Source organism: Quercus suber, unplaced genomic scaffold (genome assembly GCF_002906115.3).
Source record: "Quercus suber isolate HL8 unplaced genomic scaffold, Cork oak 2.0 scaffold_56, whole genome shotgun sequence".
NCBI classification, from domain to species: Eukaryota; Viridiplantae; Streptophyta; class Magnoliopsida; order Fagales; family Fagaceae; genus Quercus; species Quercus suber.
In genome coordinates this window covers 533,665-605,753 of record NW_027069521.1, presented here as the reverse complement: position 1 = coordinate 605,753, position 72,089 = coordinate 533,665, and the positions used below count along the sequence as shown (strand labels likewise).

Sequence of the window (72,089 nt, the reverse complement as noted above, 5' to 3'; positions counted from 1 at the left end):
AGCTGTGAAGAGAAGCCCAAAAAATAAAAATAAAAAGAGTTGACTAGTTGGTGTTATCCGAAAGCAAGCAAATAGCCAAATACTGTTAGGTAGGACCCACAGGTGAAACATTCTCAACGTTGATTGGCCTTTAACACCCGCCAGCCAATCCCATTCCGCCACGTAATCAATTTAGTCACCTATCCGAGTCAGCCAGCGAAAGAAATGAAATCAAAATGCTCGGGAATCTGGAATCCAAAATCCCAGGATTTCAAATTCATTTTCCACGCCCCTAAAAACTAAAATGTCGCCTTCCTGTCTGTAAAACCCAAAATTTACACAAAACCCGATATTTCCGGAAACTCTCTCTCACAGCTTCCGATTTTTCGGCCGATACAAAATGGCCGATTATCTACCTCTACNTTTTTTTTTTTTTTTTTTTTTTTTGAAGCATAGCAAAATAGTTCATCTTTGTTTTGCTTTAAATGCAAGTTTTTTTTTTTTTTTTTTAATAGTCAACGGTATTTGTTGACTAAGGTTCTGTTTGGTTCCCCAGAAAATGTAGCACAAGAAACTTTTTTTTTTTCCTTTTTAGGAAATATGTTTTGTAATTTTTAATAAAGTAGTTGAAATATTAATTTTAGCTTGAAAAGTACATTGCTTGATTTTGTATATTTATTTTGCAGCTGATGATGGTAGTTGATTATGGAGGCTTTATGTTTCCAATAATTACTCATTCTCCATGGAATGGTCTTCAATTGGCTGATTTTGTGATGCCTTTCTTTCTATTTGTTGCTGGGATTTCTCTTGCACTTGTGTACAAGGTACTCTCATACACTTCTCTACCAATTAAACTTGACTATTTAGTTTGTTCTTTTTTATTTCATTTTCATCTTCAATATGTTTATTGGTTACTTTACTTGCACTACAAGAAATGTTGCTACTAGTAAGATTAGAGTTATTTTTGTTTAATTGATTAAGTCTCTTGTTGTCGAGCAAGGGACTTGGGTATGAGTCCAACTTACATCGAAAAGAACCCAATTAGTGTTAATTGCCCATCAGGGGTGAATGCCCTTGGAGGACCGATAACTGGTATTGATGGGTAGAGTCAGCAGCCAATAGGTTTTATTGTCTAGAAGCGAGTCTAAAGGGCTCTTTTTTAGAAAAGTTCTCTATGTTATCAAAAATAAAAATAAGTAATAAATAAATCATCATGGAGTTCAAGTCCTATTGTATCTATTAAAAAAAAAATATTATTTGCTTAGTCTACAAATATGCCTACAATGAGTTTGGGCCATAATATCTCTAAACATCCAGATGCAGGGGTCTACTTGATTTTTATGGTTCTTGTTTATTTAGTGCATTCAGATTTTTTTAGTGATTAAGATTTAAGGGTTGCTTTCCATTTTCAAATGCAGAAAGTAACAAACAGAGTCGAGGCTACATGGAAGGCAGTGTTTAGGGCAGCGAAACTTTTTCTTCTAGGTGTTTTTTTACAAGGTAAAAATCGTAGGTAAATTTTTGTGTAAGCCCTTTCTTTACTCATATTGTGGCCCATTTGAACTTGCATTGCTTATTGGGCATGCTGAATTCTAAAAGCAATGTGTTGGGGGTTTGAGATATTATGTTAATTGTTCTTTTCAACGTATGATATGTACTTTACATGACACAAAATCAGAGTTGAAAAATAAGGGGTGTATGCCATGTAGTGGACCATATAGCAATGATGTGCTGAATTCACTTCTTGGTTTATGTAGTTGTCTATCTTAATGATCCTTTTGTAGGTGTGCCATAGTTGGAAGCCAGTTATGCTTTTGTTTATGTTTTATTGACTATATAGAGTCATTTCATTTCAGGTGGTTATCTGCATGGAGTAACTTCCTTGACATATGGTGTTGACATTGAGAAAATAAGGTGGATGGGCATTTTGCAGGTATGGTTTAATTTCAATTCAAACTTTTTTAGCCACTTCTTATATCAGAATGATTGGAAGAAGCATATTGTGAAGTAGATAATATATTTATATGATCGTTCAAATTCAAGATGTGATTATTTTTCAAAAATTTTTACTGCAAAATCAGTACTTAAACATTTCAGCGAGTTATGGCTACATGCCTCTAGTACTCTTCCTTGTTCGTGCATTTTTTATTGATGAGTTTACTTTGACTTTTCCCAAGGAAAAAGTGATCATCACATGGATAGGCCATATCACACTAGCTTAGAAGCTGCTTGCTTAGGCAGAGTGATTGGGCTGTAGAATTAGTTGCAGAAAAGCAACTGTTTATTGCATCCCCTTGTTCTAAACTCATTATTATTTTCTCCAGAGGATATCTATTGGCTATGTTGTTGCGGCTTTATGTGAGATATGGCTTCCATATAGGACATGGAGGGAAGTTGGTTTTTTCAAAGGTTACTACTGGCATTGGTAAGGTCTTAATTTTTGGCTATTTCACACTATTATTAAAATTCATTTTAAATATGATAATCTCCACTTTCAATGTTCAGTAATCACTCCTATTTTCTTGATACAAGCCTAGAATTTTTTCTCCTCCCTCAATTTATAGGTTGATAAGCTGGGTTAGACAAATATTTGATCTAATTATTAAACCAAATTTTGGGAAAACAAAGGGTAAATATATGTGTGTAGGGGATAGCTCATTACCGGAGTAAATCATTGAATTGAATGTCACTGAGAAAAATTGAAAAGAAATAAAACCTCTGTTAGAGTCATCAAAATGATTGTGAATGCACATTTGCATTTACAATATGAATTTTCATTACTTGTACAAGGGGAGATGGGTTCCAACTGCACAAAAAACCTTAACTCCAAAAGGTTGAATTACCCAATACCATTTGCCCACTGTTAATCTTATCTAGATTGCAAATCCACTTAAAATAGCATTTATTGAATATTTAGATCACTTGATTTTCTTCAAAACACTCAGCTGTTTTCTTCCTTATTTCATGTGTCATATTATTTAACACAGTTACACAGAAAATTATTTGATTTCTTGTTTCTACCTGTGTTTTGCCCAATTTTATTTTCTTAATTGTAGGTGTGTTGCGTTTTCACTGTCAGCAATATACTTGTGGTTATCATATGCTTTATACGTACCAGATTGGCAGTTCATGGTACCAGCCTCAGCCTCTTCATTGCCTTCATCAAATGATAGTTATGTTTACACGGTGAGAACACTCTCAACGGTCAGCATATTTCTTATTATTATGGTTCAATTACTCTGTTCCACTTGATGATATTGCTTTAAGTATGGAATGGTGTGTGAAGTGCTTAGATGAAATGGGTGTCATGAATTTGTGTGTGTGTGTGTGTGTTGACGCAGTGTGAAAGCAAAGGGAAAGTAAACGACTAACCCTAATTATACCTTAAATTCATAGAACCCACAAGGTTTGAGATTTGAAATACCAGATGGATAAGATGAAACATACCGAATTTATTTTTTTTTATTGATAAATGACTGGAATTTTTATTGTAGGTGAAATGTGGTGTAAGAGGTGATCTTGGACCTGGCTGCAATTCTGCTGGCATGATCGACCGTTACATTCTGGGATTTGATCATCTGTATATGAAACCTGGTTACAAAAACCTGAAGGTATATTCAAGTTGAACTTTGTTATCATTAGAATGCTTCCCAATATTCTTGACACATTGATGACTAATTCAAATCCATTTTACAGGAGTGCAATATATCTGGCAATGGCCAAGTTTCAGAGAGCTCACCTCCCTGGTGTCACGCTCCTTTTGATCCGGAAGGTATCTTAAGGTGGTCAATTAAACCTTCTTCGCTGTCATACTTTCTTAGGCTCCTACATTTTGTTTGTTTCACTTCCAATTTACACCAACCTGCTGTCTTTGTGTTTGGCAGATAAATTTTGTGTCCAGTGTTGGTCATTGCTATCTTATGTCATAGCTAACAGAAGTTCAGGCTTTTTAATTCAAATAGTAGCTGTTGGAATTGAATAAACAAAGAATTGAACAGATATGCTTCATTTGAAGGCTTTGATGTCCATGTTCTGAGAACTTATAACCCCCTTCTATCAAAAGAATCAAGGATTCATTAATTAAATATTCACCAGTTCCTTACAACTCAAGCTTTTACAACAATTGATAATTTATCATGGTATCAGAATAGATGAACCTCAGTTTGAACCCTGTCTCCACTCTACCTTCCATTCAAAAAGTGGGGGTAAGATTGCTTACCATGAACTCTCCAAGACACCATAAAAAGTGTGAGCTTTGTGCATTAGGTACAACCTTTTTTTGGTCTCACTTATTATGGAGTCTAGGTCCATACACAAGGGGGAGTGTTAGTATATTAATTAAATGATCAAATTCATCATTTCTTCACAACTTAAGCGTTTGGAATAATCGGTAATTTATCAATGAGTGGATCTAAATAATTATTTTTATTCAGAATACCATCTCCCAAGTCTTTAATGAATGCTTAGTCAAATGATGAGTTGTTTGGGTGATTCATTCACTTAAGATAAACCATCAACATGTTCGGTTGAAAGGGAGCCTTGGAAGAGGAGGTCATCTTAGCATGCTTAGTATAGATGATACTGCTGATTTCCCCTCTTTTGCAAGCAGTTTTGCTACACCACCTGCCACTGTAGCTAATCTATTTATGCATGTTCACTACTTATTTTTGAACATTCATTCTTTGGGCAAAGCCATCACAGCTGACACTTGGGTTGTCCCCTTATAAAAGAAAAGTAAATTTAGAAGCAACCCCTACTAGATTATAATTTGCTCTCGTTAATTGGCAAGCATTTTTCATATCTCACTGCTGATTATTAGTATGTTAACTATAGATATCTTATTGTTATTAATATTTACCATGCACTTTCCTCAACCCATGATCCAATTCAAGAACACAGTTGATAATTGGGTCCTTTTTATAGTACTGATCTTTGCTTTAGCATTAATAACTGCTCTTTTCTTTGTCCATTGTTCAACTGATATTAATTTATAAACATTTTAAATGTTTGCAGCTCCTTAACAGCAGCTGTGACTTGCATTATTGGACTTCAATATGGACACATTCTTGCTCACTTACAGGTGAAATATTTGAGCAATCTTGATGGCATTGCCTAAACCCTCAACTGTATGTCAGTATGTGCCATATCCTCAAGGTGTACAAGGATCCAGGACCCTTTTGGGACCTAGAACATAAATTTAGTGGTGGAACACATTATTACTTGAAAGATCATTAACTGTTGAGATTAATATAAATATTAAAAAGATTACACTATAAATCTTACCCTTGGAATCAATTGTGCTTATCTCTTCTCTATTATATTCAAAACAATTTTTTCGCTGTCTTGTCTACCACATTGATCAAATTTTCAGGAAATTCCAACTTTTTTTTAGTCTTCTACTTTTTGTTATGACATTTTGGACGTCTTCTTTATTGTACAAATAATTTTCAGGATCACAAAGGGCGCCTAAACAACTGGTCCCTGTTTTCAATTTCATCAGTTGTTCTCGGACTGTTCCTTGCCATCATAGGTATGCACTTTAATGGCTAATACTTTTAAACATCAGACAGTACTACATGTACGTTACTACACAGATTGATTTGGCAGGCTCTTCATTGTCTTTTAGCAATTCTATATTTGAAAATTTGTCTTTAGTTTAGGTATGCTTTCATAAACCATTATACTGATAAGTCTATTTTTGTGTCAGGCATCCCTTTAAATAAATCTCTGTATACAGTCAGTTATATGCTGATTACTTCTGCATCAGCGGGGATCACATTTTGTGCATTTTATGTGTTGGTGAGTTCTTAAAGCAAATCCTCTCTCTTTGAAGGTTAACTTTCTGTAGGTAAATTCGTAAGTTTGATGTTGAACTTTAAAACAATTGGTTCCTTTCAAATTCCTAGTGAGAGTTTTGGTGGGTACCAGCTTCAAAGTTCGAATCAGGAGATGTAGAGAAGTAATTTAATTTGTCCTCTATGAACATTCATTTTTCATACGGTTCCTTTAAATGGTTCTAAATTAACCATGCTCTCTGTTCCTAGTGAGGTATTGTATTGATACTAGGACAGAATAAACACATTCTGCATTTAAGGTTATGAACTTCCTTCCAGATCTTCACTTCTAAGTTCTAACATATGTAATGTACCTAATAAAGGTATTATGTTTCCTTGGAAATACAACAATCCTAGTCATTGCTAAGAGATGAAACATCAATGACTTGATAAAATAGATAAAATACTTGCACAGTTTGTAATTTTATCATGGACAATACTACTACTATCAGTATACTGTGTTGGAATTATACCATGATCCCTGCAACATGCATTTACTTCTTGCCATTCATGTAGATGTACCCAGTTCATTTCTTAGATTCCTAATCTAGTAAATGTTCATTAGAAGACTCTAATATTACTGACGTGCTTACCTGCCTTATTCTGCAGGTAGATGTTTATGGTTACAGATGCTTGACATCTATGTTGGAGTGGATGGGATTGCATTCTTTGAGCATTTTTGTTCTAGTAACATCTAACTTGGCTATCATTGCAATTCAAGGATTCTACTTGACTGTTCCTGAAAATAACATTGTCAGTATTCAAACTTGGCAAATACCTTTTTATACTGAAGCCCATTTGTACTCATTGAAGTTCAAAATCAGTAACACCATTCTTTTTTGATGCACTTTTCTTGTTTTCCAGGTTCACTGGATTTTAACACGTTTTGTGCATGCATGACATGGTTATCCAGTTCCTGCGTATTGGTTAAACCCTTGCATCTCAATCCTTGATCAGATGTTAAGATATATGCCTTAATTTCCATTCTTTAAGTTAATCTTCATTATGCTTAAATTTTTTTTTTCCTTGATTTCCAGTTAGGTTATTTAGCATGGAGGGTGGAAAGAAGAGAGTTCTCATTAACCAGCCCTTGTTGTAGACAGCTTAGATTCTCACAATTGAGGTTAGCTTCTTCTGATTCTTTTATCAATCCTGCAGTCACTGAAGTCATTAGAGAACTACCACGTTGTACAGTTAACTCTTCAAATGTACAAGACATCTTTGGAGCCTTGGTTTATAGTGCATCAGTAAACTTCTGAATGTACATTTGATTATGAGACATCTGCTGGATTGTTAATAGAAATAGAATCTGATGTATTACATTTTTGAAAGTAAAACTTGTTGGTAGCATGTTGTCACCTTTCTATTTCCAAGTAGAAAACGACAGTGTCCAATTGGGGAGACTTTGAAGTTGAATTAAAGTAATCCTGGGAGGACGGGACTTAAAAGGGAAAGTTAATTATTCCACGCTAATGAAAGCCAAATTATGTGTGGAGTAGTGTGAAAAACAAATTGGAAGTAACAACTATTACGGGACTAATTACCTACATTTGGAGAGTGAAATGGCACTTTGTAATATTGTAAAATCTGCATCTTAAAGTTGGATCATATGATATTGATTCTGGTCAAGAATGTAGACATGCCTAATGGTTGCATCCCATGCCTAAGGTTTTTCTCCACGCATTCATACACATGGACCTTTCTCGTTGCTTAAGGCATACATAGCCATAGGCATTCAACAATTAACAAGTGCAAGGCGACAACATGTCTTGTATCATACGCATACAGGACAGTGTAGGCTTCAGTGGCTTCACCACCTAGAGCAACCTGAAAACCTTACGCTTCACCCCCCGAAAGGTTGTTTGGAATCACCACCAATTAGTGAAAGCAATTTCTCATGAAGAAAATTTTATTTAATGAAAGTCCGATTAAAAAATATCACCCAGAGCCATTTTATTTAACAATAATCCAAATCCATAAAAATGAAATAATTTCATAAGATGTGCCAGCACCATATTTGTTTTTTATATTGTTTGGTGGAAGTTCAATCGAAATAACTCTCTGCTGAACTACCCATATTATTCTTTCCTATTTCATGAGATGAGAAGACTTAGAACTAACAAGTCCTATAACCTTACGCATCTGCCTTAATACAGAAAAATGCCAGGGCACGTTTCTCACACACCAATGAGGAAAAGGAAAATGTGGAACTTTGTTTGTTTCATGGGCCAGCATAATTTTTTTGACCCCAGAGGTGTTCACATGACCATAATCAATAATCACTGGAGGAACAAACTCTAGTAGCAATTGTATTTTCTGATTGGTTAAGTAATAAAATTATAATCTAATAATTATGGTACTGGCAAGGTGTATCCTTGACTATGTACCATAAAGAAGTGAAATTGCTTGCCAGACAAGCTACTAAAAACCATCCCAAATTCTAACAAGCAACAAAAAACACAACTTTAATTGCATTTCCAAAAATGTCAAGCTCCTTCCTCATTCACAGTGTGGACAATACAAATTTCTTGCACCCTTGCAATGTATTCTGACCCATTTCTATCACACTCATCCTCATCCCCTCTAACCACTTCATCCTCATCCCCCACCCTCGGTATCATTTCCTTCAATTCCAATGGCTACCTCTTCTACGTCTACAACCGTAATCAATGGTTCCACCAACAGCAATTCCATCACCAAGAATCAAGCCTTGATCAACTCTATCATATTTTGCATACTATGTCTAGGTTGTATAATTACTTTTGCCCTGTTGACATTTCGATCTGATTATAATCCCAATCCTATTCCTAAGGTCCAAGTAGACTCAACCTCTTTTCTATCAGTTACCAATATCTCCGACTCACAGACCACCACAACATTCAACATGGTTTTCTCTTTCAGAAATGCAAGGGAGCTTGCAAATTACCCTTTGCTATATGCAACTATGTACCTGCATCATGATCACAAGTACCTCTCTGACAAAGGACTTCCATCTTTTGTTCAAAAATCCAACGAAGAGACGCAAGTTAAGGCTGAGTTTAGGCTCACTGACTGTTTTCTTGCAAGTGATTTGGCTAGTGGGGAAGTAAATGTTGATGTTGAGCTAATGGCTACCATTTTAGTTAAGCTGCCCTTTGACAAGAGGGTATATGTGTCAAGATTCATTTGCTCGGATCTGAAGTTTGCAAAGTCTACTCCCAAGGTTGATGGTAACTGGACAATTCTGGGTAGTACCATTACTTGTATGGATGTGTTGTTGTAAGTTACATACCAAGCAGAAAAGAAAATAAGTATTAGTATTAAACTAAGTTTTCCTTTGAACTTATTGCTTTTTTTAGTTAACTATATAGGATAATGAACTAGGTACAGAGTGGGTTCTCCCGCTTCAATATCCTTTCATCTTGCTGATTGAACATGTTTGTACCTGGTTTCAAAGATTGAATTCACAACTTTCTTGGTGTGTTTATTTGGGCTCAAATTTAACCTTGCTTGTTGCAGAATCTAGGATTTGACTGGGGTAGTTTAATGTTCTCAATTATATGGTCCAATTTTACCAAGTTTAACTCTACATCAAACTTACTCCAAGATGAAGGTAATTGGAATATTGGATCACATATATTATCATATGGATGAACAATGAATTCATCTTCAAACGTATAGTGCTCCAATTCAATAAAATGCGATGCATCATATTAGAATTCGAAAATGTTTGTTGAATGCCTTAAAATCTAAAACCATGCTCTCTGGTACCATTGCATTTGCATGGTTTGCACCATATTACTCGATGGGCCCTCTCCATTTCAAAAGTAAATAAAAGAAACTGTGAATATTTTGGATTGGACAGCCATGTTGTATATTAAGGATTGGCAAAATTCCCACCAATGAGTTCTACAGCTGAAATTTGGTTCCTAACTCTGTAATTCTTGTGGCTAAAGCTCAGGCAATAAATGAATCCTATCAACTTGATTAACTGTTTGTGGGGACACTTCTTGCATGTCATAGGTCTTGCTCTCAGGACAGTACATTTACCTCCCAGTTGAAAGTCATATGATAATTCTAAAATGAACAGAATTTCCTCAAGACCAATTTGGAGGAAAATTCTACCATCTTACCATTTGGTAATTAAAATGACCCTATAAATGTATTTTTAAATACATGACTTACTTATTTAAAAGATTTAATTATCACGCAATTAAGTTAATATAGATAAATTGATGATAATTTAAATAGCCACAACATGTGTTAAAAGTAAATTCTTCTATATCAGTTTGGAGAAAAAACTTTATCAAAAGCATAAGTTGAGTCCCAAAAGGAGGATTAATATTATTAAGATAAAGACCAGGCCTTCAAAAATCCAAAGTGGAATCAATTGTCACATCATAGCCACAAATTTTACTACCTTCAAAGTTAAAACCAATATGGTATGGTTTTCAAAAACATCTATCTTCATTCTTAAATGTTAGGGAATGGATTGTGTTCCCAAGTCCCAACTAGATGGTGCCCAACTGGGATGAGCCCTGACCTATAAAGGAAATTGATATTTCCATGCTCCACCTCATGTACACACCAGATGATGTATAGATCTAAGCCAAGACAAAAGAAATTAAATTAGACAGTTGGGGTATTTACTAATTAGCTAATTGGAGCAAAACTTGGAGCACAGCCATTTTTAAAGATTGGTCCATATGCTAACCCATTCTGGCAGAGAATTTGGGTACACTTTTCAGTTCACACTGCACAGCTTCAATTCCTCTACCCGTGCCCATTTTCAATCTTTCATACATACCCTGCAGGGTCATCATGCATTCAGCTTTATTCCCAACTTAGGCCAATCCAAACCAAAACTCGATGACTATAGGCTTAGAACTCAATTGGTACCAATTGAGCTAACAGAAAATCCATGTTTTCCTTCTCTGACTAAAAATAAAAAAATATGTTCATGGATTCATAGTAATAACAGGGTAAATTTACCTAGAGGTTTTGGGAGACAACTTTCTAATATTTATTAGTGCCACAGAAAAATATGGGTCCTCTTGCAAGTCCATCATGAATTTCTTTTAGTCACACAACCAAACAAGTTCAATTTCTAGCCCATCTAGGCAATTCCTAACCCCGAGGTGTTCACAACTTCACATGATCAAAATCATTAATCACTGGAGGAAGAAACTCTAGTAGCAGTTGTATTTTCTGATTGGTTTAGTAATAAAATTATAGCCTAATAATTATGGGACTAGCAAGGTGTATCCTTTACTATATGTAGCAACTAAAAAGAAGTGAAATTGCTAGCCAATTAAGCCACTAAAAACCATGCCCAAGTTCTAACAAGCAACAAAAAAACTTCAATTGCATTTCAGAAAATGGCAAGCTATGGTACGCAGTACCTATCTATGATCTATGTCCTCATCAAGTCCCCTTCTTCAATTCACATTACAAAATTACAAATTCCTTGCAACCTTGCTTTTTATTCTGACCCTTTCAAACCACAATCACCCTCCTTATTCCCTCTAATCACTTCATCCTATCCCTCACACGAAGTTATCATTTTCTTCAATTCAAATGGCTACCTCTTCTACTGCTACAAACATAACCAATGGCTCCACCAATGGCAGTTCCAAAACTCCCATTATTTTCACTATCATGAGGGGGTGGTGGTCTTACAAGGAGGAAAACCGCTCAATTTGCTTTAACACACTTTACACAGTGTTTGTGTTGGGGTTGGGCTGTTTACTCCTAGCTGCCATATGGAGACTCGTAATCGTTCTAAGGGGATGAGGGAATTGATTCATTTGCTCGGATGTGTCATAGTAAGTTACACACCAAGCTGAAAAGAAAAGAAGTATCAAGTTGTCATGGCCTTTTTCCTCAAAAAAAGAAAGTTGTCATGGCCTTAATGAAGGTATTAGTATTAAGCTAGTTTTTTCTTTGAACTTATTGCTTTTTTAGTTAACTAGAAATGATAATAAACTAGGTATAGAGTGGGATCTCCCATTTCAATGTCCTTTCATCTTGCAGATTGATATTATTTGTACTTGCAAGGATTGAATTCACTACTTTCTTGTTGCATTTTTATTTGGGCTCAAAATTATTATTATTATTATTTTTTTTTTTTTTTTTTTTGTTCACAACTTCACATGATCAAAATCATTAATCACTGGAGGAAGAAACTCTAGTAGCAGTTGTATTTTCTGATTGGTTTAGTAATAAAATTATAGCCTAATAATTATGGGACTAGCAAGGTGTATCCTTTACTATATGTAGCAACTAAAAAGAAGTGAAATTGCTAGCCAATTAAGCCACTAAAAACCATGCCCAAGTTCTAACAAGCAACAAAAAAACTTCAATTGCATTTCAGAAAATGGCAAGCTATGGTACGCAGTACCTATCTATGATCTATGTCCTCATCAAGTCCCCTTCTTCAATTCACATTACAAAATTACAAATTCCTTGCAACCTTGCTTTTTATTCTGACCCTTTCAAACCACAATCACCCTCCTCATTCCCTCTAATCACTTCATCCTATCCCTCACACGAAGTTATCATTTTCTTCAATTCAAATGGCTACCTCTTCTACTGCTACAAACATAACCAATGGCTCCACCAATGGCAGTTCCAAAACTCCCATTATTTTCACTATCATGAGGGGGTGGTGGTCTTATAAGGAGGAAAACCGCTCAATTGGCTTTAACACACTTTACACAGTGTTTGTGTTGGGGTTGGGTTGTTTACTCATAGCTGCCATATGGAGACTCGTAATCGTTCTAAGGGGATGAGGGAATTGATTTATTTGCTCGGATGTGTCATAGTAAGTTACACACCAAGCTGAAAAGAAAAGAAGTATCAAGTTGTCTTGGCTTTTTTCCTCAAAAAAAGAAAGTTGTCATGGCCTTAATGAAGGTATTAGTATTAAGCTAGTTTTTTCTTTGAACTTATTGCTTTTTTAGTTAACTAGAAATGATAATAAACTAGGTATAGAGTGGGATCTCCCATTTCAATATCCTTTCATCTTGCAGATTGATACTATTTGTACTTGCAAGGATTGAATTCACTACTTTCTTGTTGCATTTTTATTTGGGCTCAAATTATTATTATTATTATTAATTTTTTTTTTTGAGAAGGATTTGGCTCAAAGCTTGTTGTAGAATTTAGAGCCAAACTGTGATAGTATAATGTTCTTATATATGGTCCAATTTTACAAAGTCCCCCTATCCCCAAAGATGAGGGTAACTGGATCATATAGATTATCATATGGAAAAACAGGGAATTTATCTTCACGCAAATCTTGCTCCAATTCAATGAATGTAAAGTGTTAGAAATTGAAAATGTTTGTTGAATGCCAAAAATACTAAAACCATGCTCTTTGGTACCATTGCATTTATGGGTTGCACCATGTTACTTGATGGATCCTTTACGTTTCAAAAGTAAACCAAGAAACTATGAATACTTGGATTGAAAATATTGTGCACTAAGGATTAGCAAATTCCCACTATGAGTTCTACAGCTGAAATTTGGCTCCAATTTGGGTAATTTTTGTGCCTAAGCCTCAGGCAACGAATGAATTCTACATTCCTACCAATTTATTTAGCTCTTCGTGGCGACCAAGATACTCCATGGTGCCAATATGCACCAATGGACTTCTTGCAATGTTCAACCAGAACCATGAAGGACTATTATTATTAAAATATAGACCACGTCTTCTAGAGTCCAAAGTGAAATTAATTGTCACATGATATTCATGAATTTTATTGCCCGTAAAAATTAAAGCTTTTGTTAACAAGTGTCATCGCGCTTTCATTAAGGAGAAATTTATTGAGTCTCACTGTATTAGAAAGTAACAACTACAAAAAGACAAATACTTTAATAGACTCACGTGCGATTGCACTCAAAAACCAATATAATATGATATTCTGAACCATCTATCTTCAACATTAGGGAATAAGGATAGAAAATTAGTAAAGAATGCATCTCAAGTGAGGCTCATCTAAGAAGAAAGAAGCTTTTTGTCCCAACTATATGGTGCCCAACTGGGATGAGCCCTAAGTTACTGACTATCCTTCTCTTTTAGACTAAGAAAAATATATATATATATATATATATATATATACTATATATATCTTCATGGAGCCATGGTTTGAATATAAGTTGAAATGTTAATTTGATTAGGAAATAACACCAAGGTGAATTTACATGCAGGACTAATAGCTAGAATGTACCAATTGGGAGACAACTATCCAATGATTAGGCATGGAATGTACCATAGAATAATATGGGTCCTCTTGCAAGTCTAACATGAGATTTTTTATGGTAATTGGGCTTTAACATATGGCCTTGGAATGAAAATGGGTCACACAACCAAACAAGTTCAATTTCTAGCCCATCATTGAACAATAGTCTTGTGATCTATGTTATCACTCACTCGGTTGTCTTTATACATGTTTTATTAAGAAAATTCTATTTAAATCCCTATATCATATATTGTAAACGAAAAAATATATAATTTTAGCTTCACAATTCACAAGCCTAGCTTTCAAAAATCAAAGCCAAGAAACCAAATTACAATATTCTAGAATTATGTATTCTTCAGGCCAAATATTTTTGTTCTTTAGTGTTTTCTTATTCTAGATTTTCCAATTTAATAATGGGTTGAGCTAAGCTAAACAAGTTTTTGGCCACAATTGACTGGACAACTATATTCCACTGAATGCAGGGCTTGTTCTTCTCAATGATTAATGGACCCACTTATTTTGATATTCCAAAATTTATAACTAATCAAATAATATTCCTTCTGATCAATTAGTTAATCAATAATATGGTGTCAGGAACAGAACGTTTCATATTGATTAATGATTATTTCTTTTTGTTATTGCCTGAATATATGCTTTGCTAAAAAAAACTGATACATTATTGGTCATGCATGATAATAATTTTACTAATCCAAATTCTTGCAACTGCTTATAAAGGGAGAAAAAACAAAAAGATTACGATTGTCAGAAAAAGATATAACATGTTCTAGCAATTGCATGTGCTAATACAATAAGTTTAATCGTGCAATAAATTTCATAACATTTTTCATAATTGTTAAAGTGATAAGTTGTGATTGGTGTATAATAAAAACAATTTTAGTGATAGTATTTTGTGGTGTGATATTGCACACTTGCGCTAATTACAATCTACTACCTTAACCTTCACGAGTTGTAAAAAAATGTAGAATCTATTTTATCTGTACTCTTATTGGTGTAAATAATCAAATACTAAGTATTTGCATTAATACAGTACTAGAAAAGTGTTTTAACAGAAATTGCCAAACATATGACAATTTCTCTAAAGATCTTTTAAGAGCTCTTTATTTTAAAGCTACAAACAATTTTAAGCTAACCTTAAAATTTAGAGCTTTTTCCTTCAAAAAAATATATTTAGAGATTTTAAGGAAAAAAAATCTATAATTTACTATTTATAATTGGGAAATGCAAACGAGTACCCTTAGAACACTAGTTAATAATCTATTTAAATAAAGTTTTTATAGAAAAAAAAAGTAATTAATATTTTGACAGTTTTTTTCATTTCCCATAAAAGTGGTATCAAAACTTTCCTAAAATTGATTATTAACTAGTATCTTAAGAGCACTCGTTAGCATTTCCTTTTATAATTTATAAATAGGTCCGATTAATTTATATCCTTAAAACATATATTAATCATCCATTGTAAGAAACTTTTTATGGGAAATTGAAAATGCTATCAATAAAGATAATCACTTTTCTACTTTCCCGTAAAAACTTTTATAAAATAATTTACTAACACATAGCCTAAGGGTATACTCTAATAAAACCCTTTATGAATCTACCATTCACTATTTATACTATATAAATCCACAACTTTAAAATTCTAACAATATCATTATAATTCAAACTTTTGGATGTCCAATAACAATTGACTCTCTTATAGTTTTAACTAAAATGAAATCTTTATAGTTTTGTCCAAAAGACTTCTTAACGATTTTATTTTAATCTAAACTTTAAAGCCGTTTAAATGTATTAGTTAAAAAGTTTTTGATATTAAATTGTAAGGGAGAATTGCACAAAAGGGTAAATTGTAATTGAAAATTTAGCAATTGAAAATTTATGCACTAAATTATGACATGACCAAAGGATAAGAGATAAAATTCTAATTTTCCTACGTTACAAACAGATTTTGCAAGCATGGCGACTGGATTAAGCGGGGAGAAAGATTGATTGATTGACAAAGAAAATGAACCTAGTCGAGGCAAGTGATGGAATCAAAAATCAATGTCACTAGTGCTGGTATATAATATGAGCCTTAAATTTTTCTATATTATTTGGCAACTTCAATTGTACATACTAAATTTGTTTTCTTGTACCCCACTTGTGAGGGAATTTTGAATTTTCACATCCCACTTTTGATTTTGCTTCACTCATTGGCACAGTTCCACTAAGATAAATTCAAAGATTAGGGGACTTTTCAATCCCTTTCTCCCAAGAAATGTCCCATAGACATATTCCAATTCTTTTAGAACCAACCAAGAAGTTGGAAAGTGATTATTTGCAAATTGGCCTCCACAAAATAAAAATAAAAATAAAAAATACAACAAAAACTTCTTCTTCTTCTTCTTCTTCTTTTAATGGAGGTTAGCTAAAGTTACACCAACTCTCAAGCAGGACATTCAAATTAAGACTTAAAGTTAATCTTTGTGAATGTCCATCAATGAAAGACTATTAGCAACGGAACTCAAATTTAAGCGAGTTAGGCAAAGTGCTAAAGCCTTACCAACTGAACCACAACAAAAAGGGTATTTGTAACTCGTAAAGGTGCATACTACATAATAATGGGTATTTTTAATGGGGTAAAAGATGAGCCAGTTTATGTTTTTGGACACAAACAGATATTAACTTTATCAGAAAAACAAAACCAGTACTATTGCTACTGCCATGGATGTACTTTAACTTCGATATGCTATTGCTGTATATGATCCTCCTCGTGTACAATGATGTTGCATTTTTAATATGCACAAACTTCTCACTGTGCTGCCCTGTGTTACCCTTTGTAAGGACATTTAACTTAACCAAAGTTGGGTTTCTCAAAAAAAAAAAAAAAAAAACTTGGTTAAGTTTTATTAACAATGTACAATATTATCAATATAATATTCAAACTATATAATAATTACATTGAACCTTATTTACGACTATACATAAATATGGTTAACAATTTTCTCAAGGCAGTGATACTAAATTGAACATAACATTATGCGACTTGAAATTATTGTAGCATATTGTTTGCGTTAGCTTGTAAATTTGGAATGAATTGTCTTAACGTACATAGGTCAGATTCAATGGGTTGAAGGAAATAATTTTAACCAATTCGCCATTAACGGTTTGAAAATTTCCGACCCAACAATCTCCAAAAACAATTGGTTAGATGAAAATTTGAATAGTTTCGGTTTGGTGGTTTAGACAAGTTAGCTAGTGTTATATGTTATATACTAAACTCTAAAAAAAAAAAAAAAATTCATCTACAGATAAATTTAAGAATTTGTATTTTCTCTAAATCCTATGAATCATTAAAGAAAATCGTAGGAAGCAACCTACTTTCTTGTAGAACAAAAGTACACATATCTTAAATTATGAGTACTTTCTAACTTTTTCTTTAAGAAAAAATTATAATTATCATATACATGACATTATATACTTATGAATATATTAGAAAGTATNTTAACCAAAGTTGGGTTTCTCAAAAAAAAAAAAAAAAAAAACTTGGTTAAGTTTTATTAACAATGTACATGCTCTATTATTGCCTGCATGAATGAATGAGTAAACCTCTCATTCAGAAATATAAAAGACAAAGTTGTTCTCATCATTTAACATTTTGGCTACATGATAAGAATAACAAATAGTATTGTGATAACGTTGAGGAAGTAGCTTACTTTAGTAAAAAGGAAGTACATACCTTTTCTTTTTTTTCTTTTTGTGTTTTACCCAACTTTAAGGTATCAGTTTGGATGGCACTTAATTCCGCTTTACCTTTTTTTTTTTTTTTTTTTTTTTTTTTTTTTTTTTTTTTTTTTCACGCGTTTAGGGAGACAAAAGTTATTGTGCAGGAAAAAAAATACTTTATATGTTATATACTAAACTCTAAAAAAAAAAAAAAAATTCATCTACAGATAAATTTAAGAATTTGTATTTTCTCTAAATCCTATGAATCATTAAAGAAAATCGTAGGAAGCAACCTACTTTCTTGTAGAACAAAAGTACACATATCTTAAATTATGAGTACTTTCTAACTTTTTCTTTAAGAAAAAATTATAATTATCATATACATGACATTATATACTTATGAATATATTAGAAAGTATCATAAAAAGATTAAATTTCATATGAGAGAGAGAGTGTTCAAGTTAAATCTTATATAACTTCACAAGAGTTGCACATATTAGGCTCTATTTAGTAATAGTATTTAAACAATGAAAACTGTTATTTAAAAATCACAACACGTATTTTTACACACCTTTTTTACTTATACATATTTTTACAAAAACAACGTTATTAGAAATAGTCGTATATCGACAAGTCGGGTCTGAGCCAACCTGTCACTCAATGCAACCCATCACTTTAAAATTGGCCAACTTGTTACCAAATTCAACTCTTCAAACTTATTTTTTATGTTTTTATTAGATGATAATTTTAAAAATTTAATTATTAAATTGTATGTTTTTTTTTATCATATCCACAGTGCTTACGAATTGTCGAGAAGATTAAATATCAAAACTAGTTGATGCATCTAGATACCGCTTAGACGGTTTGGACGAATTAAACCAGTTGATGCATCTAGATACCAGCATGTGACATGACAAGATAGTGCCTACGTGTAAAAACGAAAATTCAAGATCTGTTACTTTGATTTGATTTGATATGATTTTTATTTTTATAATGTTTGCAGTTTTCTCGGGAAACAAACTAGACTTGAAGGAAACTTTGGTGAAAGGAGGGGATAAAGTCAAGGTCATTTTCGTCATAGGCAAACAAAAACAAAAAAAAATGTATGTATTAAAAGACGTTTCCATCTCATGAAAGCATCATAATTATGCTTTTGTTAGATTGTACATCACCCTCAAGAACCTCTCTCTCTCTCTTTGGAAAAAATAGCACGGTCCCTCTCTTTTGTGAAATGTGTGGGACCCAAAGGGACCCATGTGGATCCCATGTAGGGCCCATTTACCTATTGGCTAACGTACACTTAGGGGTATTGGGGGGGACCAACTTTAATCACAGCCACACAAAATATATGACCGTTGGGGCTTGGGCTGATCGAAAATTAAAAATGCCTAACGGTCATTCACGGTTTTTCCCTCACCATCCTCCAACGGTTGGAATTTGAAAGAAGGGTCTGGAAACACCTAGCTGTTTTGAAGTTTGGTGAAGGTAAAGAACCACCTAGTACAACTCATTTATGTTTCATAGAGTTTTTAAAATCTCAAATTTTGAAAATTTGAAATTAGTGAATTGAGATTGGTCGGATCATTAATGAGAACCATTAAAAAAAAAAAAAAGATACATATACATGAATTTAAGAAAATTATTTTATTGATAAAATTATAAAATCGTGTGATAATTACATACTCTCGTATTAAACCGTGAGTACTCCATTTTTGTACTTAAGATTTGGATTTCACATGTAATAGAACTAGCCTTTATATCTACTAGCTTCCCTGTTCGCTCTGTTTCTGATGAATGAATATATTCATTTTCCCATTAAAAAAATCCCTTATGACCGATGCATATGGTTTTTATATATATGTATATATAAAAGGTAATCATCTAATGTAGTTTTGATCACATAATTTTTAATAAAATAATGTTCATTGTTTAAATGACTTATAGTAGAAGAGGTTTTTTCAACCCCTTTTTTATTAATATAATTAATTTTTTAGAGCTTAGAAAATAAAGACCATAGTGAGAATTTTATTTAAAAATTATAAACTTTATTTTTATTCCCGTAGTTTTGACAAAGTAAACAATTTTGTAGTTAATAATAATTATGCATGCGTGTTATTTCAAGTTTTCAAATCAGATCAACTGTCACACAAATACGTTCAAGCAAAAGAATTGTCACACAAATATGTATTTTACACTATTAATCAAGAAGGACGTTGATGGTATCATTTTCTAATATTATCATTAAACAAATTATACTTAAATTTCAAGATTCCTAGTTTAAAAGGAAAAATCGTTTGGCTAATCTTTTTGGATAAGAAAAGACACACACACAAAAAAAAAAAAAAAAAACCAAAAAGTTGATTCTTAAACATCAAAAATTTAAACCAATACAAATATTAAAGGAGAAAAAATTCATCTATTTAATGCAACGTACTCTTTTTTAATATAAAACCTTAGTTTTCTAAAAATAGAAAGGAAGTAACTAAGTGGTTTCAATTAGGTTTCCACAATTGAATAAGAAATTTGAGTTAGAATTCCACGTATAGATATCTTAATTTAAAGATAATGAATAATTACCATAATCGGATATCTTTCTAAGTTTGAACAGTTAGTTATCAATTTGGTCATGTAATTTTATTTTTTTTCATTTTGATCTTGTAAGTTCACATTTTTTTCATTGTTACTTGTTTAGTCATTTTGTCTATAATTTATGTTAACTATTAAAAATCATATTTTTAATATTTTATAACTATTAAAATCTTTTTCTAATAAAATACAAAATATAAATTACACCCTTTTAAAGTATCTCAATTGTCATTTTGGTCATATAAGTTTTATTTTTATTATTTGTTTTTGTAAGTTCATATTAATATCACATATCATCGATATTCCTACTTTAAGGACAAACCTTTTAATGAAATTGAGAAATAACTAACTGTTTCAACAAAAATGAACTTATAAGATTAAAATAATAAATATGAAACTTACCCTCAAAGTTACGATTAGTCAATTTAAAAGGATGTAGATGTGTAAAATTTGCTATTTTGCAAAGCTAAAAAAGAAAAAAAAAAAAAAAAAACAATAATAGCAACTTTTTCTTTTGTCTCAAAAGGAAACATTTTCAAATGAAAAAATAAAATAGAAAAAACAGCAACTAAAAAAAGGACATTCCTATTTGGTAGATTCATTTTCTAAACTCATTTTTTGTTTCTTAAATCTTGTATTCATTTTCTCTATCGAATCCATATCATGTTTGGCATTATCTTCTGGTCTAGTTTTCCTTTTTTTTTTTTTTCACTTTATATTTTTCTATGAAAAATTTAACACAATTAAGAGAGAGTGTTTTTTCGATAGGATAAGTCAATTTTAGTGGGCTCCATAAATTTGGTTTTTACAAAAATGCCACTATATTCATTTTTTAGAAAATAAAAATGCCAAAAAATTGTATTTAATTTTTATATTCAAATTCTATTTTTTTTAATATTAAAAATAAAAACTAAATACAAATACAAAACTAAACAAGTTTTAAAACAGTAAATCCCAAGAAAAACTGAAAATAAATACGGAATATACTTTTTTTATTTTTTATTTTTTTGCTAAGACCAAATAGGCCCTTGTATATAAATTGCACATAGGATAGGAGTGGTGGTGCTAATCAGAATAGGTGGATGCTGACTTGGAGATGTTGCAGATAATAATAATAATTAGGCATTAGTGGGACCCAACTGAATGTGCTACAGCATCGACCGTGATTTTTTTTTTTTTAGGAGATTAACCGTGATACTTGCCAGCTGGATCCACGTGAACGATGATTAGAACATTTTGATCCTATCAATCATGATTAAGCAAACCACTCCGATCGATCAGACGAAAAATTTTTAAATACTTTCGGAGTATGGAGAAATGGTATTTCTTTTTCTCACATTTATGGTGAACCTCACTATATATTAAATGAACGGACCCTACCATAAATGTGAAAAGAAAAAAATGCTATTCTTTATATTCAAGGAATACCTAAGAATTACCCCGATCAAACTACCAATTTAAGAGAATGTTTACCCCCCATCTTCTTGGGGCGGTTTCTCAAAAAAAAAATTTAAGAGAATGTTTAAACAGCCAGGCCACCCTATCAACTCCCACTCACTCACTTGACTTTATAAAATTAGTATATGGGTCAATGTACTCAAATTCCAGTTTCAAGCCACTAAAAAAAAAAAAGATATTCTTTTTTTTTTTTATGGATTTTTTTAATCTTTAGCATTACTAATCTTGCTTTACCTTTTTACTTCTTTTAGAGAATTTTTTTTTTAAATCATTTTTTTTTACCATTTTTTATAGGAAAAAGTTCACGAATATCGGATATCTTAAAAATATTGATTTAAAAAATATATTTAGAAAATTTTTATGAAAAAGGAAAAAAATCACAAATTTTTATATTTTCCATGAAAGTGGTATCAAATATTTTCTAAAAATGTCATTTTTTTTTAACATTTTGCCATTTTTTAAGAGTACAATTAGAAGAACACAACGTCATTTGTACTATATTAATCAATCATTTGCAACATGTGAGTTATTTATTTATTTAGCGTGAGAATTTCAAAAAATAAATGTTAATATTCATTTGAATTTTCATGTTTTTTTATTTTTTTAGGAGTAAATGTTTCATATAAATTTTAATCTATATTAAAAATGTTAATTCTGAAATCAATTTTTCAAACAAAAATGAAGGTGTTTTATGGGTAATTATTGAATACTCCCGGAGTACCATAAATGTATATTCCCCTCTCTCACATAGGTGTGGGTCTCACCATGAATGGACCCACAATTAATGTGAAAGTAGAGAGTATGCATTTATTGTACTCCCATAGTATTCAATAATTTTCCATGTTTTAAATAGATTATTGTATTCACCTTTTTTTTTTTTAGAAACATTATTGTATTTACTTTGTTTCATTAAACATTTATCATTTATAGACTCTCATTTATTTTACTGGAGAGAGAATTATATTCTTCATTAATTTTTTTATAGTATTTATTTGAGGGTAGTATTATTTTTTGCACCCATTGGGTTTTCTTTTTTAATACCATCATGTGAGATACAAATAAGTAGAAATTTCTTTTCTTTTTTCGTGTTTTGGGGTATATGAAAGTAAAATAAATGTAGATTTTTGTGTGTGTGTATGCGCGCACGCAAATAGATGTTTCTTTTAATCCCAACATGAAAAAGTAAATTTATCAATAATTACTCTAAATCTTCTCATCTTAAAATAATCTTATTCAATTGTAATTGTAAGGAGATAAAATGTAAAAATAGTTTTTATTATATTGGGCAAAGAAATTAATGCAAATTGATTCAACTTGGTCGCAAATTAATTCAACTATATGATTTATTCATCAATAAAATTATGTAGTTCAAATTCATTAGAAAACTTTAAGGTACAACAGTTAAATAATGACAATCAAAATCTGATGTAACTAGTTTATTCTAAATTATTCTCATGTGAAAATTTTTGTTTAAAGAAGATGAGTGGTATTGACTATTGAATATTCTGGTGGAAGTTGGAAAGTATATGGGTATGTTTGTGTTAAGTGATGCGAAGGTAAAAAACAAACCAACCAATCAAGTGAATGACAAAACACCATTCTCAATGCTCATGATCTGCACTGCATCATTTCACCATGCTTGAGAAATAGTGCCCTTTATCTCAAAAAAAAAGAAAAAAAGAAATAGTGCCCTTGTTGGATAAGGACAAAGCAATCAATAAAAGCCAGACTAAAAGATACAAGAAAATTAAAAATTAAAAAAACTTTGGCATCCCAACTATTAAACAATTAAAAGAAAGAATGTTTGGGATTACTTTTTTCATTTTTTGGTAACCATGGTCTTTCAGTCTTCCACTGACCAATGTACAGTTCAAATCCTCTGTAATTATGTACAGGTTATCATTATTGATTCTTTAAACTAGTTGTTTGTAAGCACTAAGTACAACCAGTGAGGAAAAAAATTATTAGATAATTCCTTTTGTAAAAGTAATTGTAAGTATAGTTGACTCAATATTCCAAATAAACATAAATAAATCACTCAAAATGATTTCTTAAATTAAATGTTATATTATTGTACTAGCTTGGTGTTCATATATATACATTATTGAGATTGTGACACCATATCCATGACTTAGAAAGAGGGATATGAGAAATTGAAAACAAAAATATAATAAAATTGGAGCACACTAAGAATTATGAGTCTTTTGGCTAAATATTGCCAAAATTAAAACATTTTTACATTATAGGTACTGTTTGAAGTTTTTTGGAAAAATGAGGAGAGAGGTTGAATTTCGGCAATAGCGTTGCCGAAATTCAAGAAAAAGAGGAGAGAGAATGAGAAAATACGAGGAGAGAGAAAAACTTGAATTACGGCAATGGTATTGCCGTAATTCCTCTGCCCAATCTGCCCGAGTTTGTGCGTGTGAGGAGTGCAATGTGTGAGTGCCCCAAAAAAAAAAAATCCCACAATTTCGGCAATACCATTGCCGAAATTGTGGGGAAATTTTTTTTTTTTTTATNCCCCACAATTGTGGCAATGGTATTGCCGAAATACCATTGCCACAAATTAAAAAAAAAAAAAAAGTTTCCCCACAATTGTGGCAATGGTATTGCCGAAATACCATTGCCACAAATAAAATAAAAAAAAAAAATTTCCCCGCCACAAATAAAAAAAAAAAAATTTCCCCACAATTTCGGCAATGGTATTGCCGAAATTGTGGGATTTTTTTTTTTTTTGGGCACTCACACATTGCACTCCTCACACGCACAAACCCGGGCAGATTGGGCAGAGGAATTACGGCAATACCATTGCCGTAATTCAAGTTTTTCTCTCTCCTCGTATTTTCTCATTCTCTCTCCTCCTTTTTCTTGAATTTCGGCAATGCTGTTGCCGAAATTCAACCTCTCTCCTCATTTTGCCAAAAAACTTCAAACAGTACCTATAATGCAAAAATGTTTTAATTTTGACAATATTTAGCCAAAAGACTCAAGAATTATTGGTAGGATATCTATTCCAAATACATTATGAGATTACTCCAGAAAAAATATGATGATGGCTTATAATAGAGTCATTCATAATGATGAGTTGTCTATCAAATTATTTGCAACATTTAAATAATTGTATTTTGAATGAATGGTCACAACCCTTTTTAGTTTAATGAGCACATCCAAACATGCTCTTAAAGCCTTATCCTCTCAATTAATGTTCATTTTAAAATGTTATGCCATTATCATTCTTTGAAGGAAAATGCTTGCTCACATCAACACCTCTCCCCATAAGATAAGGAGGCCACAAAAATCAATAATAGTTACAACTTACAATGAATTTTATACTAACCATTCTCATATGTGACTTCTAGTTAGTTTAATTGGTAATTTTTTTTGTCATTGAATAACCAATTTGAGGTTTAATTCTAATCCTACATCAAAAACTCAATTAGTATCTTAATCCGATGATAAAAAACAATTATCAATTAATGTTCATTTTAAAATGTTATGCCATTATCATTCTTTGAAGGAAAATGCTTGCTCACATTAACACCTCCCCCAATAAGATAAAGAGACCTCAAAAATCAATAATAGTTATAACTTACAAGAAAGTTTATACTAACCATTCTCATATGTGACTTATAGTTAGTTTAATTGGTAATTTTTTTGTCATCGAATAACAAATCTGAGGTTTACTTCTAAGCCTACATCAAAAACTTAATTAGTATCTTAGTTTGGTGATAAAAAGTAATCATCAAGTGCGGATATCATAAATTAAAATTATCTAAAAAAATTATTCTCATATATACTTGATATAGACACCCCATTTGGTTCCCCAAACTTACACTTGGAGTCAAGGGGGAAGAAGTTATGAGTTAGAACTATAAATGAGTTGCTTTTAAGGCATTTGAAGGGAACATAATGAGTTCCATTCATATTTTGCCATCTTCATAATGAACAAACAAACCCCACAAGCACATGCTAGCAAGCAAGTTTTTTTTTTTTTTTTTTTTTAATTACCAAAAAAATATTTGCTTATCTTTTCACCCAAAAAAAAAAAAAATTTCTACGTACGTAGGGTCCCATTACAAAAGGGATATTAAAAAAAGGTGGCTGCCCTAAAAGAGAAGGCAGGAAAAAAGTGAAAAAAGACAAGAAATAACCGTTGGGTAAAGCGTGGCTTTTGTTTTGGATGCCAGGCTGACGCATGAGGCTGTAGACCCATCCAAGGCCAACCCACATCAGAGATGATTAGCCCTCACATGGTCTCGCTGTACCACTTTTTCCCACGCCTCTCTCTCTCTCTCTCTCGTACATCACACTTTCTTGCATGTAATACAATGAATATGCAGTGTGTATTCAAGTGTATATATATATATAAAAAAAAAATACAGTGTGTATATTCACTAATTAAATTTTAATATAAAATTTTAATTATTCTTAAAAATGATGCATATTATTTTTGTTTTGTTCTCAATATAATTTTGTTTGCGAATTTTAATTTTAATTAGGAACCTAATGTCGAACTACCTAATTCTGTCTCAATAATAATATATAATCCATTATGGTTTAGATTTCTTAATTAGATTCAACCATATAGTTGTATTGACTAATGTATATAAAATGTTAAGTTCAAGTTACATATAGTATAAATTTATTTAATATTTTTTTAATTAAATGTAAATTTTAATAAATTATCTATTGGATTATATTATTTTCGTGCATTCTCCATGCTTACAAAATTTCAAAATGATTAAATATCAATAATCATATTATTAATCAATTGTTTAAATTCAAATTTTTATAGTTTAATCTTGACTAGCATTTTATAAATTGTGAAATTGGTTACTAAGTTAACTTTAGGCAAGTATGTATGTGCCGATTTGTAACTCAAAAGCCTTTTTTTTTCCTTCTTATTTGAGTATAATTAGAGTTTAAATCCTATTCTCTCTTATTATTAACAACAAAAATTAGGTAAGCATTGTAAAAAAAAAAAAGAAAAAAAAAGAAAGAAAAGAAGAAGATTATATACAAATAGAGTGACTTTGAATTTAATTATTTCTTCAAGAGAAGATAATACTTTTTTTTTCCTCTTTTTTCTTTTTCATGGGAATAAGAGGATAACACTTTTTATTTATATATATATATATATATTATTTTTTATCTATCAATAACACCTCATGACTGAATTTTAATCCAAGAACGGCTGTCACCCACTCTTAAAATCTTAATCCCTCTCTTTCATATTTCCAAAAACATATAAGACCTGGCCCCCTCCCCCCCCACAAATTTATTATATATTTAATAAACCACATTTTATTCCAAAAATACCCTTGGCTTATCCATAAAATGCACCATTTCCCTACCCTTCTCTCCACTATTTAAAAACACTGATCACTTCCCTCAGCTCACAAACAAAGTTTTTGAGAGACACACAAACACACACACGCAGAGTTTTCTTACAGAGAAACAAAAAAAGACTCTTGTTTTTTTGGTAGGGTGTGTGAAAGATGTCAAAGGAAGTGAGTGAAGAAGGACAAGGCCGCAAGGACTACGTGGACCCACCACCAGCACCACTGATCGACTATGCAGAGATCAAGCTATGGTCTTTTTACAGAGCTCTCATAGCTGAGTTCATAGCCACCCTTCTCTTCCTCTACATCACAGTAGCCACTGTTATTGGGTACAAGAAAACTACAGACCCCTGTGGTGGTGTTGGTCTCTTGGGTATTGCATGGGCCTTTGGTGGCATGATCTTCATCCTTGTCTACTGCACTGCTGGAATCTCTGGTATAAACACTAAAAACCCCCAAAGAACCAATTTTTATAGCTACCCTTTTGCTTTTTTTACTTCTTCTGCTCTATTTTGTTGAAGGGTTTTGTATTTTCTTTGTGTTATAACTCTTTTCTTTTTTTTTAGCTGCGCTTGAAAAAGAATCGATTTTTATAGCTACCCTTTCGTTGTTTTACATGGATTTTGTATCTACACTTGAAAAAGAACCAATTTTTATTGCTATCCTTTTGTTGTTTTTACTCTTTGGGGTAATTTTGCTGATGGGATTTTTTTGTTTTGCTGGTGTTTTATGTAGGTGGCCATATCAACCCAGCTGTGACGTTTGGGCTTTTCTTGGCTCGCAAGGTGTCTCTCATTAGGGCTGTGTCTTACATGATTGCACAGTGCTTGGGAGCTATCTGTGGTGTTGGGTTGGTTAAGGCTTTCATGAAGTCCTACTACGACGCTAATGGTGGGGGTGCTAACCTTGTGGCTTCTGGTTACAACAAGGGCACAGCTTTGGGTGCTGAGATCATTGGCACCTTTGTACTTGTCTACACTGTTTTCTCAGCCACTGACCCAAAGAGAAGCGCACGCGACTCACACGTGCCTGTATGTAACTCTTTTACTTTTATAAATACATGCTTAAATTTGTGGTTGCTAATGTTTTTGGGTTAAAAAGTTGATAACTTTGTACTCACAAAATTTTTATGTGTTTGTGACTTGTGTAGGTTTTGGCTCCACTTCCTATTGGGTTTGCTGTGTTCATGGTGCACCTGGCCACCATCCCCATCACTGGTACTGGTATTAACCCAGCTAGGAGTTTTGGTGCTGCTGTGATCTACAACAACGAAAAAGTTTGGGATGAGCATGTATGTAACTTAATACTTTTTCCATACATCAACATGTCAAGCACACACATTACACAAGTGTTAATTTGCTAGCATGACTTTGAATTTTGTGGTTGTGACACACAATTTTTAGAAGTTACTAACAATAATTAATTATTATTATTATTTTTTTTTTTTGTAATTTGCAGTGGATCTTCTGGGTTGGTCCATTTGTTGGAGCACTAGCAGCCGCAGCTTATCACCAGTACATATTGAGAGCAGCAGCAATTAAAGCTTTGGGATCCTTCCGTAGCAACCCCACCAACTAGAGAGAGAAAACAAAACCCATCTTGAAAGAAAAGAAAAAAAATTGTTTAATTATGTTATCATTTCTCTTTTCCCTCTTCCCCCCTCTATTTGTTTCTTTGTGTGTAATGAGAGGATGTGGATGATGGTGACTTTTTCTTCTTTTTCTTGTTAATTTCTATTTATAACTTTAATCTTTTTGTTGTTAGCTTTGGATCCTGTATTATTGTTCATGATTAGTGGGTGATGTTGCTTCTTTTTAAATCTGTGTTCTACTCTCTCTCTCTCTCTATTTTTCTTACTCCATAATCTTCTAATAGTCTCCATAATCTTCTTCATTAGTGTCTTTATTCTATAATTGTCAGACAGGACAAGGGAATTGAAAACGAATTTTGCCGTTATCTTTGTCTATGTAGGCTAGTATTTTATTGAATGACAAAACGGTGCACATGGTTAATTTACTTCAACTTCCTTCAACTGTTAACAAAGGGAAAGGACACGCATGGTAGTAGTTATTTTATGATTTGGATTGAAGCAAGACCCGTGTAGGCAAGGTTCATCATGCAACCCAAATGGATTGCATGCCTAGTCACTTTATTTGGTGTTTTGCAATGGGCCAGTTGGGAACTGTTTGATAGGCATATTGTAGCATAGCATTGCACAGCTGCCTAGTTATTTTGGTGTTTTGCAATATGGACACAGTTGGAACTGTTTGATAGGGTTTTAGCTAGCAAAGCTTCTAGCTACCGCCATGCTAGTCATTTTGGTGGTTTTGCAATATGGACACAGTTGGAACTGTTTGATAGGGTTTTAGCTAATGCTAGTCATTTTGGTGTTTTGCAATGGATCCAGTTGGAACTGTTTGATAGGGTTTTAACTAGCATAGTCATTTTGGTGTTTTACATTGCAACTACTGAGAGGCAAAGGTTATCATGGACTCAATTGTTAGCTGTGATTAATAAAGGTGACTTTGGCTTGGGTTGAATTCATGTAAAAAAAAAAATTATGTTTTTTGCGTAAATGTTTCAATTAAACTTGACTACATTTTTAAAAATACGACTAAGAAAAAAGATGGGTGTAAATGTCATGAAAAAAGTTTATCAGAACTTTGCTGTTAGACTTTATCATAGCTAGCTTCTATGGATCATTTTATACATATTCGTGACTAGATGACATATCATCTTGAAAACAAAATTAAACTTGATAGAAAAAAAAAAAAAAAAAAAATGTTAAAATATTAATTTTTTTCTTATAAAATTTTTTTAAAAATAAATTATTAACAAATGCTATAAAAATATTCATTAGCATTTTTCATAAAAAAATTTCAAACTTTTAGTATCAAATAAAAACAAGGGTTCGGACACAAATTTATTTTTAAAAAAATTTTATTTAAAATTGATAAAATTGTCAAAATATTTTCAATTTTTGATAAACTTTTTTTAAAATTGATTTATTACTATATCCCCTTAAAATACACATTAATAAAATCCTAAAAACAAACCAAAATGAAATAGTTTTTTACCTAGAGGGCCAAAGATTCCCCTGTTTTTTTCAACCTAGAGGGTATAAGATTCCCCTATAGTAAATGCCACGTATCCTTCCAAGACCACCTTGAAAAGTGTTGAGAGGGTCAAAGATGCCCACCCAAATGGGTCAAGTAAAAATGAGTCTCAGAGCGAGCCAGAGGGTGCAGTGCAAATACCAGGCTCTCTGTCTTAATTTCTCTCTCTCTGGAAAGGTCCCTTTGACATTCTGGCATCACAAGGTGACTGTTCACTTTTGGACTCTGGTCCATCCAATGAGGGATTAAGCTAATGCAAAAGTAAGAAAATGAAAGCTGGAATGGGTTTTCGATGCCCCTGCTGCTAACTCTGCATTTTCCACGTGTTAATGTAACATAGGGTTGAATGTCGTGGTATCACATGGGTGGGTGAGGTTAGTAGGTCCCATAAATATAATTCATCTATCAAGGACAGTAACCAAAGCAAAATATGGTAGTTAAAAAAGAAAAAAAAAAAAAAAGAGAGTTAAAGCTTTGCCTTTTGTTTAGTTTTTTATGTCTTAGCAGTTGGCATGTAAGTTGGGAATCATGGGTCTCTTCTTTTCACAAATTTTTGGGTCTTTTGCTTTGCTTCCAAGGCCCCAATCTTAGGAGAGAGTGGTCCTCTCTCTCCTCAGACTCAGATGGGTCAAAATTCAAGCTGACAAGGGTCCCCCTCTTGTGCCTTTGATCTCAAGTGTATGGTTCAAAGTTTTGTTTGTCAAAGTGCTTCCTTCTTGACCACTTCAATATTTTACCAAAATATTTTCTTCCTATGCTAAGATTTAAATCCTATAGTTAGGAATTATAACACCACTTAACTTGTGTCTTGTAAATTTTAATTCAATTACTAATTCTAATTTTTACTTTTTAAAATTTATTTACCCATTTTTAAATTATAAGGTTCAATTTTGTTACATTTTTGAACCATATAATTTCAATGGTAAGTTTCCTTGAAGTACTATGAGTAAATTGTCAATACCAAACTTTGAGAGCTACCATTCAACCCAACTTGTTTGTAGGGCAATTGCAGTGCCCTTTGCTTCAATAAATTCTTTCACGGGGGTAAGTAAGAACTATGTCTTAGCAATAAAGGCATAGGCATTGGGCAATACGGCTATGATAGCTTCTGAAATAATTTGTATTTTGAAGTAGATGCTTCTAAAATCATCTATTTTCCCGTCACATTGGCAAATCGCTGCCCCTCTTTTGCCTGGATTCTGAAACCATTCTAAAGGTTACTGCTTGAATAACAACATTTTAGGGATCAACCCCCTTGTTAATTCAGGATTGGACGTTAATCTTTCTTCTAAATTGACCAAAATTTGATATTAGTTATTACTATACCATCAATTTTCCACATAGAAATAGGTGCATTCAACTTGGTCAATGACGAGGCCTTGTATTAAAATTTGCAAATTTGGCATTATGTTGGGGCAATAATCATCTCATGTATCCAGCAAATATGACATCTTTCTATGTGGACGAGATAGATGATAGGAATATATATAAGCTACCTCTTCAGGGAGGATGTTGCAACTTGCTGCAACAAAGGATAGTAAAAATTTAACTAGTCCTGTAGCTGTTTCATCGTCAACAAGTAACTTGAACACAAATTTAAAAATTCATTCGAAAATTTTGCACAATCACTTTACTTCCACACAATGCATATCAATATATCATGCTATGGCAACAGGCTAGTGGAAGAACGATAATGGTCGTTACCATCCATCCTCCATTAGTAAATTTTGGAGAATCAAATTTCCCACATTTCAGTCAAGGGCATTAACTCCATTTGATAGATGGGTTGTACAAGTAGACAACATCATCAAAACACAGTTCATTACTCTAGGCAATCACCTTAGTCAGGCAACGCAGTTCCTCGCTCAAGACTGTTTTTGATCTCCAGCGTGGATCTACCAAAGGCTCGTTCAATCTTCTTGTTGAAATGCCCATTACGGTCATTGATTGAGTCAATATCCTTCTCTTCATGGAATTTCCTCCTGCTAAATGACTTGCGCTTCTCGTCCCGAACTTTGAGTTCCTTCACCATCCTATCAATCTTTTCCTTTGAGGTCTTTGGTGCGCCTGTGGAGATAAAAGTGGTGCATTGAAGCTTTTAGAACTTCATTACCACTCCAGCATGTCTAGTAGCCAAGTTCAATTTCAAAAATAATATCCGGGCAGGTGGAATTCTCCACCCTTTAGAAGTGCATTGGGTTACTAATTCAGATGGTACTCTCCATATACATTCGGATGTTCATTGGGTATCCTGTTATCGTGCACTCACAATGGCTGAATCTCTTAATAAAGGAATCCTCCTTGAAATAGTACCAACTAATCCAGATATTTGCAGACAACAATGGCCACATGAAGATCATTGGGAAATGTTTAATCTTCTTGTGGGATATGATGACCCTCACTATCATAATCATGATCTAGATGATGTTGATGAAGAATGGTTCGAAGGAAGAGATGGATGGGATTAAATATTGAAAAAAAAAAAAAAAAGGTCCTAGAAACGTCTTTAGACGTGATCCTTTATCTTTTACTGTTCCCTATCTATCCCTTTGTCAGAAGCATATCCGGGGTAATCCACTCCTTTACATAGGCCCTTACGTAGCATGACACTTGTTGACCAGCTCCAAGCAGGCCTTACCTCTTCAGCAGCTTATCCTGACATATGAATTAAGATGGTGGCAGATCCTTATCTGCCAAAGACTCTTCAAAAGCCAGACCCCTACCCTTATTATTGACATTTGTAAATCCATAAGGAAGGCTCCTACTTTTCTGATATGTATTATGCATGTTGTATTGTCTATAAATAGAGTCCTTATAAGTTGGAGAAGGCAAGAGAGAGTTAAGAAAAGCCTTCATAGCTAGACTCAAAGACCTCTGAGTCTCACATGTCTAATGTAAAGGACCCTAATATAAACCAGATACACCACAGGAAGCATTGCATTTCTTCAATGGTACTGTACCTTCCCATATTGGAGACTTGAAGCATCACGGTAGAACTCAGGATCGGCTTCTTTCATTCTGTTATATTCTTCTATGTCAACCTCAACATTTTTTGTCCGCTTTTTGTACGCATCGTACAAAGTTTTCTGATTGAAAACTGTTAAAGAAGATAAATGTTAGTAAAACTTAATTTAGGTATTGTAGAGAAGAAAAATGGAGATTAAGATGGACGATTTTGAAATCATTATATTACAACAAAATAAAAGCTGTCTAAACATTCATGTCCTCATCTGATATTATACAGTTGTAGAAATATATTTCCAATGAATTTTTCAATTTGCTTAAAGTTCCTAGCATGAGCAGCAGAACTTGAATGATTTCCTAAATCTATGGACTAGACATGGTGCATCCATTGTCACCACTTCACATCATGATTTTGTAGTCCAAGTTATATACACACACACATATATATATACACATATATATCATAGGTTTTGAAGGTTCTATTTATAATCACGTTGCAAAATACTTTATTATTTAAGCTAATTGGAATTCCTATCGTATGTAGCAATAATTATTTTATACATTTGATATATGAATCATTTCTCTTATAATACGTACGTCTTTAGATTAATCTAAGTATATATATGTGTGAATTTTTCTCTTAGAGGCTTAAACCTCGATCTTTGCCCCTCACACCTCACAAATATTTATACTTGTAGAATGACCATTGCGTCAAATATTAGCGGTAGTCAGTTTTGATTTTTTAATATGTGACTAATGAATACATTTTGATTAAGATCAAGGTTGTTCTAAATCTGCTAAATTAAAGGGATTGTGTCAATGGCTCCAATATGAGCAGGGCCTTCTATTTTTTTCTTGGGCTATGTATATCGGACTCGTCAAAAATGGGCCCTTACAAAATTGATAAAAGGAAATGCGGAATTTATTAAACAACCCAAAACTCTGCCCCTTCTTTGTCAAGAGCTTGTAGAGGGCAAACTTGTTGCAGGCTGTGTACCTATTTATGAGAAAACTGAAACATGTGGCACAAATACAATAGGAGAAAAGCTCAAACTAAGAGAAAACATTGAGTACAGTCAAAGAGTGTGTATGCTGAAGCAGGTGTTGCACTTGCACCATCGGTGGCTTTACCCACTTCCATATTTGTGTCTCCCCACAGTTCCTAGCAATTTGCGCTACCTCATGTGCCACCCTATTATTCTATCTTCTCGTATGTTGGAACTTTCCACCATCTGAAACCATTCAAGCCATTTCATTTCACACTTCCTTTGAACTTTGAATTTCAAGAGCTTTCATGTAAGCATATACAAAAATTAATGTTTATTTCTGAATAAGTAACTACTATTTTTCTATTTTAACCAACCATTCCTTAAAATTTTCTATTTTATTATCTATTTCATTTAAATATCAAAATTTTAAATATTTTTTAATCGTCTCTCTCTTCACACACAAAATCCTATTTTGCATAAATTGTTCATGATTTGATGCAGATGATTTTTGAGTTTCATTAAAACTTGCCATAATTTTTAAAAATATTTTATAGTATCTTTTTTAATTTTTATTTTTGCAAAAAAAGAAAAGAAAAGAAAAGAATACTTACATAATATACATTTTTCATGTAACTTAATTTTTAAAAATATTTTTCCTATTTTTTATTTGTTGTTAGATTTGATTATATTATCAAAAAATTTATATTTTAAAATTTATATATAATTTTTTTTAATTAAGCCTTACATGGCACAAACATAATACTATTTATAATTTTTTAATGTTTTTAAATTTATAATTTTTTATTATATAATTTTTATTTTATTTTATATATATACAACTGAAACATCTAAGCACCCACAATTTTTCATGTCATTATAATATTTTAAAAAAATTATATAAACTTGAAAAAAAAAACTAAAAAAAAAAAATTATTCACGCAAATACTTTTCTAAAACCCAATAGGGATTTTTTAGAAAATAACTACAAAACCTAAACAATATCATTAGTTAGGCAACGTTTGAAAGTAATTTGATTTTTAACAATTCGAGTACAGAGGAGTCGATTTTCCTGTTGTTATTTTCCTATTTTGCCCGTAGCTGAGGTGGACAAAGGAGCTAGGTATATAAGAAATCGAGTTCGTTGGACTCATTTCTTATACATAGAAACCAAGTTCACTGGACTCGGTTTTTATACATGGAAATCGAGTCCAGTGAACTCGATTTCTATGTATAAGAAACGAGTTCAGTGAACTCGATTTCTTCTTATAAAAACCGAGTCTAGTGAACTTGATTTCCTAGTCCCATCAGTCCATCTCACAGCACCATCAGTCTCATCCCACTGCCTAAACGGGTCACGTGTACTAAGCTCGAAATCGAGTCCAGAGGGCTCGATTTTCATGAATGGTCCCCAGCCCTCCACGTGTTGCCATGGGTCCCAGCTTGCTCCTTACCGTGGGGTCTCTCACACCTTCTTAAGAAACTAAGCTCTATACTCAGCTCTCAGAAACTCATTTCCTTTCCTAAATTGTCTCTCACTTACACTCATCTCACCCAAACACTCTTAGGTAATGTTTTTACAATATTATTTGCTAGTTTTTTTTTTTTAAAGAAATACTTAGAACATTAGGAAAAGTTTTGTTTTTGTTATTTGTTAGTGTAAATATTGTGATTAATTTATTTGTTAGTATTGTAAAAACATTGCTAGTTTTTTTTTTTAGACACATTGCTAGTGTAAATATTTAGAACATAATATTGCTAGTTTTTTTTGGACACATTTACATTTATATTTGGACACATTTATATAAGATCATGAATCTACTTAAGAAAAGATATCTATAATGACTAGTAATATTATGATTAATTATTGGGAATATTTAGTACTAGATATTGTGATTAAATTACAACATATTGGGATTTTTTTTGTTAGTGTAAATATTGTGATTAAATTATTTGCTAAGTTTTAAAAAAAAAAATTAATATTGTGATTATTGGGAATATTTAGTACCAAATATTGTGATTAGTATGTTATTACAACATATGGGAATATTTGTTTTGTTTGTTAGTGTAAATAATGTGATGATATGCTAAGTTTTTTTAAAAAATTAATATTGTAATTAATTATTTGGAATATTTAGTACTAAATATTGTGATCAATTGTTGGGAATATTTAGTACTTTTAGGTCTTTATCATGGATATGAAATGGATTATGAGTTTGATACCTAAGATAGTAGTAATTTTACCATAAATTATGAGTTTGTAGTCTTTTTACCATAAATTATTTCAAAATATATTTGTTTAAGATTTGTAACAGAGATTTCAATGGATAACTGGTTGGTATATAATATTTTTGTTCATCATAACTTATTTGAATGGGTTTAAAGTCATACCCCTAGAATGATTTGGAATTTTTAAAGAATATGAAATTTGTAATTACTATTTTTGTAAGATTACTAAAGGTGAGTATATGCAAATTTGGTTGAGGTTAGTATTGTTGGCATTTTATACGCAAACTTTTGTGATTGATGTTGATTGAGCGTTATAAATTTGTGACTAACACAATTGCACTTGATGATCTATAGGTTGACAATGATTGCAAAGGTTTTCTTTGCTATTACTATGCTCTTGCTATAGGTACATTTGAAACTTCTTTATCTCTTTTTATTTGTTATTCCTATAAGAACATATATAAATTGAGCTTCACAAGTAAGGCAAACCACTTTATTGACAGGAAGATCTTGAGTCAATTGAGTTAGTGTTATTCCTTAATGTTGTTGGGTTCTAGCATATGATGGTGGAGATGGTAGTGCAATTTGTTTTTGTTTTTGTGTGTGCGTGTGTAAGAGAGAGTGAGAGGATTTGGTGGGTGGGGGAAGGGAGAGAAAGGTTTGATTTGTGATAGTTGGAATAACTTTTTTTTATCGCCTATTTATCTTGGGGGTAGTTTTCAAAAAATCTATTATGTTACATATCTTAAAGGGTAAGAGGTTTTATTTATCTTGGTGAGGTTTTTGTTGATTTTTCAGGCAAGGAATCAAAAAGTTGGGGAGCCTCTTCTCTCAATTTCCATATTTGTGTAGGTAATAGTCATTGTTATCATCCAATTTATGTTTTTAAAATTTTGAAGTAAGATGGACTCTGAAAAAAGTCTATTCATATGTTGCAAAAGTCTTAGCTTTTTAGATGTGAAATATTTTTAATGACAATGAATTTAACCATGCTTTTTGCAAGTTTCAAATTTATTGATGGGGTGTTAAGTATTACATTGCACACTGCAAATTGTGGTTGACCTTGGATTCACAAATTAACTACAAAACCCATAACCAACACATCAATCGACCTACAAAACCCACAAACCAAAGTGACCCACACAGCCCACAACCTCCATACCACCACCCAAAACCTAGTAGTAGCCCACAAAATCTCAACCCACCACAGAGTCAGCCACCAATTCAAGTTTTAAACCCTCAACCACCCAAAATCAACCACAAAATCACACCCAAATCACCAGCCACCACTGAAACCTAGCCACCAAAACAACCATCACTGAAACCCACATCAAACATACCCAATAAACCCCCAAAAAAAAAAAGAAATAATCAAAGCAAACATAATCAGTTGCAAGGAATAGAAAGAGAGTCCTTACTTTTATGATAGACTCAGTGTTTGAGGGAGAGAAATGTTGAGCGAGGCAGAGACGGAGCAACGGGAGCGAGAGGGGGCGACGGCGACGGAGCGAGGAGACTGAGACTGACAGCGACGGCGACGGAGGGAATGAGTGAGAGAGTGAGAGTTTTTGAGTGAGACTGGAGTGGGAGGGAATGAGTTTTTTTGATCTGTGTGAGTGATTGCGATCTGCGTTTTGAACATGTGATGGGCGCAAAGGAATTCGAGTTCAATATACTCCTTTTCCATGTATAGAAACCGAGTAAAATGTACTCGATTTCCTTTAAACCAAAACAACTTCAATTAACTTGATTTATATGTATAGAAACCGAGTAAAATGAACTCTTTTTCCTTTAAACCAAACCGATTTCAATTAACTCGATTTTATGTAAAGAAACCGAGTAAAATGAACTTGATTTATGGGTCTACGTGGACTCTCTGTCTAACTTAGATGCTGGCAAAATAGGAAACTCGACTCCAATATACTCAATTTTATAAGCCAAAAATCCACTCATTTTGATTCAAATTGTTAAAAATCAAATTAGTTTGTAACGTTGCCTAACTAATGATATTGTTTGAGCCCAATAGTTTTTTTTTTTTAAAAGTCCAACCCAATAAACACAAAACCCTATCTCTCCCGTTCCCCTTCTCCTTTCCCGTTTCACCCACAACCACCACAACTCAGCAGGCAGCAGCAGCACCACAACCCACAACAACCGCAACACACAAACCACCACCATAATCAGACCATATCAAACCCACAACCCAAAAGCAAAAAACGATTCTGAAGATCTGCGATTGCCCGAAGTTAACGTCACTGCTGATCTTCGTTCCTATAACTCCAGAACACTACCGTGTACCACAGAATCACTTCAGACTCACTTCTCAAAATCCTTTCAATGGCTTACATTTCTGCATCTAAACCCTACCAATGGTCCCCCAGGGTTTTCCCCACCATACCCAGAACCTTAAACCCTTCCTCCACCTTCAGTCTCCTCCACTTCTTCACTACCACCGACGACTCTGTCTCCTCCGTGGATCAAAAACCAAACCCAGATCCGGGTCCTGAAGAAAATGTGGAGCCAAGGGTGATTCAGAGAACCCCACGAGGTAATTTTCGAAACCCAGAAAAGATAGAGGATGTTATATGTAGAATGATGGCGAGTCGGGCTTGGACGACCCGGTTACAGAACTCGATCCGGGCATTGGTGCCCGAGTTCGATAATTCGTTGGTTTGGAACGTGTTGCATAGTGCTAAGAACTCGGAGCACGCGCTCCAGTTCTTCAGGTGGGTCGAGCGGGCCGGGTTGGTCCGCCACGACCGTGACACCCATTTGAAAATGATTGAGATTTTGGGCAGAGCTTCGAAGCTCAACCATGCTAGGTGCATACTGTTTGATATGCCGGAAAAAGGGGTGGAATGGGATGAGGAGTTGTTTGTTTTGATGATTGAGAGCTATGGTAAAGCTGGGATTGTTCAGGAATCTGTTAAGATTTTTCAGAAAATGAAAGAATTGGGTGTGGAGAGGACTGTGGAGTCGTATGATGCTTTGTTCAAGGTGATTATGAGGCGTGGGCGGTATATGATGGCGAAGAGGTACTTTAATGCCATGTTGAATGAAGGGATTGAGCCAACTCGTCATACTTACAATTTGATGATTTGGGGGTTCTTTTTGTCGTTGAGGTTGGAGACGGCGAAAAGGTTTTATGAGGATATGAAGAGTAGAGGGATTTTGCCGGATGTGGTCACTTATAATACTATGATTAATGGGTATAATAGGTTTAAGATGATGGATGAGGCAGAGAAGTTGTTTACAGAGATGAAGGGGAGGAACATAGCTCCTACGGTTATAAGTTATACTACCATGGTAAAGGGGTATGTTTCGGTTGGGCGAGTTGATGATGGGTTGAGATTGTTCGATGAGATGAAGTCTTTTGGTATTAAGCCTAATGATGTTACGTACACCACCTTGTTGCCTGGGCTTTGTGATGCAGAGAAAATGCCTGAGGCTCGAAGTATATTGAAGGAGATGGTTGAGAAGCATATTGCTCCTAAGGATAATTCCATCTTTATGAAATTGTTAACTTGCCAATGCAAGTCCAGTAACTTGGATGCGGCTACTGATGTGCTAAAGGCGATGATTCGGTTGAGCATACCCACAGAGGCTGGTCATTATGGTGTCTTAATTGAGAATTTTTGCAAGGCTGAGGACTATGATCAGGCCATTAAGTTGTTGGATAAGCTTATTGAGAAGGAAATCATCTTGAGGCCACAGAGTTCTTTGGATATAGAGCCTAGTGCTTATAACCCAATGATTCAATATCTGTGCAAACATGGGCAGACAGGGAAAGCGGAAATCTTTTTCCGGCAATTGATGAAGAAGGGTGTTCTGGATTCAGTTGCTTTTAACAATTTGCTCTGTGGTCATTCTAAAGAAGGGAATCCTGATTCTGCTTTTGAAATTCTAAAGATTATGGATAGGAGAGGGGTCTCTAGAGATGCAGATTCATACAAATTGCTTATCAAGAGCTCCTTGAATAAAGGTGAACCAGCTGATGCCAAAACAGCTTTGGATAGCATGATTGAAGCTGGGCATCTTCCAGATTCATCACTATTCAGGTCAGTCATGGAGAGCTTATTTGAAGATGGGAGGGTGCAAACTGCAAGCCGGGTGATGAAGAGTATGGTGGAGAAGGGGGTGAAGGAAAATATGGATTTGGTTGCTAAGATCTTGGAAGCCCTCCTCATGAGAGGTCATGTTGAAGAAGCCCTGGGACGCATTGATCTATTTATGCATAACGGGTGCTCACTTGATTTTGACAGTCTTTTGTCTGTTCTTTGTGAGAAAGGGAAGACAATTGCTGCTCTTAAGCTGTTAGATTTTGCTTTGGAGAGAGACTATACCATAGACTTTTCAAGTTATGACAAGGTTTTGGATGCTCTTTTGGCAGCAGGGAAGACACTCAATGCATATTCAATATTGTGTAAAATAATGGAGAAAGGAGGGGCCTCCGATTGGAGTAGTTGTGCGGATCTGATCAAGAGTCTTAATCAGGAGGGAAACACAAAGCAAGCAGATATTCTCTCTAGAATGATTAAGGGTGAGGAGAAGTCCCATGTGAGCAAAAAAGGGAAAAAACATGCTACTGTTGCTGCCTAATGTCCTGTCTCTTCACTTTTCTTCTGCTGTTTTGAGGTGAGAATTCAGGCATGAACTTTTTTTAAATGATGAGAAAAGTTTCATTGTTAGGGGAATAAGTCGTTAGAATTGAAATGTAATCTGTTAGTGGCTTTGTTTCAGTTCCGGGGTTGTAATTCCTCTTGACAATTTTCCAATTGAATTTATAATCAACTCAGTTCAATGAAGGTAGCCTTATTAGGTTTCTTTGTTCGCAAACATGGATCTGATTACTGCCTATTATTGAATTTGAAATTTCGCTTCTTATTATCATTTGTTTATATTAGATTTATCTCTTCTTATTGCTAGCTGAGGCTAGGCCCAAACTGTGGCTCCTTCACACTGTAGAAAATGTTGGCAAGTTTGTAATTATGTATTCTGAATGTAGCTTTGCTGTAAAATGGCAGCAGTTTTGATGATGACAATTACATAGTGATTTCATTATCCATGATTAATTCTCAGTGACTCAACTTGTAAAAAAATGAATACATCATCATATGTGCCAGTACTGTTTGAAGTTCAATGAGGCTAGTGCTTGTAAATATTGGAGTCAATTTGAATTCAGGATTGGACCCAAACTGGCTGAGTCTCTTTTTTTTGATAAGTAAGAAGAAAATATTATTAATAAAGGAATAGCTCATTATTAATAAGTCTCTTTTTTTGTCCGATAATACTGAGACTCAGCCATAAGATGTTAATCCATAAATTCATTGTCAGTAGAATATCTCAATGGTTTTGTCCATTAGTTCTTCCACCCTCTCCCTCTACTCTTGAGTGATGAAGATGTGCCTGGCTTTGCACCTGATCTCAAACTCGTGGGTAATCTTCCTTTCAGTGTGGACAGTGCTCAACTCACCGACTTGTTTGAAGGTGCTGGAAATGTTGAAATGGTTGAGGTACTATACTAATGAAAATTCCCAACTTTTCTTTTTTACACTATCTGTGTATATGTGGTGAAAAAGAAATATGGGTTTTCTTTTTTGTTTTGTTAACCCCCCAAAACAATACAAAAAGAGAATGTTTGAAAGTAAAGAAACGCAATTGGTTAAATGTGCTGAAGTTGTTGTTGTTGTTGTTGTTGGTAGGTGATTTATGACAAGACAACTGGAAGAAGCAGAGGGTTTGGATTTGTTACCATGTCTTCGGTTGAGGAAGTTGAAGCTGCTGCTCAACAGTTCAATGGCTATGTAAGTAAATCATATTCTATTTACTTGAGTTGGTAATGGGTTCTATTTCTTTATGGTATTGTTACTACGGTTTTTAAAGTAAAAAAGACAAATTTATGGCTTTCATATTCCATTATATACCTTTTTTTGGGAGGTAGATCAACTCCTCTTTGTTTAATTATTTTACTGAGTTCAAGCTCAAAAACATGCTTGTGGCCCCAAATAATTATTTCTAGACAGTTTGGTGTGATGGCAAGAGCCTCTCACCAAAAGCAATAGGTCACATGTTTGAGTACTGGTTTCAGCCTCTCCAAACATTAATTGGGGGTAAGGTGGTCTACCAATCACCTCTCCTAGGCGTCGCAAAACTGGCTTTGTGCAATAGGTACAATTTTTATTTTTAGAAAGTTTAATCAGAGCTAGAAACTAGGCCAATTTTGGTTAAAGTTGAATAAAATTTGGTTTTGAAGCTTTTTTGGTGTGAGGCAGGTGTTGCAACCAGATTTTGATTGAAGCTTTTTTGGTCTGAGGATGTCATTTTGTGGGCAGATATGTTGTTACATATATGTATGTGTGTTTCTTCTATTTATGAGTTACTTGATACAACCAGAAGTCTCATAGAAATAATTTATTATTACAATGGCCAATATTGCTAATTAGCAATATTGTTTAGTTTCTTTTCTTTCTGTTTGGTCCATTGTTCAACAACATTTACCACATTACGAGTCTTAGTGTATAATTAAAATTATTTGGTAGCCAGTATTTGCTTTATGATAATTTACCTGTTGGTCATCTGAATGATGGTTATGCAGGGCACTTGATTAGTTGATGTTCACTGAAATAGTAATTTTACAACCAAAATTTTTGTCAACATTTTCTGAATTTCATTCGTGTTCAGTCCACGAGTGGGGTTGTAAGATTCATTAAATTCATGCTCTATGCTTGTGTGTGTGTATGTATATATATTAATTATGAATTATTTGATTGTATCTTGTTACTAACCAGATATTATCAATCTGATAAATATATACAGGCTAGGTTAATGAGAACTCTTGATATATCAATATAGATAGCCACTAATGTTGATGGGCATATAACTCTGGGGATGCAAACTAGTTTGTTTAATATGTGGTAGGCTATTTTAAAAAATGTTTCAATTGAACTGATACTAATATACGATATTTTTGTAGATGAGTGATATATTTATATAATGTGCATTCTCAGATTCTAGTGTGTAATTGATTCTGCAAAACTGAAACTCTCTTAGAGTTTGGAAGCTATTTTTGACATATCATTGAAATATTTTAAGATATGGTAGATAGCAAATACGTGTTACATGTCTGATCTCATTTCTTACTGCTGAATCGAATCACCATTCATAGACTGGATTTGATTTTGGTGACTGCAGCTATGCGATGTCACAATAACTTGTTTATATCTTGTTTCCAAACTTATTTACATTTTACTCTTTGAAAATTTGTTGGTGTAGGACTTGAAAGGCAGACCACTACGAGTCAGTCAGGCAGACGCTAAGCCCCCAAGACGTCAATTTTGAGTTTTGACTCATTTGAATGTCCTTGACCATCAAAAGACATGGGGTATAACTCTTAACCTACTGTAAATTAAATTGGGTTTAGGAGTTATTTACTTATTTATTTCATGAAATCATTGTGTTCTAGCCCCTCTGTTCTCAATCCTGTGATTGTGTTTACTTTGATATGTATAAAAGAGAGAGAAAAAGGAAAAGGAAAAAAAAAAGGCTGCTGTAGATCTTTTATTCTTTCTTTAGCTGCTCAGGTTCTGAGGTACTAACCGTTTGTTTTCTAAATGGTTATGAACTTACCTGTTTACCTTGGTGCTGCAATTTTGCACCTAATGGGTCTTGAATTCACAACCCACAATTCACCTTGAACTTACAAGTGGAAGAGTTGCCAATTGAGCTAGAGCTCATTGGCATTTTTTTTTTCTCTTTGAAAATTTGTTGGTGTAGGACTTGAAAGGCAGACCACTACGAGTCAGTCAGGCAGACGCTAAGCCCCCAAGACGTCAATTTTGAGTTTTGACTCATTTGAATGTCCTTGACCATCAAAAGACATGGGGTATAACTCTTAACCTACTGTAAATTAAATTGGGTTTAGGAGTTATTTACTTATTTATTTCATGAAATCATTGTGTTCTAGCCCCTCTGTTCTCAATCCTGTGATTGTGTTTACTTTGATATGTATAAAAGAGAGAGAAAAAGGAAAAGGAAAAAAAAAAGGCTGCTGTAGATCTTTTATTCTTTCTTTAGCTGCTCAGGTTCTGAGGTACTAACCGTTTGTTTTCTAAATGGTTATGAACTTACCTGTTTACCTTGGTGCTGCAATTTTGCACCTAATGGGTCTTGAATTCACAACCCACAATTCACCTTGAACTTACAAGTGGAAGAGTTGCCAATTGAGCTAGAGCTCATTGGCATTTTTTTTTTTCCTTTTCAAAACTATAAAATATGCTTATCTTTGTTACAGGGACTTGAAGTTGTGCAAGCTGGAACCTACTGCTGTCCATCAAGAATGTACAGAAAATGGTCCTCGCACTACTGTAGTTTCTGGGCCTACAGATGGATGAGCTGATAAATGTGTTTTTTGAAAGATGCTTATGTATGTTATGAGTATCATAATCCTGATAAGAAACTGATATGTTGCCTATCTGTTTGACTTTTGGCTGATCCAGTACATGGGTATTTTAATTGTTTTGTCTTTCCCAAATATGTTTTAGATGATTTTGTAATTGTAGGATGAATGAAAGAAATGAGTTTGATAATTTCTTGGATGAGTTTGCTAGTCTTCTAGCTCTGATCAACCATGAAACTCTGAATCTTGTGAGAAAAAGTTCCATGCTTTCTTTTCACGGTGAGCCCACTGGAAGGCCTTATTGATTTCACTGCCAGTTTCTAGGCCTTGGCCTGAAGAAATGACCTAAAGATATATATAGGGAAGAAAAGGAGTGTAGGGTTCTATTTTTGGTTTTTGGAAGCTAAGAGGAGTGGAGCTTTAATGGTAGGGTATTGGGGTTGCATAGTTTTAATAAACTCTTCAGGTTTCATTTATATATTTTGCTCTCCTCTCCTTTGTGAATAGTAGGCTGTTGTGTTGAACTAAAGAATTCCTTAGAGAACGAGAGATACTAGCTGGCTATAGAAGAATGCTTAATAAACTGTAATAGTGAGTGGCTCACAATCCATGTGATTGTTAGTGTGGATGACTTTGGCATGGATGTCTTAATTTCTTGTTTGTTTGACTAATATCTATATTCTTTGGCAACTTGGGTGGCTATGGATTGTCTTTTATGGATGTTATGGTTTTGGGTGTAGCTGTCTAGATGATGACTTGAATGGATTTGAGATGATATCAGTTTGCACAAACCCTTTGGTTAAACCCAATTCAGCCCATCTGGACTGGGGGTTCCACCAAAAAATTAAAAAAAAATTTGAAAGTTTAATTGTCAGTCAACAATTGGTCAGTGATAATCAATATAGAAGGAGTTTATTATTGTGAAACTGGTTTGTGGTGATTTCTTAAGGTGTGATATTCTGAAGAAAAAAAACCTAATTAAACTGTTTTCTATTGTACTAAACTCTAGCAAATGTGAAAAATGTTTTCTGATCGAAACAAAATGGAACTTACAGTCACAAATTGAGTTTATCAACAACAAAACAAAAAAAAACTTAAGTTACAAATTGTTTCTTTGTTATGCAAGCACGATTTACATGTTATTTTGGTTAAAACATATACACATTATGTCATTATCTGTGTTTTGGTATAGTTTTATTGACGCATCCATTTTTTAAGTTCTCAATTTTCCTAATCATACACTTTCTTTGGCACCAATTGTTTGTTCTGATCAATTACTTTCTTCTACTTTGTCAAAATTGTTCTATATCCTGCTCTATCTGCTAGCTGGAAGAATATAAAAAATGTTGTTTATTGATGGAAATTAAAAAGAAGCTATTGCCTACTGGTGCTTCACAATAGGCCTGTTGGGAATTAATACTAGTACTTTTATTTCTCCATTCTCGAATTAAATTTGGGCAGTTAAGCTTTGATGCATGGCCACCTCTGTCTTCAATGCAGGTCAGTCACAGTTGTGCAGTCACTCATCTGCCTTATACTGATTCCCCTACTCCCTTTCATATCACATTTACAATTTCCTTTTTTTTTTTTTTTTTTTTTTTTTGTATGTAAAGAACTTGATCTTTATGGAAATTAAAGAATAAACACTAAAAATAAATTAGGATCAACTAAAGAATCCTTGACATTAATAGATTTTTTTTGCATAAAATGGTTTTTCTGATGATTTTATTCCAATGAACAACTACTACTACTTTTATAGAAGATAACCCTTGCATTTTAGGAACAATTTATCTTAATAAAAATCAAAGAGCTCCACTAGCTGTTACAATCTTATTAAGGATATTTCAAAATCAAAGTTTATTCATCATGAATACCTTTTAGATGAAATGTTATTCTAAATGATATCATTTAAGCATTTCTTTTATTTAGCACATATTTGACTTTGGCTACCAAGCTTGGTGTAGTTGCTTGATTTATGGATCCTTGATTCAAGTGTGCTGATTAATGGTGAATAAAATTTGATTATGAAATATCCACAATAAATCCTATCAAATGACTAACATATTCCCTTATCTTACTAAAATGCAAATACAAATGCAATAAATCCTAATATCATGCAACAACTTATTCAGATCCTAAAATTTTGCAAAATATCTAAATACTATCCATGTAATAGTTGTAGAGTGTTTTATTGTTTTCATTTTTTTTCCTTTTTAATTTTAATTGATGCCAAGAAACCAGTGTGTTTAAGGCCACTTTGAATCTTAGTTACTATTTTTTTTTTTTAACTTTGTTTTATAGATATCAATGGCAGCAACACCAACTCTATTTTCTTTGCTTGTCCATCATGGTCCAACAACATTGATCATTCACAATGTTGATAGGAATCAATTTTCATATATGGATACGTGTCAAGATATATTAGAGACTGCACTCGTGGACTTGCCTGCAAACATAGGTGCAAACATCAACTTCAAGTGTGAAATACCAAATATAATGGACATCATGAATGTGAATAATGATATTAAGGGTGTCATAAAATTTACATTCATGTTTCATTTGCGCTTAATGAGCCTCAATGCACTACTTCTCAACCCACTCAAGAACAAGCTATCGTTGGTACAACTTCTTTATCTAAAAATCCTAATTTTAGAGACATTTTTTGGCAAGATCTTTTGGTTGGGGCTACTATTAATTTTAGCCATGACATTAATGCCGTTAAGGGGAAAGAGGTTCCTGATGAAATTCTATTGGCATTGGCTAGTGTTCTTGAGGATTTTGATATTCTTGCTCCTATGGGTGTAGAGTATGATTATTCTGAAGAAGAATTACAGATTAGTGCTTCAGAGTGGCGAGTTAGAAGTGAAGATGAAATTGACAATGATAGTGAGAATGAAGTAGATGGGTCTATGGTTGAGAAAAATTCTGAAGGTGAGGATGGTGGCCTCTCAGATTATGGCTTTAAAGAAGTTCATGAGAATGGGTTTGATCCTGATGTTGACATAGAGAAAATTCATGTGGATAGGGCTATTCAAGGAAGAAGGTTCATTGTAGAAGAAGGTTCAATAAGGCTAGAAAATGACATGGTTTTTACTAATGTGAATGAGTTTAGGGAAGCATTAAGGGATTTTGCAATTCAAGAAGGATTTGAACTTGTTAGGGTGAAGAATGATAAAGTTAGAGTGATTGCACATTGTGCCAGTGACGGATGTCCATGGCAGATTTATGTTGCTATAACACCTGATGAGATTACATTTAGGATCAAAACCTATGATTCATAACACACATGTATAAGGTCCTCCAAAAATTCAAATGCAACCTCCACTTGGATTGCTATGAAATTAAGGGCTTTGTTTGGGAGTTCATAAAAGAATGAAATGGAATGATCATTAAAGGAATGAAATGGAATGGAATAGAATGGAATGTATTAAGTAGGGAAAGGAATGAAATGGAATGGAATTATAAAAATCTTGTTTGGATATTTTAAAATAAATGAATTAAAGTCACAAAAAAAAAGGGTAATTTACTGCTATGAGTGGCTCCCAAACTTCTGGTTCAGCTGTCTATATATTTAAAGAATCATTCCATCCAAAACCACTCAATCAATCTTTAAAAATGTCATAGCATTCATGAAAATTCTTTTTCAGTGTCTTTTATCGATTTTTCACCTTATCCTTGTTAATCTCCATGTGAAAATTTTCAATCAATTCTTTCACTATGTCATCATATGCCTTAGAGGTAAAAGATCCATTAACTCTACCATCCATGATCACTTGATGTAAAAAAGCATCCACTAAAGTATCATCCATAACACTACTACATTGTACTTCTTTGCTTGGACCTCCACCATTCTTCTTTGATATCTTGCTCATGTTATAATTAATAGGGCAAAAAACACATATAAAATAATGTGTAGATATTAAATATTAATGATAAAAAAATCCTATTACAAATAATTGAGATCATATTATCATTGTTAGACTATCTTAAAGCAAAAAGTATGTTTTGTGTCCCTAATATGATGAATATATATTTAGTTTCTAAACCAGAAATTAACTTGAAAAGTATCAGATTATTTTATTTTATTTCTTTACTAAGTGAAAAGTAGCAGACATAAACAAACAAAACTAGTAGCAGACATAGACAAACAAAACTAGCAATATTGAATTATAGAAATACATAAAGTGGCATGATAGAAACAATTGTGGCATGGTAGAAATACAAAATTCGCAAACAAATAGACAAAGAAAACTAGCAACACCAAATTGGAGTGATAGACCAAAAAAAAATATATATATAATAATAATAATACTAGTAGAGAAAGAAATTGAAAGACTAGTTGACTGGCAAACAAAAAATACACTAGCAAACTACTTGTGAAATAGTAACATGTAATCATCTATAATGAATCAATGGGGCAGTTAATAAAAAAAACTCACAAAACAGCAGCAGTATTGTGAAGAGAACAGTAGTAGTAGCGAAGAACAACAACAGCAACATGAGCAACAGTGCAAGAATGATAGCTACGTTATTTTGTATAGCCAGTTGAGAAAAAAAGGTTTTGTGATGTGTAAAAATGGTTGAGATTGAAGGGGTATTTTAGGAGTTTTAACAAAATTTTCATTAAACCAAAATCCATTCCCTCCTATTCCTCCTAATTTAAGGAGAACAAAAATTTGAGATTTTGATGGAAATGGGAGGAATGAGTGTTCTCTCCTGATCATTCTATTCACTCCCACTTAAACTCCCAAATAAGGGAACGGACTTTCCATTCCCTCCTTCCAAATGAAGGCTAAGGAGCAAACTTTATGCTTACCTTGACTTGAGGTATTCTAGTATGCAACATGATCTGCTTGAGAGGTTTGGAGTTCAAGTAAGCCATAGGAGGTTAAAATGCAAAGAGAAAAGCAAGAGACGAGGATTATGGCAACCATGCTAGGTCTTATATGAAAATACCAGCATATGCTAATCTAGTCTTGGAAATCAACCTTTGCAGTATAGCAAAGATTGAGTATGAGAGACTTGACATTGCAATGAATCCTACCTTGAAGAGGTTCTTTTTATGCTTTGATGCAATCAACCACCCTTGTGTGTATATCCTATTATTGATCCATCCTCATCCTCAAACCCTCCCCTTCTTGAATTATCTTCTTCAAAATCTTCATCTTCTTGGCAGTTAGCACAATTACAAACATCCCACCATATGTGGCTAGAAAGTGATTTTCCTTCATAACAAGGCTTTCCATCTTTGCCAAATGCCTTAATTTTAAGACCATTTTCACCAACATATGAAACCGGCTGGAGCATTGCTATTTGGGTCGAAAAGACTGTTACATCTTTCTTTTCTGGAGGGACTGTTATGTATCTTGTCTCCACTTCACCATTTGCTTTTTTGATAAAGAAAGGCTCGTTTGACTGAATTGGCTTAGTTGCTTGATGAAGCATCTCATATCTTGTAATCCATGATTCTGGAAAAAGAGAAGTCATTTGTTCCCTATTTAGTTGTCTAGGAACAAATGTACACATTGGTGTCATCCCTGGATCAACTTGAATCAGTAGGGCATCATTGGACTAGGCTAGATCTGGTACAGCTATATCAAAAGCATGATTCTGGAGTCTATATGCCAGCTGATAATGAAGTGTGGCTGCAAATGTATCTTGTACCTGAGAAGCACCTGTAATCTGAACTTGTACCTTAAGAGCATTTTTGAAAGGTAAGTTGTTAATTATTTCTTTGTCATTATGATTTCTTAGGGTTTAACTGATGCAATGGCTCAAGTTTTCAAGTTTTCCCTAGAGCAAGCCATAGTGATGAGAATCAACAAGCATTCAAGGATCCATTGCATGTTCCAGTTGAGCTTATTACTAAAGTAAGATCCAAGAAGATCAAAGAAGCACTTAATGGGTTGATCCAAGAGATTTGAGCTGATTCTAACGGAGGACGTTCCAAGCTTGGCCCAAAGGAAGATGAAGGCGTAATAAATTTAATCTAAGCTATTGAGGGCTAATTTGGCTTAATTAGGCGTGATTTATGACGTGGATTAATGGCTGATTGATTTTCCAGCTCCATATCAATTAATAGATATTTTTCTTAGTCTGGAGCATCTAATTTTGGACCAGATCTACCTTAATTTTAGGCTTTTATTATTTAGAACGTTTTTAGCTATTTTTCCTATTTTGGATCTGCTAATTTCAAACCAAATCAACTTTTATTTAGGGTTTTATTATTTAGTACGTTTTTTATATTTTATATTTTTAGTCATGTCTTATAAATAGCATGCACTCATTGTGATAGAGAGGATTATTGAATAAAAATCAGAAAATGTGAGGCTTTGCTCTTCTTTTGGTTATTCAAGAATTGTGAACTTATCAGGGATTCTTCCTTGTGGCGTTCAAACTTTATACCTTTGGTTCGTGATTCAATTATAATCATTAGGTGAAGGTCTGTTACTTATACCTTTGGTTTGTGTTTTGATTATAAACGTTGGGTTAAGGTTCTATAAAAAATCTGAATTTTAGCTTTCTTGGGCAAGTATTCCAATTTTAGCTGTTGCAAAATCTTATAATAAATTTTTGTTTAACAAAGCTATGCAGCGTATAGGAGTGAACAATGAAGCAGCCTATGTTTGGTTGATGAATAAGCCCAAGGAAATGTGGGCTAGACATGCATATGATCCAATAATTAAAGTTGACCATGTAACTAATAACATGACAGAATCATTTAATCAATGGGTTGGGGACCATAGAGCTAAACCAACTCTTACCATGTTATATGGAATCCAGATCAAGATTATGGGAAGACTAAATTAAAGGTTTGAGAAGGCCAATACATCGGATTCTTTTGTTACTCCTAAGATAAAGAAAACATTGGACTTGATCCAACAAGATTAGAGGTTCTGCAAGGTAATAGTAGCTAGCGATGATAAGTACCAGGTTGTTGATGATTTTACTACATTTGTAGTGAATTTGATTATGAAGACATGTGCTTGTGGTTATTGGAAGGTAAGTGGGCTTCCATGCAAGCATGCAGCAGCATGTATTGTGCATAAAAGGGCAAATGTAGAAACTTATTGTGATGAATACTTGACAAGGTTCACCTACTTGGAAGCATATGGTGAAATCATTCATCCCTTACCTGATTTAAATGATATTAATGCTGATGAAGATGTGGAGCCTCCTATCCTTCGTAGGTTGCTGGGTAGACCAAGGAAAATAGGAGGAGAGAGCCAGGAGAGCAATCAACAGGTTTGAATGTTGCTAGGAGGTCAAATACAATAAAATATCAAACTTGTAAAAGGTATGGTCATAACAAATGCACCTGTCAATGAGATTCAACTATTGGTAGTATACAGGGTACCAAGATTGTAAATAGTAATTTTATTTCTATTAATTGTAATTGTATGTGTTTTAGTATTTGAGTTTCTAATTCTCTCTTAATTTTGTAGGAAACAAGGATTGAGGAAAGCTCTAGTGTAGGGGCATGTGCTAATGTGATGAATAATGTCATTGAAAATATTGTTGAGATTGGTTTGGATGCTACTACACAACAAAGTGTAAATGTTGTTACTGCTAATATGAATGAGTTTACTCCACTAACTAATGATGAGCCTAGTGAAATTGATTATGTTGCCTTTTGAAGTTGATGGAATTTGGAAGTATTTTTAGACAATTATTTTTGTTGTTATTTTGGTGGCTGTCAGTGTTGGTTTGGATGGTGTGTTTTCTATTTTTGCAAATCCAATTGACAACATAATAGACAGCATAGTGGACAACTTTATGCAGATATTTTTTTAGTTAAGTGATGCAGAACAAAGTGGACATAATGTGAACAACTTACATATACAATGGACTTGGTGGTTCTTAGACAATTTTTTATTTCCATTTTATGGACTGTATTAACATAGACTGATAGTTATTAGTGTAAGCTTTTGTAACTAATAGTTGATACCTTGCTTTGAATGACTAATGATGTGTATAACTTTGACAATGCTGTCATTGAATATCTGTTATGAACTTAATGGGAATGCAAATGTAAATTTAACCTTACCTGTCTATAGTTGTTACTTATTAATTTTGTGAATTTTTTTTTTTTTTGGTTAATGTTTTCATCATAGGAATGTGAATATGGATTATCTTACTAAGTGCATAACATTATTTAACCAATTGACATGGTTGTACAATCATAAATTATCCTATCTATATAAAAGGGGTGTTGCTGTTAAGGAAAATTCCTAGATCAAAGAAAATTCCCACATTAGGAGTGTTAATATATCAGGTAACAAAAATATTTCAAACATTAAAAGGCTACACAAATATCATGGGGTTAATTGAAGAATCCTCTTCTCATACAAAGTCCACGACTAATCAATTGGACAACTTTTAGATTACCACTATCAAGGAAATACAGTACACATGTTCACAACAACCTCATCAAAGGAAAACATATCTCCTTAAATCTCTCATATACCTATGTAATCCCATGAAATAGATGTCTGCTTTATAATTTATATAGAATTTGGAATCTTGTATATATCCAACTAATTCATCACACATGATTTGCTAGACCATTTGCATTTCAATTGAGTTTGTTTGGAATAACATTGCATTTGTTTATTATCAAGGGTAAATTCCACTAAACCACCCTTAGTTTGATCTAATACCAATTAGGTCCAAAACTTAAAAAAAAAACGACCAACTTGGTCCTTAAAAGACAATTTTATTCTTAACTCCGTTTAGCACAGTTACTTTTATCTCACATTCTATTCACTCTTCTCTTTCTCATCTTAGACCTTCTCTTCAGTCTCTTCTCTCATATTTTCTCTTCTCTAGTAAATGTTTATTACATACTAAGATATTTGAGTTCTATTCACTGTGATTACACTAACATGAGCATGGATTTAAGCACAAATCACACTACACAGCCGCAGCATGTCATAGAACACAAACATACACACATAGCCATATGAATTCCAAAACCTAAAAACCCCAAAAATCATCCTAGATCACCAATCATACACAGAGATTCATATGCACACACCAACAAAATCACCATATTAAAGCCATTTTGAGACAAACCCTAAATCAAAAAATACCCACAAATCTACAAATGACCATACCCAAACCCCCCTTCAAACCCAAATAAAAAATCACCAAATCCTTATATCACTTAAGAAAACCCAATCCCTAAATTGACCAAGACCCAAACCAAAAGAGAGAGAGAGAGAGAGAGAGAGAACAAAGAAAGAGGATAGAGATTGGCGGTCACCAGTGGTGGCGTCCTTGATAGTGGTGGCGGAGCTCATGGGTCTTTGTCAAACGTTCCCTTGACGTTTGGCACACAAACCCAAACCCAAAACCAAACAAAGACCCAAACCTAGAAATAGAGACCCAAACCCAGAAACGAAGACCCAAACACGTTTGGCACCAGATTAGAGTTGTTGGCATGGAATAATAACAGTGGTGGTGATGTGAAGCTTGAAAATCCCTAGCCAAATGTCTCCATGGCACTGATTTAAGAAAAGAGTGGAAGATGGTAGTGGAAAAACATGGGTTTTGGCCATGAAAGAGGGAGTCTTCAGCCGCCGTGGGTGTGGGTGAGAGAGAGAGAGAGAGGAGAAGGGTTTGGGCTAAAGTAATGGTGCTAACAGAGTTTGGGACAAAATTGTCTTTTAAGGATCAAGTTGGTCATTTTTGAAAAGTTTTAAATCTAGTTGGTATTAGCCCAAACTTTAGGGTGGTTTTCTGGAATTTACCTATTGTGAACCAATGGGTCCCATAGCTAGACTAAAATGGACCAAAACTAGAAAGCATTTGCATTTGGGTCGTCAATGGGCCGGCCCGTCCCATTTTTACTTGGCCCATGGGCACAATGGGTTGGCATAATGGGCTATTAACTAGCTAATGGGCTGGGTCGGGCTGGGCCAAAAGAGGAAACATTAGCCCATGACCCTGCCCATGGGCAATGCCCATTTTGTCTTTAGCGAGTTGGGCTATCAGGTTGGACCTAATGGGTCACCCATGGGCTTGTGTTAGCATATTATTTTATTATTTTTTATAAGGAAATAATCAATCTATTTTTTTTAAAGGAAAGAATTAAAGAATTTAATACTTAATTACAAATTTTTTTACAATCAAATCTATTTAATTTTTTGTTTTGTTGATGAAAACCTATTTAATTTTTTATTTATTAAGGCTTTAAATAGTTTTTTTTTTTTTAATTTTTATCTTTAATAAAAAAATGTCAAATGGTTAATTCAAATTTGATAGACTACTAGAAAAATATATATTTAGTAAACTAAGTTTAGCACAATTACTTTAGATATCTTAGTGGTTGAGGGAGTTCTCTTGAGAAATTCCTCTATGATATTTCAAGATCAATCTTTCATACACTTCCTATATATTTTTGTTATGAATTATGAGTTATTAGGTTGGGCTAATGGGTTAGGTCAACGGGTTGGGCAATGGGTTGGGCTACTGGGCTAGCCCACCGGGTACCCTTGGGCATAAAAACTAGCCCATGGCCTGACCCATTGGGCTAGTGGGCTACCCATAGGCCTTAATAATAACGGGCCGGGCCACCCATTAGCCCGATGGACAGTCAAATTTCTAAATCGAACTGTGGGCTATTTAATGACCCTTAGAATTTAAGTTTATAACGTCCACTATATAAGCATTGCTCTTTTTCTAGGTTTAACTCTCAAGCTCAATAACAAAAGACTTTAGAAGTCACTTCAGTCATAATTTCTAAGATTTGGTTTCTGAAAACAACAAAGTCATCATTCAATAAGTTATTACTGTTTTAGTGGGCCTTACCGCTTGTTATTAAATGGTGGAAACTGAAAACGAGTTTCAACTTTGAAGGCTCTTGCAGTCGTACCAAATTGGGAAGAAACCGTGTACGGTAAGTTTCCTATAAACTCCACCGCCACAGGTTCTTCTTTTATATATAATGCTACTGTCGTTGCTGTGCAATCCATCCTTAGGTCCCTCCATCGTCCCACTTTTTCTTCTTATTTTCTGTCTTTCCATTTTTTATCCACACAACCAAACGAACTCTTAGTCCCAATAATCTTCCCACTTTTTCTTCTTATTTGATGGAATATATTGCCCCAGCCGATGTGTCTCTGCCCAGTACACCAGACAGAGAAGAACAAATTCCACGTTATTCTATATTTTCGATCTTTCCGCCGGCAAAGTCTCTGTCTGTTAGCAGTGGTGATGCTTCATTATATAATCAAACGCTAATTCCACACTTGTCTTCTTCCATTCCATCCTTCTTTCCACCAGATAACTCTCGTTCAAGCTCCGTATCTGCTCAAACAAAACACTTCTCTCCTTATTCCATAACATCATTATTTCCTCCCACAGTCTAAGACAAATTCAGCATCTAGTGAAAGACCAGCTTACGAATTTGGTCATTCCATACCTTCAATCTTCCGTCCAAACTATTCCTATCCTTCTTCAGTGGAACCACCCCATCTCTATCAATTGAGTGAAACTAAAGAATATCATTTACAGTGGTCTAATATAAAGGACTGGCGCTCAATTAAGTTTAGTATCAACGATGAGGAAGAGAAAATCTTTCCACTGCAAGTGGAGGCCGCATTCAATCTGGCCCGCCACGAGAGGTGGACCTACGCTATATACTGGGAGTCAGACGGGCTATCCAATTCTTCTTTAGGGCACACTTTGAGTCCTGTCAAAGGGTTCTACAATATGTATGATTTCAAGTTTAAAGACAAGGCTGTCCTGATAACTTAACCTTTGGCAGTGTCCTATGCCAGGTTTTCAGCAGTTCGATCCCCATCTGGCGTGCTGGGGCAGACCGCTTGGCAAGTTCGATGTACTACCGACCCCACCAGGGCCATGAGTATGGACTCCAGACCATGTCTTGGATACGCTTAGCTGACGGTGTCATGGAATTCGGCTCCACAGAGCTGATTCACCGAGCTTGAATCTCATATCAGAAACATTGGACGAAAAATGAGAGAAAAATCAGGGGCGGAGATATATACGTGTATGAGCCTACAAAAATGGGACTCGGCCTTTCAAATATCTGAGTAAGTCTAACGATGCTTTTAAAAAAATTGTTCAATTGATTTAATAGCTAGAGGTTTTTTTTTTTTTTTTTTTTTTTTTTTTTGATTTCAAGTTTAAAGACAAGGCTGTCTCGTTCTTCCAGCTCAGGGAGTCGTGGCCTGATAACTTAACCTTTGGCAGTGTCCTATGCCAGGTTTTCAGCAGTTCGATCCCCATCTGGCGTGCTGGGGCAGACCGCTTGGCAAGTTCGATGTACTATCGACCCCGCCAGGGCCATGAGTATGGACTCCAGACCATGTCTTGGATACGCTTAGCTGACGGTGTCATGGAATTCGGCTCCACAGAGCTGATTCACCGTGCTTGAATCTCATATCAAAAACATTGGACAAAAAATGAGAGGAAAATCAGGGGCGGAGATACGTGTATGAGCCTACAAAAATGGGAGTCAGCCTTCCAAATATTTGAGCTAGTCTAATGATGCTTTTAAAAATATTGTTCAATTGATCTAGTAGTTAAAGAGGTTTTTATTTTTATTTTTATTTTATTTTATTTTATTTTTTTAAATTGTAAAATGTATTCTTGTGTCTGTTACCATTTTAGATTATTTATGTCTTTAAATACTTCATTAGTTCAATTGAAATTTTTTACTCACTAAAAAATTTGGTAATTTATATTAAAAATGAAAATTTTAAGGATTTACTATGAAGGATATTAAGTTATATGTGTATATAGATGTATGTGTTTGTACATGTTTATGAAAGTTTGTATAAGCTAATAAATTAGTATAATAAGGGTCAGTTTGAGATTTGGTTATTTTGCTGAAAGTACGACAGATAAAGGTAAAATTTAGTTGAAATAGTACAGTGAGATTTATGAATAGTATCAAAAAGTGTTGTGGGACCTATGAATAGTAACAAAAATAAGTTGTATAGAAAACTAAATTGACTTTTTTAATTTTTGCCAAATACACACTAAATTGACCCTCCAAACAAAAATTTCTGCCTATAGCCCTGAGGAAAATATTATAAGGGATGATTGAAGGATATATATTCACCTTTTTAGAAAATTCATTTTAATATTGCTATTATAAATTGAGAAACGCTACGTTTACAACATTTTTATAATATCTTTATAGTAAATCATAGGTGGTAGGCTATTATTAGTTCTAATTTAATTTTATTCCTAAAATTACTTTTTTGTTCACTAATAATAACCCGTAATAATCAATGTTATTAAATCCGTTTCGTTCCGGCCGGAACGGTAATACCACCTATTCCACCTCGAGTCTTATTCCAGCCAATTTTGGTCCTTTTGGCCAATTCTAGTCAATTACATTACGGCCAGTACCAGTTTCCCAAAAAAAAAAAAAATAAAAAAAAAAAATCTTAAACTAAGAAACTCATTTGCAAAGCATGTTGCTACCGCCGATCTCTTGAAGAACAAACCCAGCCATCACAAACAACTGAGAGGTCGCCCCCTATTTTCTTCTTCTTTGCTTCGTCTCAGACCCTCGGCCTCTTCTTTCATTTTTTGACTTTAGTCTATGCCTTGTTTAAGATTTTGCTTGGTTTCTGCTTTGTTTCTTCTATATGTTTGCCTTTTAGTTTGTTGACCTCACCCACATGACAAAAGCATTCGAAAGGACAAAACTCAAAAAGCAGATAAGAGAGTTTGAAAGTTTCAAACTTATTTATTGAATCTCTCCAACATAATTTTTGGTTGTAGTTTTTCATTATCTATGTATATATTTATGTTTTTTTTTTTTTTTTTGTTAAAGTATATATCTATGTTTTAATATTCTAAAAAAGTGATTGTACTGTAATGAATAAATAATTTGTTGGATCAAAAAATATATAATATGTATTATTTGAGATTTACCTATTTGGGTTGATAATTTTATATTGTATAAGAATATATATATATATATATATTATTTTAATTTTTTTTAGGAATCCAAAACACCTTAAAATGTTACATCAAAATAGACTGGTACTGAAATATTCTTTTTTTTTTTTTTTTTGAGAAGAAAAAGGTCCACTTTATTAATATGTGGGAAAATTATGAAGTTACATCAACATAAACAAGATAAGTAATGTCTGGTGGAACTGATTCCATCCAAACAGTTAAAGGAAAAGACTTTCTAGCTCTCCTAGCTAAAGCATGAGCAACTTTATTGCCCTACCGCCTAACATGAGAGAAAGAACAAGTTTGGAACAAACTCCTTAAAGACTTACAGTCTTTTATAATATGATCAATACTAGACCGGTCTGGACAGTGACCCACTAATGCTTTTACAACAAACTCTGAGTCTCCTTCAAATATAGCATGCCTCAAGCCCAACTCCTCCGTGAATAACATTGCTCTCCTTGCTGCCATTGCCTCAAGCACTTCAACAGTCGTAGGCATGTCAATTTTTTTTGCTAGTGAACCCATAACTTGACCCACATCATTTCACACCACAACCCCAATCCCTGCTTTTTCTTCATCCATGAAATACGCCCCATCATAGTTCATCTTATACATTCCTTCAGCTGGTGGAACCTAGCGCTGAGTCCGAACCAGATTTCTCCCAGGTTTGCAGTCGTGATTCTCATGGAAGTTAGCAAGCAAAGCTGTTGCTGCATCAAGGATTTTCTCAGGTGGCATGTGTTGCTCGTTAAAATGCATTTTGTTACGTCTACTCCATATAAACCACGTGACAACCATGAACAGCTCCATATTTTCTTCCTGATTCCTTACAGAGAACACCAGCTTAACAAAGGAACCCGCACCCAGTTCTTGGCTTCTTAATTTATTAAACTCGTGACCCTAGCAACCTAGCACTTTATCACACTCCCAAAGAGCGTGGATGGCCGTTTTGCAAGCTTTGTCACAGTTACTGCAGAACGGTGAACCCACCACTTTGCGCCGATATAAGTTCGCCAACGTTGGTAGTGACTCGATGCAAGCTTGCCAACCAAAATGTTTTATCTTATTGGGGATTCGTAAGCTCCATATTCCTCTCCAAAAATTCCTTGAATCAGCATTATTTGAACCCGAGGCAGCCTCCCTATTTTCCAGTTCACATAATAGCAGATATCCGGTCTTAACTGAATAGTTTCCGTCTCGACTCTGTGGCCATACAGTACAGTCTTCTTGTGGTGTTCTACATAATGGGATAGCCTTAATTCTCTGAGCCAAAGAGGGAGCAATTTTTTGATCAATCATGTGCCCATTCCAGTCCATTGTTGTCTAGTCTATAAGCGTACTAACTGTGGAGTCATCTTCACATTCTTGCATGAGTGGTACTGCCTTGGTAGGGAGACAGCCAGGAATCCAACTATCCTTGAATACCTGAATTTGTAACCCATCACCAACCCTCCATAACATCCCCTTCTCAATTACATGCCTTGCTTTGAGTATACTTTGCCAAGCATAAGATCCTTTCTTGCTTTTTGCCTCCAACACCGAACTCGTAGGGAAATATTTAGTGCTGAAAACCTTAAACAGAAGAGAATTCTTATCTGTTTGTAGCCTCCAAATTTGTTTAGCAAGCATCGCCTCATTGAATCTAACCAAATCCTTGAAGCCCATTCCTCCTTTCTCTTTCGGTTTACATAATACTTCCCAACTCTTCCAATGAATTTTTCTTTGGCCGCCATGTTCACCAAACAAAAATTTTTTGATTTGCATTTCAATATCCTTACACAAACCCACCGGCAACTTGAAGCAACTCATTGCAAATGTAGGGATAGCTTGTACCACCGCCTTGAGCAAAATCTCTCTCCCCGCTTGAGATAAAAGCTTTTCTTTCCACCCTTGAAGTTTTGCCCACACCCTTTCCTTGATATAACTGAGAGCCTTTTTATTTTTTCCAACCACCGCCGGCAAACCAAGGTATTTTTCATACTCCTTGATTTCTGGAACCCATAGGAAATTTATAATTTCTCCCTTCTTTTCCTCGGACACTGCTTTGCTAGAGAAAAGGGTTGTCTTTCCCCGGTTTATTTGTTGACTGGATGCCCCTTCATATAATGCTAGAATGTGTTGAATGACTTGCAATTCCTCCATCCTTGCTCGGTAAAACAACACAGTATCTTCTGCAAAAAATAGGTTAGTAATCTTTGGGCCATTTTTACATAAGGAAACACCCCGAATATGATTGTCTCTTGTAGCTAGTTGGATCATTTTATTCAACCCCTCGGAGCACAATAAGAAAAGATATGGTGATAATGGGTCCCCCTGACGGATTCTCCTAGTAGGAGAGATTTCGCCTTTGGGTTCTCCATTAACCAAGATTGAGTAGGACACCGTATTGATACATTCATATATGAGGGTCAACCAAGCATCACAAAAACCCATTTTTTTTCATGATTTCAATCAAAAAAGGCCATTCCACTCTATCATATGCTTTACTCATGTCAAGCTTTAAGGTCATGAAATCTGCTTTTTATTTTTTATTTTTGAGTCTTCATATAATGTAATAGTTCAAAGGCCACCAGAATATTATCAAAAATAGCCTTATTGGATTGAAACGCACTTTGTGACTTAGAAATCAGATGTGGCAAGACTTTTTTAAGTCTATTTGCAATAACCTTAGAAGCTAATTTATATATGGCATTGCAAAGGGTTATAGGGCGAAATTCAGAAACAATAGTAGGGCTTTTTACTTTGGAGATTAAAGTAATGAAAGTGCGATTAATGAAGGGAGGAATAAAACCTGAGTTTAAGCAATTTAGGATAGCAGAAGAGACATCCTCACCAGTAGTACTCCAGAATTTTTGATAAAACAATGGGGGTAAACCATCGGGGCTAGGTGCCTTTAATGGTTCCATCTGTTGTAGTGCTTCATCAATTTCAGTCTTGACAAATTCAGCGGCTAGCATGGCATTTTGTTCATCTGTAATGATAGAAGGTATTACCCTTAGCACTTCCTCCACATGTGTTGGTGAGGCCGTTGTGAATAATTGTTGATAGTAGTCAATCAAAATATTTGATATCTCCTCTTCACTGGTGCACACTACACCTACATTTTTCAACTCCTCAATCCTATTCGTCTTGTATATGTGGGATGCCCGGTTGTGAAAAAATTTTGTGTTTTGGTCCGCCTCTTTAAGCCACAAAGCCCTTGCCCTTTGTCTCCACATTTTTTCCTCCTTGATCAGTAAACCATTTATCTCTCATTTCAAACGGTTGACTGCTTCCATTGTCCCACCTCTAATGGCCCTTTGTTCTGCTTGCTTTAATTGTTGTTTTTTCTCTTTCAAAGGCCGGTTAATACTCCCAAAGGACACACCCACTGCTTCAATTTCACTTGAAACTCCTTTATTTTCCCTTCCACTTGAGCAATTGGGTTTCCTGGAAAGTTTCTTCTCCAAGCCAAATCAACAACCTCACTACATCTTGTATCTTCAAGCCACATCTGTTCAAACCTCCATGGTCTACGCTGCTTTATTTGAATTCCTTTTAGCCGGATAATTAAAGGCTTATGATTAGAAGAACCACATTCTAAATGTACCACCTTTGTTGCCGGAAACTTATCTATCCAATCCGTGGTGGTGACTGCATGATCAAGACTTTCCCAAATTGTGTTACCTCCTCCCATCCCCTTATACCATGTGTATTTCCCTCCCACAAAACCCAAATCTTTAAACTGACATTCATCAAGCACATCCCGAAAGGCTTCCATTTGGCTCCATGGTCTAAACCTTCCTCCCAACTTTTCATCTATCTTTGTGATTTCATTAAAATCCTCCGCACACAACCATGGAAGAGTGTACTTGTTTTTTAATCTTCTTAGCTTTGCCCAAGATTCGTGTCGATTTCTTGTGTCCGCCTCTCCGTAGAAGCCAGTAAATCTCCATTCGTCTTCCTTTCCTTTATTCACTATGCCATCCATATGGTTAAGGGAGTATGCATCAATGGAAAAATCGCACTCCTTCTTCCACAAGATAGCCACCCCACCTCCTCTTCCTATTCTCGAAACTTCAATCAAACCTTCAAATTTATACCGCACCTTAATTTCCTCCAGCCTAGCTTTGTCAAGCCATGTTTCGGCTAGGAACATGACTAAGGGATCTTGTGCCTAGATCAAATCTCCAAGCTCTTGCTCTGTCTGTGGGTTTCCAAGCCCACGATAGTTCCAATTTAGGATATCCATGGCTCCAGGCGGGACTGGTTTTCAGCCCCCGCCAATTTAATTGTTGTTTCTTGAACATCCTAAGAAACCTGTTTTTTCTTCCTAGGTAACTCGGCTTCAAAGAATTCAGCACCTGAGCGCTTCAAAGTTCTTAGAGGAGTAGCTACATGGGTGATGCTTGTTTCCTTTCTTGGTATTCTTTTCCACGTTGGGTTGCTAATTGCCGTTGCCTCCTTTGTTTCTCCAAGCACGTGAGTTACATGCATTCTAGGGTTTACTTCCTCCTCTGTCACGTGATTATTATTTTCTATAAGTTTCTCACTAGCCGCCAATCCACGTGAGAGTATATTTTGCATATCCCCACAATTTTCGGTTTCACCCTCCAAGTCAACAACTGTTTCCTTATTAACTGCACATCTATTTCTTGAGTCCTTCTTCAATTCAAATTTCATTAAGTCCGAATCAATCTCATTTATTTTTTTCTCAAAATAATCCCCTTGATTCTCGGCTTCCCTTTGTAGCTGTAATGATTTAGAATTTTCACCCGTTGTAGCCCTTGGTTGTGTAACTTCCATAACATCTTCTTCCCTAATTATTGGCTCATTTATTTCACTTGATCTGTCTTCCATCGGACCATCTCCCAGTGCAGCCTTCCGCGTCGCCGTGCCGGAGTTCATATGGCCTGAAGTATTGCTTTTCTTCCTCTGTTCTCCTCTCATCTCAATTTCCTTATTTTTTGCTTCGTAATAACCCGGCACAACTACCAGCGAGTTATTGACTGCAGGTAATGGAGATGCACGAAGCCAGGAACCATATTCTTGATCCTTTTTGGTTAGAGTACCACTACTCTGTATCCAACGATCACAATCTCTATCAAAGTGATCTAGCTGGCCACACCAATAGCATACATTTGGAAGGCGCTCATACTTAAAAGATGCCCATCCTTTCGATCCATTTTCAAGTGTGAAGATTTTCCCCCTGCAGAGAGGAAGGGTTATGTCAACTCTTACTCTAATTCTCATGACATTTCCTCGGTCCACCTCCACTAAGTTTGGTTCTTTGCTAACTCTCCCTGCTGCTTCACAAAGATTCTCAGCAATCTCCTGACTCAAATATTTGATTGGGATGTCATGCACTTGCACCCACAGTGAAACATGTTCAAAAACTAAATCTTGCGCTGGAATACTGTAATCATATCGCTTAAGAACCTTCCAGAGCAACATCATTTGCTCTTCACATCAGAGAAAAGAGAGAGAGAGAGAGAGAGAGAGAGAGAGATAGAGAGAGAGAGGAGAAAGACTCGGAGATCGGCGTTCACCATGCTGTCGGAGATCGAGGTTCACCATGCCATCGGAGATCGGCGTTCACCATGCACTACCATGTCCGCTCGTCCGCTTGTCCCACTACCACTGCCGATCGAGGTTCACCATGCTTGTTCTTATTCAACTCTACCACGTTCGCTTGTCCCACCACTGCCACCGATCAATGTTCACCATGCTTGTTTTGATTCAACTTTATTTTATAAGAATTGGAATTTGTTTTGTGTTCTGTGTTTGGATTATGTGAGAAACGGGGTTAGATCTGCTTGTTTTTTTTTTTTTTTTTTTCATATTTGCTTGTTCTGATTCAACTTTATTTTAGGATATCCATGGCTCCAGGCGGGACTGGTTTTCAGCCCCGCCAATTTAATTGTTGTTTCTTGAACATCCTAAGAAACCTGTTTTTTCTTCCTAGGTAACTCGGCTTCAAAGAATTCAGCACCTGAGCGCTTCAAAGTTCTTAGAGGAGTAGCTACATGGGTGATGCTTGCTTCTTTCTTGGTATTCTTTTCCACGTTGGGTTGCTAATTGCCGTTGCCTCCTTTGTTTCTCCAAGCACGTGAGTTACATGCATTCTAGGGATTACTTCCTCCTCTGTCACGTGATTATTATTTTCTATAAGTTTCTCACTAGCCGCCAATCCACGTGAGAGTATATTTTGCATATCCCCACAATTTTCGGTTTCACCCTCCAAGTCAACAACTGTTTCCTTATTAACTGCACATCTATTTCTTGAGTCCTTCTTCAATTCAAATTTCATTAAGTCCGAATCAATCTCATTTATTTTTTTCTCAAAATAATCCCCTTGATTCTCGGCTTCCCTTTGTAGCTGTAATGATTTAGAATTTTCACCCGTTGTAGCCCTTGGTTGTGTAACTTCCATAACATCTTCTTCCCTAATTATTGGCTCATTTATTTCACTTGATCTGTCTTCCATCGGACCATCTCCCAGTGCAGCCTTCCGCGTCGCCGTGCCGGAGTTCATATGGCCTGAAGTATTGCTTTTCTTCCTCTGTTCTCCTCTCATCGAAACAATATTCATAATATTGATAATAACTAATAACCTGTCATGTATAGTTATTGTAAAAAATTGAAAATATTGTAAACTTAACACTTTACTTAGAGCATCCTTATTAAGAATGCTAAAAGGGGTATATGCTAAATTTTAGCATCAAAACACCAAAAAAGTAACTCTATCAAAACTTTCAAATTGTAAAATTTTTGGCATACTTGCACAGTGAGCTTGTATTAATACAAGCTCACTGCTCACTGTAGCTGAATTGTAAAAAAATAGTTTTTTATTCTCATATTAGTGAGGTGGTTGGCTGGTTGTTTGTGTTAAGTTGTTTTATTATTATTTTAATGAGTATTTTATATTATTTAAATGAAATGGTAAAAAATATAGAAGTTTTGATATTTGATGTATTTTAAAGTAGAATGGTATAATAAATAAAGTAGATTTTTGAAGTGTTAAATGCTTAAAATTGTAACATTCTTGATAAGAATGCTCTTAGAGCATCTCCAGCAGAATAGCCAAGTTTTTGTACTGTTTAGCTAATGAACAGTGACATTTAGCTTTTGCCTATCCACTTTTTCAAATATACTTCCAACAGATTTTCTATCCCATTTTCTATCTCATTTAAATATTATTTCTTCATTCATTCTTTATTCATTCTTTATCATCATTTATTCTTCCTATATTTATTTCCAAAAATTATATTTTTTAATGAAAAGTGTTATATTTACAACATTTTTCGCAATACTTTCACCATAAAATTTATGTGGAAAGTTGTTACTAGTTCTAATTTGAACTCACCACTAAATTATTTTTTTTTTCTCGCTAATATTAACTAATAACAATTTGTTACTTAAAATTTATTGTGAAAATATTGTAGTGGAATTTCTCAATTAGGATTTTTTATTCTTTATATTATTTTTTATTCTTTCATTTCATTCTCTCCACACACGTGTCTCTATCCCTCTTCTTTTATTTATTTTTCTCTCAAGAACCTTCCAGAGCAACATCATTTGCTCTTCACATCAGAGAAAAGAGAGAGAGAGAGAGAGAGAGAGAGAGAGAGATAGAGAGAGAGAGGAGAAAGACTCGGAGATCGGCGTTCACCATGCTGTCGGAGATCGAGGTTCACCATGCCATCGGAGATCGGCGTTCACCATGCACTACCATGTCCGCTCGTCCGCTTGTCCCACTACCACTGCCGATCGAGGTTCACCATGCTTGTTCTTATTCAACTCTACCACGTTCGCTTGTCCCACCACTGCCACCGATCAATGTTCACCATGCTTGTTTTGATTCAACTTTATTTTATAAGAATTGGAATTTGTTTTGTGTTCTGTGTTTGGATTATGTGAGAAACGGGGTTAGATCTGCTTGTTTTTTTTTTTTTTTTTTNCTGGTACTGAAATATTCAATTTCATTAAGTAAATCGAAACGGTCCAAAATAATATTCATAATATTGATAATAACTAATAACTTGTCATGTATAATTATTGTAAAAAATTGAAAATATTGTAAACTTAGCAGTAAACACTTTACTTATAGTGCTTTCTCAAAAAAAAAAAAAAAACACTTTACTTATAGTGAGTTTCAGTTAGTTCAACTGGTAAAGTTTTTGATAATTGAATAAAAGATCTGTGGTTTAATCTTCACCTACACCAAAAATTAATTAATTTCTTAGCCAGCTATAAGTTGAAACTCTAAAAAAAATACTTTACATCTAAATTGTCTTTTTCTATCAATGTCTCGTAAACAAAGCTTTTAAGCTCCTGCCGACTGCCATATGTTAGCTATGTCCATTAATTACAATAATTGAACGGTGATGTCGATAGTGATTACAATGATAAATTCATGATGAAGATGTGGACGTGATAGCTATACGTTCTTTATGAATATGCATTAAAATATTCTAAAGGTCTTCTAGTCTTATCACAATTCATTTACAAATTGGGTGTGGCACAAAAACCCATATTGCCAGCTCATTTATAGACTTCATTTTGCAATTCTAAATTTAAGGGCAGAATCGTAACTGTCTAATAAAAAGATATTGGAAAGTCCAAAAAAAATACAATCACATTGATTAAAAGATAGGAAAATCTACACCACATATTCTTTAAAAAATCATATTTATTTACCCAACACTCTCCTTTCCAAGTTAAATCTATACCATATATTCTTTAAAAAATTTATACAACATGTACTTCTTTCCGTCCTTTTCTTCTTCCGCAGCTCATTTTCCTTTCATTTTTTTTCTCACTGCAACTTCTAAATTTGCGGCTCGCATCATTTTTTTTTATAATTAAAATATCTTTCAGTTTACACATGCAATAATAAAGACAGGTGAGTCCATTGGTATCTCCTCATGCATAAAATGCTTGGGGTTTATGGAGAAAAGAGTTCGGGCTGCAGGGTTAACAACATGTTGTAATTATTTCTAAAAAAAAAAAAAAATACAAATTACAAAAAAGATCAATTTTCAAAACTCAAAATCCATCATATTTCTCAAAAACCAATTGAATTCAACATAAAAAAACCTCAACTTAGCAAAAAAAAAATAAAAATTCAAGCTTCATTCACAATCGAAAATCTAATCAAAACTCTCAAAATCTTCCCCAAATATTAGAGGCAAGATGGGTCGGTGGAAGGCGTGAGTAGTGAGCATGGCAGCCGGACAGGCGAGATTGGCAAGATCAGCGAGGTCTGATGGAAGAGACGAAGAGCAAATGGCTGCGGAGAATGAGGAGAGAGGAGCAACAACAAAAATGGGAAAGGAGGAGAAATAAAAAAAAGAATATAAAATAAAAATATAAAAATATTCTGAATAGTGATATATATATATATATATATTTTTACGAGCTACAGTGCGCAACCAAAGAAGCCAAAAATTTTGGCTTTGGCTCCACTAATGGAGCTCCAATTTTGTAATTGGTGCTGGTAAAAATATTTGTGGGGCCCGTGGGCCTGATAGTCTCGGCCCATCGTGTGGCAGGCCCAAGGCCCATGTCGAGGAGCACAGACTATTCAAGGCTAAATTGGGGAAAGCCTCTTTTCCCAATCCACGCCGAGGACCTCCTTATCCTCGGCCTGACAAGGATGATTTTTGGGAAAGACTAACCCCAAAGTAAGCTGTCACCCTCGCATTTAATGCACTCAACTAACCCCCCTGGCCGCATTAATGGGGAGGTAACCCCTTGGCAGGATAACGTTGATCAGAGTGAACCACTTGAGTACTGATAAGGCCTCTGATGGGATAAATGGGAAAGGAGGAGAAATAAAAAAAAGAATATAAAATAAAAATATTAAAATATTCTGAATAGTGATATATATATATATTTTTTATTTTTTATTTTTTATGAGCTACAGTGCGCAGCCAAAGAAGCCAAAATTTTTGGCTTTGGCTCCACTAATGGAGCTCCGATTTTGTAATTGGTGGTGGTAAAAATATTAATATGGCTTTTTAGTACCACCAATAATAATGCCCTAATTAAGGCTAAATCGCATGAGATTATAATCAATTAGTTTTAATTGGACCAATAACAAATTAATTTAAAATTAATTGTTTGCCAAAATCTTATTGGATAAAGTTAGGAACAGTTGCACGGATGCATGTACAAAAATGTCCAACTATTAATAGATTTAGAAATTTCTAATTAAAAAATATTTAAATTTATTAATATTGAAATAATTAATAATGGACTGAAAAGTTCTCCCATGCCCAATCAGTTAGAGCATTCACTTTTGGTTTCTTCAAAAAATTCTATTTTACCATTTCAAAACATACTTTATCAATTATACCATATCATTTTACAAAACACCCAACATCTTAACTTTTATTTTCCTATACAACACATTAAAATAATATATCTACACAATAAACTATATAACCCAAAAAATAATATTTTCTATCTAATTTGAGTAATTTCTGTCTCTTTTCCTCCCCCCCTCCCTCTGTCTCTCTGTCTCTCTCTCTCTGTCTCTCTCTCTCTCTCTCTCCACCGTGTACAAACTCGAACCCCAACTCAACCACCATCCAAAACCAACCACCCCCACCACATGCCAATCATCAAAATATTCAATATCAATATTATTGCCCAGCAGCTGCACAACCAATTACCCAAACCAAATCAGTACCACCATATCAGAACAATTACCCAAACCATAACCACCTCCTCTGCCTAGCAACAATCACTTACCTAGTCCTCTGCCCAGCAACAATCACCCATAACAAGGACCCAAATCACTGCTACACCACCATCCACCCTGGCAAATCACAACAACAATCCTAAAACAAAAATTTGAAGAAAACCCACCATCAATCCATGCCAATCTTTAAAGTGATCGGAGTTGCCACTGTCGCCGAACCCCAACAAACCACCAATCACCACCACCACGCCACACGCCCACCGAAGAAAGCCATTAAATCATAAACCAACAAACCCATTAAATCAGAAAACCAACAAACCCATTATTTTGGTGATCAAAATCTAATCTCCATAGAACCCATGCGATCAAAACTCCATTGGAATGGAACCTATGCCAATCAAAACCTGATCTCCACGGAACCCACTCGATCAAAACCCCATCGGAATGAAACCCACGCAATCAAAACCTGATCTCCATGCACGTCAATCAAAACCCCGATCTTCGCGGAACCCATGTTGATCAAAACCCCATGGGAACCCACCCAAAATCAAAACCCACCTTGCCACACTGATCTCCATGCATGACCTCGCCACGACCCACACTCCCTATGATGAACTCCATGCAAAATGACCCAAGCAGCTCCGATGGCAAGTCTTGAATAGGAGAGAGATGTGAGAGAGGGAGTGAGGACAAAGTCACACGGAGAGAGTCAAAGTGAGAGAAGAAGAGAAAGTGAAAGAGGGAGAGAGAATAAAGTAATAAAAAAAATTATACCTGCCTGCTATAGTGTCATCCTACATATAGGATCCGGATCCTCTCCATTTCCCTTTGAAATGGAGAGGCTCCAGTACATGGTGAGGATTTAAAATGGAGAGTATCAATGGTAAAAAACGTGCCACCTCATTTAAAATGTTAACACACACTTAATTGGGGTTAGACACTTAAACTAAAGGCTTGTTTAACTCAACCAGACAAAAAACTTTACACCACACCCACACAGCAAACCAAAACTGAAAACACACCTTCATCACAATAAACAAGTGACAAACCCAGAAAATTCACAACACTCAAACCCAAAAAAAATTCACAAAACCAAAACCCAAACCCACCATGGCTCTGATTAGATTTTGTTCACGTCCCACATCCATACCCACAGCCACACCACAACCACGACCACCACTAGATCGGCTACCCAAAGTCGCAAACAGAGAGTGAGGCATGAGAGAGAGAGGGACGAATGGATGGTGAGAGAAAAATCCAAGAGAGAGAGGGACGAATGGATGGTGAGAGAAAAATCCAAGAGAGAGAGCGATCGATCTTACCGTTGATGGCCAAAATCAATTTAAGAAAAAAAAAAAAAAAATTAAAGAGAGAAGTGAGGAATATGTGTTGGCAATGTGATCCTTTGTCTCCTTAATTTGTGTTGGCAATGAAGGTGTTTTCAAAGTCAAGGTAATTGTCAGTACAGGAGTCTTAAGGTCTTCAAGTTCCATCCCAAGTACTACCCCAGTTTGAAGTTAAAACATTTGAGTATTGCTATAACATAATGGTATAACATTTGACAACTACCAATAACAGCTTAAAACATGTGTTTTGCTATACCTTAATGGTATTCACAACTGCCAATACGCCTTCAATTTAGCTAGTTAAAAAGGTAAGGAGTTCATTTTGCTTATACAGTTTCAATTGAATAACCTGTCAGCTACACTGCCCGTGTCATCTTTTTATCTTCTCGCCTCTTTGCTTGGCTACAAGTTGCAATAGATATTATTTGACTGATCCACCCCGAACATAGAGGGTCAAAAGTAGTTTTAGTACAGAAATAAACATATTAGTGTAGAGAGAAGAATAGATATACTACTAAACTACACAGATTTGAGGACAATTATAGCACAGGGCACCATAAATTGATCTGCTTATGTTATTCCTCACTTCTTTCTTTAATTTTTTTTGCTTAAATTGATTTTGGCCATCAACGGTAAGATCGATCGCTCTCTTTCTTGGATTTTTCTCTCACCATCCGTTCGTCCCTCTCTCTCTCATGCCTCACTCTCTGTTTGCGACTTTGGGTAGCCGATCTAGTGGTGGCCGTGGTTGTGGTGTGGCTGTGGGTATGGATGTGGGACGTGAGCAAAATCTAATCAGAGCCATGGTGGGTTTGGGTTTTGGTTTTGTGAATTTTTTTTAGGTTTGAGTATTGTGAATTTTTTGGGTTTGTCACTTGTTCATTGTTATGGTGTGCTTTCAGTTTTGGTTTGATGTGTGGGTGTGGTGTAAAGTTCAATGGTGTGGTGTAAAGTTTTTTGTCCAGTTGAGTTAAACAAGCCTTTAGTTTAAGTGTCTAACCCCAGTTAAGTGTGTGTTAACATTTTAAATGAGGTGGCATGTTTTTGACCATTGATACTCTCCATTCCAAATTCTCACCGTGTACTAGAGCCTCTCCATTTCATATTGAAATGGAGAGGATCCGGATCCCTACATATAAGACCGTATTGTAGCAGTATTGCAAATTTTTTTACAATTGGGAGTTCGAATAATGCATGCTTTTTGTGCATTCATGCTAAAATTAGCATACTTTGAGTTATACAAGACCTAATACTAATGCTCTTATAGATCAAAAATAG

General features: G+C 34.4%; 4 protein-coding genes across 10 annotated transcripts; 3 read left to right on the top strand and 1 right to left on the bottom strand.

Moving 5' to 3' along the window:
- Nucleotides 1-640: 640 nt before the first annotated feature.
- Nucleotides 641-7,163, top strand: LOC112010886 (uncharacterized). 3 transcript variants are annotated; one of them, XR_010628557.1, is made up of 13 exons: nt 641-803; nt 1,398-1,479; nt 1,836-1,912; nt 2,304-2,404; nt 3,036-3,165; nt 3,474-3,590; nt 3,676-3,761; nt 4,993-5,059; nt 5,431-5,509; nt 5,687-5,778; nt 6,423-6,566; nt 6,678-6,772; nt 6,851-7,163. XR_010628557.1 is itself a non-coding variant. In XM_065772260.1 (13 exons), the coding sequence occupies exons 1-12, from the start codon at nt 669-671 to the stop codon at nt 6,711-6,713; spliced, it is 1,146 nt and encodes a 381-aa protein (XP_065628332.1). In that variant the 5' UTR covers nt 641-668; the 3' UTR covers nt 6,714-6,733; nt 6,851-7,163. The 3 variants fall into 3 exon arrangements, 2 of the variants coding, with proteins under 2 accessions (XP_065628332.1, XP_065628331.1); XM_065772260.1 differs by having other exon boundaries at nt 6,678-6,733; XM_065772259.1 differs by having other exon boundaries at nt 6,678-6,739.
- Nucleotides 7,164-27,153: 19,990 nt separating this feature from the next.
- LOC112010887 (probable aquaporin PIP2-8) lies at nt 27,154-28,960 on the top strand. The gene is made up of 4 exons (XM_024043265.2): nt 27,154-27,577; nt 27,877-28,172; nt 28,292-28,432; nt 28,600-28,960. The coding sequence occupies exons 1-4, from the start codon at nt 27,298-27,300 to the stop codon at nt 28,717-28,719; spliced, it is 837 nt and encodes a 278-aa protein (XP_023899033.1). The 5' UTR covers nt 27,154-27,297; the 3' UTR covers nt 28,720-28,960.
- Nucleotides 28,961-31,876: 2,916 nt separating this feature from the next.
- On the bottom strand, nt 31,877-33,370 carry LOC112010883 (uncharacterized; the record flags this gene model as incomplete). Its single annotated transcript, XM_065772315.1, has 2 exons — nt 31,877-32,322; nt 33,218-33,370. Coding segments are annotated over 2 exons (378 nt in total), but the record flags the coding sequence as incomplete, so codon positions are not given.
- Nucleotides 33,371-38,472: 5,102 nt separating this feature from the next.
- On the top strand, nt 38,473-45,030 carry LOC112010892 (large ribosomal subunit protein mL102 (rPPR5)). Of its 5 annotated transcripts, XR_002882807.2 has the most exons (3): nt 38,473-41,071; nt 41,889-41,949; nt 42,139-42,186. XR_002882807.2 is itself a non-coding variant. In XM_065772257.1 (2 exons), exon 1 carries the CDS (start codon nt 38,774-38,776, stop codon nt 41,033-41,035), a length of 2,262 nt encoding a protein of 753 aa, XP_065628329.1. In that variant the 5' UTR covers nt 38,473-38,773; the 3' UTR covers nt 41,036-41,071; nt 44,727-45,030. The 5 variants fall into 5 exon arrangements, 4 of the variants coding, with proteins under 4 accessions (XP_065628329.1, XP_065628328.1, XP_023899037.2 ...); XM_065772257.1 differs by lacking the exons at nt 41,889-41,949; nt 42,139-42,186 and adding an exon at nt 44,727-45,030; XM_065772256.1 differs by lacking the exon at nt 41,889-41,949 and having other exon boundaries at nt 42,139-42,238.
- The last annotated feature ends 27,059 nt before the right edge of the window (nt 45,031-72,089 follow it).

Coding starts and splice junctions, on each gene's coding strand:
- LOC112010886 (XM_065772260.1), top strand. CDS start 669: ATGATGGTAGTTGATTATGGAGGCTTTATGTTTCCAATAATTACTCAT. Junction 1,480..1,835: donor TCTAGGTGTTTTTTTACAAG/GTAAAAATCGTA, acceptor ATTTCATTTCAG/GTGGTTATCTGCATGGAGTA. Junction 3,762..4,992: donor GATCCGGAAGGTATCTTAAG/GTGGTCAATTAA, acceptor AAATGTTTGCAG/CTCCTTAACAGCAGCTGTGA.
- LOC112010887 (XM_024043265.2), top strand. CDS start 27,298: ATGTCAAAGGAAGTGAGTGAAGAAGGACAAGGCCGCAAGGACTACGTG. Junction 27,578..27,876: donor CTGCACTGCTGGAATCTCTG/GTATAAACACTA, acceptor TGTTTTATGTAG/GTGGCCATATCAACCCAGCT. Junction 28,433..28,599: donor AAAAAGTTTGGGATGAGCAT/GTATGTAACTTA, acceptor TGTAATTTGCAG/TGGATCTTCTGGGTTGGTCC.
- LOC112010892 (XM_065772257.1), top strand. CDS start 38,774: ATGGCTTACATTTCTGCATCTAAACCCTACCAATGGTCCCCCAGGGTT.